The 69,352-nt window shown below is 55.0% G+C and overlaps 1 protein-coding gene across 1 annotated transcript; it reads right to left on the bottom strand.

Moving 5' to 3' along the window:
• Window positions 1–26,254: 26,254 nt before the first annotated feature.
• On the bottom strand, window positions 26,255–55,148 carry APOB (apolipoprotein B). The gene is made up of 29 exons (XM_031949578.1): window positions 54,988–55,148; window positions 54,275–54,313; window positions 53,454–53,569; window positions 52,418–52,563; window positions 52,067–52,220; window positions 51,374–51,529; window positions 49,818–49,942; window positions 49,300–49,385; window positions 48,825–49,050; window positions 47,869–48,096; window positions 47,564–47,681; window positions 47,333–47,479; window positions 46,355–46,566; window positions 45,600–45,837; window positions 45,184–45,360; window positions 44,378–44,569; window positions 44,018–44,185; window positions 43,554–43,765; window positions 43,209–43,394; window positions 42,705–42,823; window positions 42,013–42,223; window positions 41,520–41,695; window positions 41,153–41,328; window positions 40,671–40,801; window positions 39,427–39,809; window positions 30,108–37,601; window positions 29,151–29,265; window positions 28,763–28,946; window positions 26,255–28,171 (listed from the first exon to the last, which is right to left on the bottom strand). The coding sequence occupies exons 1-29, from the start codon at window positions 55,043–55,045 to the stop codon at window positions 26,612–26,614; spliced, it is 13,533 nt and encodes a 4,510-aa protein (XP_031805438.1). The 5' UTR covers window positions 55,046–55,148; the 3' UTR covers window positions 26,255–26,611.
• Window positions 55,149–69,352: the final 14,204 nt, after the last annotated feature.

Raw genomic sequence — 69,352 nt, 5'->3', positions numbered from 1 at the left:
TAACTTTACAGCATTGACAATTGCCAAACCTCTTGTTCCAATTTTTCCCCTCCTTCCCTCCACCCCCTCCCCCAGATGGCAGGATGACCAATACATATTAAATATATTAAAATATAAATTAGATACACAATAAGTATACATGACCAAACCGTTATTTTGCTGTACAAAAAGAATCGGACTTTGAAATAGTGTACAATTAGCCTGTGAAGGAAATCAAAAATGCAGATGGGCAAAAATAGAGGGATTGGGAATTCAATGTAATGGTTCTTAGTCATCTCCCAGAGTTCTTTCTCTGGGCGTAGCTGGTTCAGTTCATTACTGCGCCATTGGAAATGATTTGGTTGATCTCGTTGCTGAGGATGGCCAGGTCCATCAGAACTGGTCATCATATAGTATTGTTGTTGAAGTATATAATGATCTCCTGGTCCTGCTCATTTCACTCAGCATCAGTTCGTGTAAGTCTCTCCAGGCCTTTCTGAAATCATCCTGTTGGTCATTTCTTACAGAACAGTAATATTCCATAATATTCATATACCACAATTTATTCATCCATTCTCCAACTGATGGGCATCCACTCAGTTTCCAGTTTCTGGACACTACAAAAAGGGCTGCCACAAACATTCGTGCACATACAGCTCCCTTTCCCTTCTTTATGATCTCTTTGGGATATAAGCCCAGGAGTAGCACTGCTGGATCAAAGGGTATGCACAGTTTGATGACTTTTTGAGCTTAGTTCCAAATTGCTCGAGTGAGTTCATTTTTGAGCGTGACTCTGAGACATCCAGTTTGAAATGCACACTGAACAGTTAAGGATAAAAGCTGAAGTTCAGGGAAAAGAGAAAACCCGGTAGCGAGAGGCTGAGAAGCAACTGAGAGGAGAGGAAGTTGACCCAATGATGATGGGCAGGCCTGGTGTGCGATCCATGGTGCCACTTAGCTACCCAAAGATATGAATGGGCAGTTTTAAAAAACAAATTCACATCAATATTTGCATAAAAATATTCCAATTAACTAAAAGCTATTATAAATCAATAATCATCAAGACAATCTGGCAAGAAATAAAAAGGTTGAGCAATAGAACAGATTGGCTATACAACTTTTACAAACAAACGAACACAATAGTCTCAGGTTTGACAAACCCAAAAACATTCCCTCTCCTTAGCTATTGGGACAAGAATTAAAATTAACTTCTGGGAAAACTAGAAATTCGTTTAGAATAAAATAGGTAAACCAACATTTCACATACAAGTTAAGTCCAAATGAGCACCTGATTTAGACCTTAAAGTTGACATCATGAAACAAATTATATCCGCAAAGAGGGGACAAGTCCATGATCAAGCAAAATGTGGGGAAATCACAGGAGACAAAAAGTTATGTTCATTTGTTTGTATAGGTTGTGTACCAGCCTGTTCCATTGATCAATCTGTCTCTTGCTTACCAGATTGTTGACAGTTAATTGATTCGTAATAGTTTGAGATCTTTTACTTCTTGTTTTCCTTATCTTTAAAAATTTTTTCCTCATTATTTAAGGAGATTCTTGGCCTTTAATTCTTCCATGTAAATTTTGTTTCTTTTTTCTAGCTCTAGGAATCCTTTGGAAGTTTGAATGGTATGAGACTGAATAAGTAAATTAGTTTAGGGAATATTGTCATTTGTATTATATTGGCTTAGCCTACTCATGAACAATGAATATTTCTCCAATTATTTAGATCTATCTTTATTTTCATAAAGTGTTTTGTAGTTGTATATATAAAGTTCTTATGATTCTGGGTAGATAGATTTTATATATTCTGTAATTAATTTGAAAAGAATTTCTTTTTCTGACTCTTCCTGCCGGGTTATGGTGGTAATAAACAGACATTCTGATGATTTATGTGTTTGTCTTTTTAAAAATGCTGTAACTTGACAGAGTTGTTATTCATTTCAGTTAATTTTTAATGAACTCTAGAGGATTCTCTAAGTGAGCCATCATGCCATTTGCAGTTGTTTTCCCTTTGTTGATGTTTATTCCCTGGATTTCTTTGTTGTCTTATTGCTATAGCTAGCTTTTCTAGCTCTGTATTAAATTATGGTAATAATATATATTTTTGCTTTGCCTCTGATTTTATTGCAACGGACTCTAGTTTATAGCCATCCTGTGCAATCTGGTCCTTGGTTTTAAGTAGATACTACTTAAATTAAAGAAAAGTCCTTGTCTCCTCTGTGTTTTCCAGTTTTTGTTATTGCTTTTTTTAAGCAACAATAAGTGGCTCCTTGTGGCCTCTAGAATAAAATATAAAATAATCTGTTGGGAATTCCAAGTCCTTCCTAACCCAGCTGCATAGCTCCCTCCCCCCAACCTTTTCAGTTTTCTTATATCTCACTGCCCAACAGGCTCTCTTTAATAGACTGACACCAACTTTCCAGTTGTTTCACAAATAAAACTCTCCATCTTCCAGCTTCAAGCCTTTCCTTTAGATACTATCCCTGCCTGAATGCCCTTCCTCCACAACTCTACCTACTTATGTCCCTGATATTCTTTAAGTCTCAACTAAAATGCCATTCTTTACTGGGATCTTGATTTTTTGATTCTAGTACCTTATAATTCTTTCCTATTTGTGTTGTACATAGTTTGCTTTGTATATACTTATGTGTTGTTTATCCACCTGTATTATAAGCTTCTTGAGGGCAGGGACTGTATTTTGACACTTTTTGCATTTCTAATATTTATCAGTGTCTGGCACATAGAAATTATTTAATAATTTTTTTTGACATTAAACAGAAATGACTATTGTATTTTGATAAAAGTTTTTTCTCCATTTAATCATATAATTATACAATTTTATTGTTCTTGTTATAAATATGGTCTGTCATACTGATAGTTTTCCGATCATTGAACTTGACCTCGTAGGATTCCATCCAGCCTGGTCATCATTATCTTACTGTAGAATTTTTGTCATAGGTGGCTGTGGTTCCTTTTCGAGTATTTTATTAACAATATTTGCATCCAATTAAGACAACTCTCGGGTATCACTACACTCCTCTCAGATTGGCTAAAATGATAGGAAAAGATAATGATGAATGTTGGAGGGGATGTGGGAAAACTGAGACACTAATACATGGTTAATGGAGTTGTGAACTGATTCAACCATTCTGGACAGCAATATGGAGCTATGCCCAAGGGGCTATCAAACTGCACATATACCCTTTGATCTAGCAGTGTCTCTACTGAGCCCGTATCCCAAAAAGATCTTAAGGGATAGAAAGGGCCCCACATGTGCAAAAATATTTATGGATCCCTTTTTGTAGTGGCAAGAAAGTGGAAACTGAGTGGCTGCCCATCAATTGGAGAATGGCTGGATAAATTATGGTCTATGAATGTTATGGAATATTATTGTTCTGTAAGAAATGACCAGCAGGATGAATACAGAGAGGCCTGGAGAGACTGACAGGAACTGATGCTGAGTGAAACGAGCAGAACCAGGAGATCATTGTACTCAGTAACAGCAAGATTATACGATGATCAATTCTGATGGACATGACTCTTTCCAACAAGGAGATGATCCAGGCTAGTTCCAATGATGTTGTAATGAAGAGAGCCATCTGCACCCAGAGAGAGGACTGTGGGAATGGAGAGTGGATCACAACATAGTATTTCCATCTTTTTTGTTGTTGTTTGCTGGCATTTTGTTTTCTTTCTCATTCCCCTCCCCCCCTTTTTGATCTGATTTTTCTTGTGCAGCATAATATTGGTGAGTCTAGAAGAACTGAACACGTCTAACATATATTCCATTACTTGCCATCTAGGGAAGAAGATGGGGTAAAGGGAGGGAGAAAAAAAATGGACCACAAGGTTTTGCAAGGGTTAATGCTGAAAATTATCTCTGCATATGTTTTGAAAATTAAAAGCTTTAATTAAAATAAATAAAAGGAAAAATATTTACACCCACATTCATTAGACATATTAGGCTCTAGGTTTCGTTTTGTCTATATTTTAATTCTCCTTGGTTTTAAGACTCATAATTTATACCATAAAAATTGTTAGGATCCATTCTTTTGCTCTTTTAAAATTATGTAATTCTAGAATTTTCTTTCAATATTTTATATAACCCACTTATAAATCTTTCTGGTCCCATTTTCTCCCTCCCCTACCCCACAGGAGTTTATTTATGATTTGCTCAATTTCTTTTGTCTGAAAGTGAGTTATTTCAATTATATCTGAGAATCACAACATTGTTATTTTTCTAAACATTAATCCATTTTTATTTAAGTAGATTATATTGACATATAATTGAGAAATACATTTTCTTTAAATTAAAAAAAATTTAAAGTTTTGAATTCCAAATTCTATTCCTGACTCCCCCTCCCCTCTCTTGCTTCCCAGGGTAAACATGATTTTACCTGTAAAATTATATAAAACATTTCCATGTTAATTATTTCAAACAAGAAGACTCAAATAAAAGAAAAAAATGAGAGAAATAAAAAATCATACGATTCAGTCTATATTCAAGTAATACCAGTTCTTTCTCTGGAGATGGACAGTATGTTTTATTATTAATCTCATGGGATTGTATTTTTTTTTATTGTGACCTTTACTTTATTGTGATGATCTGGAACCAAATTTGCAATTTCTGAGGCATACCTATATTTAGTTTTTTTAAAAAATTATTATTATACCTTTTTATTTACAAGTTATATGCAAGGGTAATTTTAGAGCATTGATAAATGCCAAACCTTTTGTTCCAATTTTTCCCCTCCTTCCCCCGACCCCTTCCCCCAGATGACAGGTTGACCAATACATGTTAAATGTATTAAAGTATAAATTAAATACAATATAAGTATGCATGTCCAAAGAGTTATTTTGCTGTACAAAAAGAATCGGACTCTGAAATAGTGTACAATTAACCTGTTAAGGAAATCAAAAATGCAGGTGGACAAAAATATAGGGATTGGGAATTCTATGTAGTGGTTCATAGTCATCTCCCAGAGTTCTTTCACTGGGTGTAGCTGGTTCAATTCATTATGGCTCCATTGGAATTGATTTGGTTCATCTCATTGCTGAAGAGGCCCCGTCCATCAGAACTGATCATCATCTAGTATTGTTGTTGAAGTATAGAATGAGCTCCTGGTCCTGCTCATTTCACTCAGCATCAGTTCATGTGAGTCCCTCCAGGCCTCTCATTTCTTACCGAACAATAATATTCCATAACATTCATATACCACAATTTATTCAGCCATCCTCCAACTGATGGGCAGCCACCCAATTTCCAGTTTCTGGCCACTACAAAGAGGGCCGCCACAAACATTCGTGCACATACAGGCCCCTTTCCCTGGGATTGTCTTGAATCATCGCATCACTGAGAATAGCTAAGTAACTAACTCACAGTTCTTCACAAAACAAAACCGTTGTTACTGTGTACAATGTTCTCCTGGTTCTGTTCATTAAACTCTGCATCAGTTCATGTAAGTCTTTCCAGGTTGTTTTTCAATCATCTGGCTTCTCATTTCTTATAATCATACACCACATACCTCACTTACAATCATATAGCACAGCTTGTTTAGCTATTCCCCAATTGAAGGTCATCCCTTCAGTTTCCAATTATTACCATCACAAAAAGAGCTGCTAGAAATATTTTTGTACAAATATGTCCTTTCCTCATTTTTGGTTGTCTTAGGATATAGACCCAGCAGCCGTGTTGCTGAATCAAAGGGTACGTAGTTTTATAGCTTTGGACATAGTTCCAAATTGCTCTCTATAATGACTGGATCAGTTCATAACTCACTGCCAATGCTTTAGTGTTCCAATTATCCCACATTCCCTCCAACATCCAACATTTCTCCCCCCCCCCCTTTTTTTGGCCACATTAGCCAATGTAATATCTCTGACATGGTAGAGCAAAATATTTTCTAAAGATATTCTTTATTTCTTCCTTACTTGTCATAAACTTCCCTTTTTAATTTTGGATTCGGATAAATTGGCTTTCTTCTTTTAAAATCTAACTAGCTAGTGGTTTATCCATTTTATTGTGTGTGTTTTAAAAATAAATGCCTAGATTTTATTTACTTATGCCTTTAATTTTGTTAACCTCTTATTTTTGAATTTTTATAATTTGTTGATTTATTAGTTTTTTAAAATTTGCATTCTGAAATCATTGATACTTCTTTCTTTTGTTGATGAAAGTATTGGAACATAATTTCTCCCAATGATGGTTTTGGCTGGATCCCACACTGAGTTTTTCTATTTCCATCGTTGGGAGTCACTTCTATTTTCTTGTCCTTGTTCCTATAAACCTCTCCATGTCCTTCATGATCTTCATCTCTTATGGTTCAGTAATATAACAATAATAATAACATTTGCAAAGGGATTTTAGGTATACAAAGACCTTTGCATGTTAACTCATGATTTCCATAAGAATGCTGGGAACTAGAGGCTATTATTACTCTCATTTTACAGATGAGGAAACTGAGGCAAACAGTTGCCCAGGATCTGACAGATAATAATGAGCTGAGGGAGGATTTGAACTGGGCTCTGAATGCAGTGCTGTATTCAATGAAGATTTTACTCTTCATGGAGTCAGTGAATGTCGCCTTGTCAAGCCGGCCTTCGATCAATGAAAATGTGCCGTGAAAAATGCTGCGAATCTGCTGCAGGTAGTTTAGACGCCTCTGTTTGCTTTGTGCATTTTTTCTCTTGGAGATTGGATTTTCCTTTTTGATCAGATTAGCTCAAAGTTGTCGGTTTTGAGACTTTTCAAGCAACCAGGGAATTTGTTATTTCTCCGGCCCTTTTGTTTCCTGTTTTATTTCAGCTGTTTTAAAGCTTTGTCTCTCACTCGGGTGCAGATGGGACCAAGTGACCTTGAGATCCGGGCCCCTCTGAGTTCTGGGGGGCCCCAGGAGCAGATTTAGCCCAGGGGCTGTTGGGAGACCTGCTGGCAGATAGTGGAAGGAAGGGATGGTGGACCTGTGATGTGTGTGTGTGTGAGTGTGAATGTGTGTGTGTACGTGTGTGAGTGTGTGTGTGTGATGTGTATGACTGTGTGTGAGTGTGAATGTGTGTGTGTGAGTGTGTGTGTGTGTGAGAGTATGAGTGTGTGAGTGTGTGTGTGAGAGTATGCGTGTGTGAGTATGTGTGAGTGTATGTGAGTGTGTGTGAGTGAGTGTGAGTATGTGTGTGTGAGTGTGTGTGTATGACTGTGTGTATGAGCGTGTGTGTGAGAGTATGAGTGTGTGTGTGTGTGTGTGTGTGAGTGAAAGTGTGAGTGTGTGTGTGAGTGTGTTTGTGTAGTCTCAGGAATAGATGAGACATCCCAGGGAGGAGGATGTCACACCTAGGAGTGTAAACCTTGGGGATTTCCTGCAATACTGTAGAGCAGAGGCCACTCTGCCACCCCTGACTTTGCCCAGAACAACTCGCAGCCACTGTGCTGGGGCTGACCTGGAAGGGAATGGAGTGGGTTGGTGCAAGAAGCCTTTATTAAGCACCTACTATGTGCTTCGCACTGTGCTGTCATTTTATTATTAAGCGATAATTATCTTCACTTTACAGTTGAGGAAGCTGAGACTGACAGGTTCAGTGACTCCAGAATCACCAGGATAGCGCGTGTTTGGGGCTGGCTGGGGCGATGATGGTCCCCCCAAGGGCAGTGCTCCGGGGAGGTTCCCAGCAGCCCCAGGGAGCATCCACTCTGTCCCCTCCATTATGGCGCGACTTGGTAGGAAGGGTCCCAGACCCAGCACAGGAAGGCAGGTGCCCTGACTCTGTACCCGGGGCTACCCCATGCCCTAGGGAGGACAGCAGGCCTTCCTCAGGTCTCCCCTCGGCTCCCTCTGGGCCCGTGAGCTGCCCTGCCCTTCCCGGGGTCTCTGCGCGTGTCCCTCCCCAGCTCAGGAAGCAGGTTCAGCCCCGGAGGGTCTCAGGCCAGGCTCTCCCTCCCTCCTCACCGGCCCCTGCCCGCCTGCTCCCCCTGCCATCTGAGGGCAGCCCGGGCACCTGTCCCTGGCTCTTGGCTGCCCCCAAGTGGTCACTGGCCACATTGACCCAAGCCCGATCCCAGCCCCGCCCCCTCTGGCACAGAGACAGACCCTGTTTGCCCCGAGTCCTTCCCATTGCTCCAGAGCCTCTGTCTGAAGGTTCTCCTGGAGCCGAAATCCAGACTGAGCCGGGCCTGATCCGGCACTGTCCTTCCTCCCCCACCCTCCAGAGCCGAGCTTGCAGGGCCTCCTCCAGGAAGCCCGCCCTGATCCCACCCTTCAGGGACACTTTCCCCTCAGCACTCCTGGCCTGTGACTGACCCTCTGGGCTGTTCTGGCTCCAAGAGAAGATGGAGGACTGGGAAACAGGCTGAGGGGTGAGGGGGCTGATGGGAGTTTGGGCCATCTCGGGGCTCCCTATGACGGTGGCGTCAGGGCTCTGGGACTTACGGCCCTGCCAGAAGGGACCACGGAGGGCAGGACAGGCAGGGGCTTCTGGGACTGTTGGGGCCCAGTTGACCACTGCAAGTGGGGGGGCACGGGAAGCAGCGAGTAAGTAGCCAATCTGGGACTGGCCGCAGGCCCCCAGTCTGAAACCTTCCCTGGAGGGGAGGGGAGGGAGGGCAGGCAGGCAAGCTGCAAGGATGGGGCAGAGTGTGGGGGTGGGGGCGACTGGTGGGGAACACCAGAGAAATGTCCAAAGTGTCAGGAAAAGGCTCAGAAAGGGAGGGGCCAGAGCACATCCTGCTCCGGAAACTTGGGCCCCCGAGAGCCTGCCCTGGACACTGTGCTGGCCACCAGTGCTGTGCTGGGCATCCCCACCGCTTCCCGGGTGCCCCCTCCGTGCTGGGCACCCCCATTATGCCGGGCAGTGCCACTGTGCTGAGCATCCCTTTATTGTGGGCATCCCCACTGCTTCCTGGGCACCCCCACCATGCTGGACACCCCCATAACGCTGGGCAGTGCCACTGTGCTGAGCATCCCTTTATTGTGGGCATCCCCACTGCTTCCCGGGCACCCCCACTGTGCTGGGCATCCTCACTGTGCCAGGCACCCCCACCATGCTGGACACCCCCATAACGCTGGGCAGTGCCACTGTGCTGAGCATCCCTTTATTGTGGCCATCCCCACTACTTCCTGGCCACTCCTACCATGCTGGGCACCCCCATTATGCTGGGCAGTGCCACTGCTTCCAGGGCTTGGGAGCCCCTCTGGCTCCCCCCCCCCCTGCTGGAGGAGGGGTCCTGGGCCTGGCTGGGGGCGGGGCTTGGCTGGCCCCTCCTTTGGGAGAATGCGGTCCACCCTCTCTTTGGATCAAGGCCCAAAGTTCTGGTCTTTGCCTGGACTTTGCGATCTCGGTGACCGTGGTCTGTCTGAGTCAGTCAGCAGTAACTGGGCCTCGGTCCTTCCTCTTTGCAGGGGTCTGCCCGGGTTATCAGCTGAGAGAGCACCCTGCGATGGGACGATCGTGGCCGGGGAGCCCGAGGCAGAACTCCGGGGGAGCGCTGCCCGTGCCAGGCCGTGCCCACAGCTGGGCCCTCCTCTGCTGCTCACCCCCGGCCCAAGCTCTGTGCATTCCCCCCCCAGAGGGAAAGGGCGGGGGCGGGGGCCCAGGGGCTCTGGCACGGCCCACCCTGGCCACATTCCAATCCGGGAGGCGGCAGTTGCTTGGAGGCGCGTTGGTGAGTCCTGGGAAGGGGGTCATTAATCACAGGCTCCTTGGTCCCCCCGGGCCCTGGCCCTCCCTCCCGGGCCCCATGCTTGCCGGCCATGGTGGGTGTGCTGCTGGGGGACGTGTCTATTGCTGTGGGCACTGTACATGGAAAATGAGGGGATTCTGGGAGGGAAGGCCCCCTCCCCCCTTGCCTCACCCCCTTCCCAGGGCTGGGGCCAGCACCCTCCCTCTCACAGGCTAGGAGACACCTGTGTCTCGTGAGCCAGCATTGTCCCATAGCAGGTGACGCCGCCGTCCCAAATGTGGGCCTTCAAAGGCCCTGTCCAGAGGCCCCCGGGATCCTGCAAACCCAGCGTGCACCTCCTTCTCCTGGCCTCTACAGCTCTGGTCCCTGGAGGCCCAGACACAAACCGGGGAGTCATTATCGGGGCAGGCGGGCAGCGGGGAGCAGGTGGGGACGGCACCAAGGCCCCAGCCCGGCTCCCTATGGAGGTGCTGCTCCTGGGCTCTGCTGAGGGGCTCTTCATAGGGTTCAAGGTCTGTGGGGTCTGCTCCTTTGTGCCAGCCTTCGCTGTCACTCCCGGGAGCCTAAAGTGCAGCTCTGATGTTCAGAGCCCCAAGTGCTGCGGCCTCGCTTTTTGGAGAAGTCTCCTGGGACCGGAGTTAGGAAGACCAGAGTTCAGATCCAGACGGTGTGACCCTGGGCAAGCCCCTTCAGCCAGATCATTTCAGTTCCTCAGCCCCAAAAAGGGGGTCAATGAGGAAAGGCTCAACCATTTGCTAGCTGCTCAGCCCCGGGCTAAGCTCTTTAAAGCTGGCACTGAAATACCAACCCTGGGAAGGAGGAGCTGGGATTAACTGTTTTACAGATAAAGAAACTAAGGCCCAGGTGGAAGGACTTGCCCAGGGCTACCTAGCAAAAGTCTGAAGCTGCATTTGAACTCAGGACTGATTCTTTTATGGGAAGGGCCAGTAACAACCCCCCCCCCCATCCCTGGAGGCCCCAACTGGAGGGAGACCCCGCCCCTGGAGGCCCTACCCGAAGGGCCTCAGGCTCAGGGCAGGACAAAGCCTGAAGCTAATGGAGGCCAAGTCCTCTCAGCTAGAGGATGATCAGATTGGAGAAGGGGTCCCTCAAGAGGGTCCGGCAGCCTCAGGGCAGGTGCTGGGCTCTGCCAGGACAAGAGACCTCAGTCTCTGGGGTGGGCAGGGGCTCTGAGCCCAGCCCTCTGCCAAGTCCAAGGCTCCTGGGGTGGCCAGCTTTTCGGGCCCCCAGAGCATCCCTCGAAGGTCTGTCAGACACAAGGGGGGTTGCTGAGGGCAGTCTGGCCCAGCCCGGGGACTGTCAGCAGGCTGCGCCTCCGCTCAGCTCCTCAGTCTCCCCATCTGTAAAACAAGAGTTCAGGGGAATGAAGGGGGTAGATGCTTATAAGTGTTCGACCTTGGCTCAGATACAAAAGGGGAGGAGGGGACATCCCCCCCTCCCCAGCTCTCTGTTGTGCGGCGGAGGATTGATCCTACAGGTGGGGGAGGGGAGTCCAGAGAAGGAGGGAGGGAGTGCTCCTGATTGGGGGCTCCAGGAGGACATCTTTCCTAGGAAAGAAAGCGTCCTGCCCCTGCTGCTCTGGGGGTGACCCACAGGACCAGGCACCGAGAGTCAAAAGGACTCTCCAGCCTCCCCCCCCCCCCTTAGAGAAGAAAAAATTAGGAAGGGAGGAAGGGAGAGAAGGAAAAAAGGAAAGAAAGAAGAATGAGGGTGGGAAGAATGAAGGGAAGAAGGAAGGGAGAGAAGGAAGGAGGAAGGAGAGAGTGAAGAAAGGAGGGAAGGAGAAAAGAGGGAATGAAGGAGGGTGTCTAAGAAGCAGGAGAAACAAGGTGGGAGGGAAACAGGGTAGAGAGAGACATGTCAGGGTGAGTGACCTTGTGGGAGGTAGACTGTCCCAGGTACCAAGGAAGGTTGTAGGACGGGGAGGCTCTGGGGCCTCAGGTCACACTGGCAGTTGGTGGCAGAAGAGCGCCAAGCCTCCGTGTTCTTTCTTATGTGTTGTCTTGAGCTTCTTTTCTCATCTATAAAATGGGGGGATAAGACGTGGGCCACCCACCCGAGTCCAGACACTTGGCACCTACACCTGGGAACTTCCTTCCTTGGATCTGTGACCTCGCTGACGTTGGCGCTGCCCGGCTCTGTGACCGTCTCACGGACGGGCTCCTCCCGGCCTTCTCACCCATTTCCTCGGCCCCAAATACCAGCATCCCCATGCTTGGACTCCTGGAGGAAGAGGGAATCTGGGGCCCACCCCCACCCCCGAGGCTGGGGCCCCCTCTCTGTGCAGTGGGAAGGCCACAGACTGGGCGAGAACTACGCTTCTCCTGACCTTCCCTGGGTCCTCCCTCCAGCTGCAAACTTTGCCGACATCCTCCGGGAGGTCAGATTTCTTTTCCTTCTAGTCCTGAGCTGGGGATGGTGCCCCTGGAGGTGACCAGCTGGGCACGGAAGGGCTGGTTTGTGGCCTCTCCCAGCCGGTCGGTCCCCCTCACCTCCCCCCTTGGCCTCAGTATTTAGACAGTAATGTTGTTTCTCCCACGTTTATTGTGTGAGTTTTCTTAATTTAGTGCCCGCTGGGTGGCAGCAGGGGGCCACTCAAACATGTTGTCCGTGAGGTGCAGAGGGAGGCCCGGAGCAGCTGTGTGTGCCCCACTTTATTAACTCAAGGCCTCACCGGCTGAAAATTTCATTAGCTCGAGTCAAAGGCCCCGGCTCCATCAGCAGCCCCGGAGCGGGTGAGTCCTTTGTGTCGGCCTGACCCATGGCCAAATGGATTACTGTTGTAAGTGAGACCAGGGGCCTAATGTTCAGCCTGTCAGGCACACACGGTCTGTCTGTGACCTCTGCGAAGACGAGTGTGGGAAAGCCCTCCCCCTGCTGCACATTCCCGGGAGCTGGCAGTCCCTCTCCTAGCAACGCGGAGCGGGGCCGGCCCAGGAAGTGCCCATGCCCTCCCAGGTGCCAGGAAATCCAGGCTGAATGGAGGCAGCCAACATGGCCCCGGAGCTCCAGCTCCAGAAGGATGGACTTCTCAGGCGGGTAGGGCCTCCCTGGAGGCCAGGACCAAAAGTCAGGACCATACTTTGTGTGCCTCCAGGGTAGAAGCCTGGCCCGGGGAACTGATCCTGGATTGAGCAAAGTGGTGAGCACAGGAGCCCAAGGCAGCTGGACCAACTCCATAGCCTGCTACGGTCTCCTTCCATTCCCTCTCCTGAAACACCATCCTGTTCCTCTCCACCTCTGATCTATGAACCCTCATCTTCCTTTAAGTCTCAGCCTAAGCTTCCTCTCCTCCTGAAAGTCTTCCCTGACCATCCCACTCCTTTCCCTCAACTCAGAACCAAAAGCCTGGGACCTGAGGGGAGCTCAGAGACCTGGAGGGGAGCTCAGAGACCTGGAGGGGAGCTCGAGACCTGGAGGGGAGCTTGAGACCTGGAGGCCAACCCATACCAGGACAAGAATCCGTTCCCACAGAACATGGGGTGGGTTCAGTTCTGTTCAGCAAGCACTGATTGATGTAGCAGGCAGGCAATAGCATAGGCCTTGAGACGGGGATAAACAAGAAGCAGTCCCTGTCCTCAAAAAGCTTGCATTTTATGGGAGCAAAGTAGCCTATTACAGACAAGTAAACAGAAAGTACACACAAGGTAACCGAGCACACTGGATTCAAGTAAGTACAAAGTAACCTAGGACATTATAGACAAGTAAACATATAGTATACACAAAGTAATTTAACACATTGTATATAAAGTATATACAAAGTAACCTAGCACACTGGAGACAAGTAAATACAAAGTAACCAGAGGACATTATGGACAAGTAAACACAAGTATACACAAAGTAATTTAGCACATTAGAGACAAATATGAAGTGTATACAAGGTAACCTAGGGTAGGGGAAGGGGGAGGGAAGTTCATTGACAGCTGAGGGCTAGACCAGGGAAGATCTACCCTAAGATATAGTACTGGAGCCGAGTGTTGATGGGAACTGAGATGAAGCAGAACAGCGCATGGGGGATGAGGACCAGCCTGGACAAAACCATGGAGGGAGCAAACGGGATGTGTGTGAGGAAGGACAAAGAAGCCATTTTGGCCAGATAGAAGACTGCCTGAGAGGGAGTGATGTACAGTGACCTGGGAAAGGAGCCAGGAGCTTGTCTGTAAAGAGTCCTTTAAAGGCCACACACAGGAAATATTGGGAGTCCTTGGAGTTTCTTGATCAAGTTAGTGACATGATAAGAATTCTTTGTGCCTGGAGAAATTCAATTTAGTAGCTGAGCAGAGCTCAGCTCCCCCTGGAAAAGGGGAGAGATTAGGAGGCTATTACACAGGCAGGAATGAAGGAAGGAGACCCTTTTACCTGGGTGGCACTATGTGGATAAAGAGAATTTTTATTTTCTTTTTCTTTATTTATTTTCCTTAATTAAAGCTTTTTATTTTCAAAATACATACTCGGATAATTTTTGACATTCATCCCTCCCAGTTCTATCCTTGTTCTATGTTCTAAGGCCCCTCCCAGCTCTGATGATTCATGTTCTATGTTCTAAGGCCCCTCCCTGCTCTGACGGTCCATGTTCTGTGTTCTAAGGTTCTTCCACGAGGCTGAGCTCCTTTGGACTTTTCTTTTAAGCCCCAGCAGCCTCTTCATCCTGGTAGATCACTTTTGGCCCTGGGACAGAAGTCCCCTCTGCCCTGGGGCTCCTTCCTCTGAAGGCACCAACCCATCATTGGGCCCAGGCCTGTTTGAGCACAGTCACCTCTCCTGATCACTTAGTCGATGGCGGGTTTGCAAAGCAAGCAGCAAGCATTCATTAAGCCCTTACTGTGTGCCAGGCACTGGGCTAAATGCTGGGGAAACAAAGACAGGGAACAAGCACTGGTCCCTGCTCTCCAGAGAGGGCATCAACAGTCACAGAAGCTACAGCTGGGGATCACTCGGCAGTTATTGCATGCAGATGACTGGGCTTGGAGCCGGAGCCCTTAGGAATAACAGGCTGGGTAACGGGAGGTAAGCTGTCCCTGAATTCTCCCTCATCATGGACCTTTCCGTTGAGATCCAGAGTCCGTGTGCATCCTAAACTTCTCTCTTTCTATGAAATGAATCCCCCGGGGAGGCAGGGGAGGGCAAGGTGGTGCCCATACCAGTTCTCCAACAATTAGGGATTAAAGGGGAGGATCAGAGCAGAGACCAGCTGCTGTCAGGCACCTGGGGAGGGGGTTCCGTGCCCAATTCCTAGAAAATCTCATTTCCCAACTGCTGAATGGGGGCAAATCCAAGGGCAGGATGCCCACTGAAGATAACACCCCCATGTGTCACCCTGAAAGGCTCCCTGGCCCCACAAGAGTCTATGGCTCCCCCTGCCTCCCTGAGCATGGAGACCCTTTGCTTTTGGTGGCTATTTTGGTGAAACTTAACTTCCACTTACCTTAACCAGATTCTGAACCTTGGAGAACGGCCCGAAAGTGGCCCAAAAATCCATTCTCCTCCCTGTGGAGAGCTTTGTTGTCGAGGTGGCGTGGGGGTGGCGAGTAGAGGTTGCATCAGTGGGAAGGACCCTCAGGTTAGTTCACTGACAGATAAGGAAACTGAGGCTAAGGCACCAAGCTGTCCAGGAAATGGTGGGTGGGGTTATCCCACTTTCCTTTGGAAAATGTCATTGGTTGCCAGTTGTCTGGAAAGGCCAGAATTCTCGTGTCCCCCATAGCAGGATAAGGAAGGAGATGGTAGGAGAGTCTTGAGCAAGCCCAAATGAAGCAAGCCCTTCCTTGGGTCCTTAAAGAATGGGCAGGTGAGATTGCTGAGCCACTGCTAGGGGTCTTTGAAGGCTGGCGGAGAATGGGAGAGGGACCAGAGCCTCAGAGGAAGCCAAAGATCACTGAGAAAGGCTAATTCGAACTTCACACCAAAGGCCAGGGAACTTGACTCAATTCCTGGCAGAAATTCTAGAGTGGGTCATTAAAAAGCTGGTTGGCCGACATCGAGAAGACGAAGCAGTGATTACTAAGAGCCAGCCTTGATGATGGTCAAGGGTAATTCAGGCAGACTACAGTTTGTAATGGGACTACTATACTGGCAGCTCGAGAAAATGTGGTGGGGGATAACTGGAGAAAGTGTGTGTGTGTGTGTGTGTGTGTGTGTGTGTGTGTCTGAGGGTGGGACAGGTATGGCATATAGATGGATGTAAGTGTGGGGGGGCATGTACATATATATAAAAGTGGGTACATATATATATTATGTGGAGTGTGGCTATATGTGAATATATGTGGGCATTGAATGCATATTTTCTCCCAAACACTGGAGAATGTCTCATATTATCCTGTTGGAAAACATAAAGCAAGGTGGATTAGGTTCTAGTAATGGTGAGTTCAGAATGAATAAATTGATTATTGATTCACTCAGCAATTATTAAACACTTACTGAATGTCAGGTATTGTCTCGGGTATTGGAATTACAAAGACAAACCAAAAAACAGTTCCTTTTCTCAAGGCTCTTTCGTTCCATTTCCAAGAAACAACTTGTGAACAGGAAAGTAGAGTCATTAAGAATGTGGCATCCCCCTGGAGAGAGGGCCGCAAGTCTCGATGAGCCTGGACAGAAATGACTCAGAGGACACCCCCAGAGGGCACGATATGGGGGGAGTGATTATCTGTAAGCTGTGGTACATGAGGAGGAATGGGGGAGAAGTGACCTAAGAAAAATGTATTACCCAACAAAAAGGTGTAGGAAAGGAGAGCGTGGAAGGCCCACATGTTCCACTGGGATCCATAAGGAGGAAGCCCAGCCGCTGGTGCAGGCCCTGCTAGGACACGGAGCAGAGGCTTGAGGGGAAGACCAGCATATTTGGTCGGGGACTGCATTAGCGGGAGGCGGGGGTGGGGGGGAGCAGAGAGAGCTGTCGCCTTCAGCCTTTGTGGGGTGTTTTACGGGACTCCTTTTTTAGGAAGCCTGGGACTCCTTGGGACCCTCTGGGGCCGCCAGGGGCCCAGGCAGGAGCAAGACCCCAAGCTGCAGCTTGTGCTGCGCCCTCTCTATGGAGAGGGAAGACTTGTTTTTCTCCGGCCTGGGTTCACGATTCCAAGCATTCCTGGGGCGGAGGAGAGGAGCGAGGGTGGGGGCACCAGCGGGTGGGCGTGTGGGAGCGGCCGCTCCCCTCTCACCCCGGGCTTGGGGCCCCAGGAAGCCTCCGCTCTCCCCCCAGTGCCGATGGGGCAGTGAGCTCCTCTCTCACAAAAGCTTTCTGGGAGCAGAACACACGCTTCCCATCAGTTTTTATGTCGACGATGGCTCGCTGGTGAGCGGGGCATTCTGTTCTCTGCAACTCTTGTTAAAATATTTCATCTAATTAAGTTTTTACAACCAGCTCTGCTTCATGTCAGATCCTCAGAGTTTGTGCAGCCCAACCTCGCTGGCTTTGTGGGAGGCCTCCGGCACAAAGACTCAGAAATGGGGGGCCTCATGTGCCCCCCCCAGCAGATCTGGCAAGTGGTCAGCGGCTCTCCTTGAATATCTTTAGTGGTGAGCGGCTCTCTGCCTCTCCGGGCAGTCCCTTCCACTTTGGGAGAGCCCTAAGGGCTAGCAAGGGTTTCCTTACATCCTGCCTGAATCCTCCTCTGGGCAGATTTCCTCCATTGATCCAAACTGCCCTCTGGAGCTCAGCGGAACGAGTCAGATTTCTCCTCAGGGGAGAGCCCTCAAATAGGAAAGACGGATCCCGTGTCCCCGAGTCGTCTCTAGATAAAGCTGATCTCCTCTGGCTACTCACCATCACGGCTGCCTCGATCTGGACATGTATCATTTCCCCTTTCTTCATGTACCCTTCCTGCTTCCAGGGAGCAGAGGAGGCAATTTTTCTGGGATTTAGGGGGCCAGCAAGCAATCCTTCTAGGGCATAGGGGGGCAGCAGGCAATCCTTCTAGGGCGTAGGGGGCCAGAAGACCTCATGCTGGTATCTTCTCCAGCATTATCAAGAGCCTGGCTGGTGGGACAGCACAGGGTGGGGTGGCCCCTGATGGAGGAAAGAGCACTGTTCACCCCATCTGAGGCTAAGGCCTGACTCACTGGCTCTGTCAGGGGCTCCAAGGTCTTTAAAAAGAACTTTCCTCACAACTAATTGAGGAGGGAGAAAAAGGAAGGAAAGAAAGAAGGAAGAAAGGAAGGAAGGAAAGGAGGAAAAGAAGGAAGGAAGAAGATAGGAAGGAAGGAAAGAAAGGAGGAGGGAAAAAAGAAAGAAAGGAAGGAAGGAAGGAAGGAGGCATGGATGGAAAGAAGGAAGACAGGGAAGGAGGAAAGAAGGAAGAAAACAATCATCAAGTGCCTATAATGTGCCGTGTTTTATAACTATGAGTTCATTTGATCAGTCCAACAACCCAGGGAGGGAGGTGCTCTGATTATCCCCCTTTACAGCTGAGGAAACTGAGGCCAACTGAGATTAAGCGAGTTGTTCAGGGTTATTCAAGCTACTAAGTTTAAGAGAGATTTGAACTCTGGCCTTCCTGACTCGAGCCTCAGAACTCTGTCTGTTGAGCTCGGGGTCTCAAGGAATAAAATTGCTCCTGTTCTCATCCTATATAGATCAGCAAATTGAGGATGGGAGGGGGGATAAGTGGGTTAGCCCAAGGCTGGGCTGTCAGAAGTAAAGGGTGCATGTGAGCTTTCTCTCCAACCCTCCCTTCCTCCCTTTTACTACAGAGGGCAGCATCCTCCTCCTCCCGAGTCCTCCAGGCTCCCACACTGGGAGCCATCCTGGACTCCATCCAATACCTCACCAAGGCCACTGATTCCACCTTTACGCCAAGCCCTCCCCGTTCTGATGTTGCTTCTCTCCCCCCCCCCCCCCCACTTCCCCCCTACCCCGGCAGGACCTCATTAGTTCACACTTGGACTATTGCGAGAGACAGCAAAGTGGTTCAGGAGACAGATGGCCTTGGAGGCCTTGGGAGGAATGGAATAGAAACAGAGGGAGGGCCCCAGAGGAGCCCCCAGAGCTGCAGCACAGCAACTACCCCCCAAAGCAGCGACTGAAAGCTGCCAGAGGTGCCATAGTGGTTAGAGGCTGGCAAAAAGGAAGCAGCCTCTGCCTGCAAGGGACGAGCCAGCTTGGGTGGCTGAGATGAGGGACCAGAAGATTGCTTGAAGAAAGAGAGAGGGGGGAGAGAGGAGGAGGAAGGAGAGGGAGAGAAGGAAAGGGGAGAGGGGAATGGAGGGGGAGGGAAAAAGAAACGGGGAGAGAGAGACAGAGACAGAGAGAGACACAGTGAAAGAGAGACACACACAGAGAAAGGGAGACATGGGAGAGAGACACAGAGAGACAGGAGGAGAGAGAGACAATGAGAGACAGTGAGAGAGAGGAAAAGAGGGAGAGAGAGACACACAGAGAGGAAAAGAAAGGAAGAAAGAGAGAGAAAGAGAGAGAGAGAGAGAGAGAGAGAGAGAGAGAGAGAGAGAGAGAGAGAATGAAAGACAGGGAGAGAGGGGAAAAGAGGGAGAGAGTGACAGAGAGGAAGAGAAAGGGAGAGACAGAGATAAAAGGAGGAGAGAAACAGAGAGAGACAGTGAAAGAGACATACACACAGAAACAGAGATACAGAGACAGAGACAGAGACATACACACAGATACAGACATATAGAGATAGTGATAAAGACAGAGGAAGAGAGAGACCAAGAAAAAGAGAAAGAGATAGACACACACAGTGAGAGAGACAGAGACAGACAGACAGACAGGAAGAGAGAGGGAGAGAAAGAAAAGGAGAGAGAGGGGGAAAGAAAAGGAGAAAGGGGGAAAGAGAGACAGAGCTACAGAGAAACAGAGAGACAGGGAGACAAGATGGCGATTCTACCAGGGCTGGGATGGCATTCTATGAGCGGGGTTCAGTGAGTGCTGAGCATGGAGACCTTCGAGACCTCTACAGGAAAGACCAAAAGGAGTCACAGAAGCTTTAGCAAACAAATGGACGTTTGTGCTTCCCTGAGAGCTGTCAGGGAGCCCTGCTGGGCTTTCAGCCAAGGAAGCACCTACTGTGTGCAAGGCTCCTGTAGCCCTGCCCTTAAAGCATTTACCATCCGATGAGTACGGACCTTGTGGAGAGTGAGCAGAGGCCAGGCCCAGGAGGCATCTCCAACTCAGCAAGATGGATGTGGGCTAGAGATGGGGGGGGGGGGGGGGGAGTAAAGGAAGGAGCAGGCCTGGCACGGAGTCTGCCCAAAGCAGAGGCTCAGGCCAGCAGGATGAGCCTTCTCTCCTGGCCTGGGCGGTTCTGCAGCCTCCGGCCAACAGCAGGAGGCTGAGAGAATGATTAGGGCTGGTCACCCAGGCCGGGGCTGATGTGCAGGGCCTCGGAGGCGGCTTGGAGGAAGGTCCTACTCATAACAGGGTCTCAGGGGGCTTCCTCTGGGAGCTGACTGAGAGGGTGATGGGAGAGAGGGGACAGGCTGAGGGGCTGCTGCTGCTGCAATCATCCCACTGAGAGAGGAGGGGGCCTCCAGGCCTGTGGGCCATGAGCAGTCGCCGCCTGTGAGGAAGGGGAAGGCAGCAGGAGCTGGCAGGTGAATGGGGGTGGGGAGAGACCTCCCCTCAAGCTTAGCCCCCAAGTGCCTGGAGTGAGGGAAGAGAATGGATGGGACGTCCATCTGGCCTCCTGGGCTACAGAGGATGCGACTAAGGCCTTGCCTGGTAAGTAATGGGATGGCCACCAGGAAGGGCGGCCTCCGACACTCTCTCTCCCTCTCCTGTTGGATCTAACGAATGCATCCAGCCATTTCTGGACCTCTCCCCTTTGCTCCATCCTCTACAGGAGTATGGCTGCTCTCTCAGGAAAGTTCTCCACCTTGGCAGCGCACAGCAGCGACTTCTCGCACCCGTAGCCAGGGCAGCCTAGGGCCAAAGTCGGCTTTTCCAGCCACCTTTGGCAACAGTCCATCTATATTCTCCCCCCCCACCCCCACCCCAGCCTTGCTGAGATAGGGCAGGTAATGAAGCAGCAACAAGATTAGCGGTGCTCTGTGGCTAGGTTACCCAGTGACTGGGCGGATGGGAAGACAGCAGAGGGAGTCATTGGTAGGGCAGGTGAGCAGCCAGTTTGGGGGGGCTGAGGAGGATGATCAGCCCATAAGCATTTATTAAGTGCCTACTATTAAGCATTGGGGATACAAAGAGTACAAGAGACAGTCCCCACCTGCAAGGAACTCTCAATCTAATGGAGGAGAGAAATACATACATACATACATACATACATATATATATATATATGCAAATATATGTATTGAAAAAAAAACCACCTACAGGATAAATTGGAAAAGCATCAGTAGAGGGAAAGCACCAGAAGGAGGACTGGGAAAGGTTTCCAGTAGAAAGTGAGATTTTAGTTGGGCCTTGAAGGAAGCTGGCAAGGTCAGTGTCAGTGCATCCCAGGCCTATGGGAAAGGACGCCTGGAGCTGAGAGACTGAGGGTCTCATGGGTGGGACATCTGGAAGATCAGTGTCGGTCCCCAGACCAAAGACTGAGACCTAAGAAGAATGGAAAGGTAGGAGGGGACCAGGTTCTGAATGGCTTTGAATGTCAAGCATTTCACCCTGGAGGCGATAGGGAGCTGCTGAAGTTTATTGGGCAAGGGGTGACCCGAGCTTTGGGAAAATGGCTGAATGGAGGAGGCTTATCCAATGGCTTTCTCTGGCTTCCCTATTAGTAATTTCTTGAGGAAGCAGGGATTGTCTTTTGCCTCTTTTTGTATCTCCAGCGTTTAGCACAGGGTGGGTGCTTAATCAATGTTTATTGGGAAGGATGGATTGGATTGGATGGGAGTGGGGAGAGGCTATCTCCCTGCAGGCAGCCCGGACCCCCACCATCACCCAGGTGCCAGGAGGTTTGCACCCAAGTGAGGGCGGGGTCAGAGGAGAGGAGGGGGTCTGTTAGGAAGAGAGTGCAGAGGGGAAATTGACAAGAGATAGGGAAATCATCCAGAGATGGGGAAATTGACCAGAGACAAGGAAATCTCAGAGACAGGAAATCAACCAGAGACAGGAAATCAACCAGAGATGGGGAAATCGACTAGAGATGAGGAAATTGACCAGAGTTGGGGAAATTGACCAGAGTTGGGGAAATTGACCAGAGTTGGGGAAATCGAGCAGAGATGGGGAAGTGACAAGCCTTGGTGCCGTACTGTGGGGGAGAACTGGAGACCGGGCTGCCCGAGTGATGGGAGCTTGTGGGACTGGGAGGATGGTGGTGAGAGGGAGGTAAGATACTGAGCTCAGAGCAGCTTCCCCAGGCTCGCCCCAGTTCGGTGGCTCCCGATGGCTGAGAAGGGCCTTCCTGGCTGCCCTTGACTCCGAGGTTTTGCCCAGAATGGGATCCGTGGCCGGGTGTCGGACCCCTGCCCGCATTGCCCGCGGCTCAGTTGCCCTCATGGGCTGCCCAAGGGTTTGCTTGTGCGTACAGAGAACAGCGGCCAGCCCCGTAATTAGTCCCTGCGCAGCTAGGCCTGCCACCTCACCCACAGGCCGAAGCTTCTCCTCCCCCTCCCGCCCCCATGCAGGCGTCCTCAGGGTTCTCCTGAAGGGCTGCCCAGGAGTTGTGAGAAGTCTGAGCCCCTGGGGTCTGTGCCGGAGGCGGAGCCGTGCTGGGCGTGGGCGAGGGGGCCCTGCCCGGACAGTGACCCTCTAGGTGAGGGAGAATCCAGCAGGATCCCGCCCAGGGTACCTATTCTCTCTGCTTTTATGAGCGGGCGGTTTTATTTGTTTGTGAGTGTGCCCTCCCACCAGGGGCTCCAGTGCGCCGAGGGGAGCGCTGACCTCTTAATGGGAAACAGCAGGGAAGGAGATGAGCTAAGAGGTAGGCTCCGGCTCTGCCCATTCGTCTTTGGTTATTGGACACTTTTAGAGGGAACATCTGTCTGTCCGCTCACTCCCCTCGGCACAGGCACCGTTGGGGGGCTGGCTCAGCCCGCGCCCCGACAGAACCATCAATCAGGGACTGCCGAAGGAACCGAGGACGGGTGTCAGGGTGGCTGCAGGGGCCTGATGGAGGGGGTGCAGCCTCCCCCAAGAGATGCCAGTGGCTCCTTCAGGCTCAAGGGCCCCAAACAGGAAGCGGATTGGAAATGGAGGCGCCCCCCCTCAAGAAATGCTGCCCAATTCCATCTGAATGTCGCTGCCTCCGCCGTTGGTCCTTGCTTGATGAGCACATCCTCAGCCCTGCCCAGGCGGTGAGAACTGAGAGCTAGACCCCCCTGTGACAGGTCAGAGAAAAGCAGAGGTCACAGCCCAGAGAAGGCCCCAGAGGGGCCACGGCCTGGGTCTCCTCCCCCGTCCGCTCTTTCCTTCTCTGGTTTAAACTCCAGCCTCTCGTTTCATGGAAGGACCAACTGTGTTTATAGGAGGACATGCCTGTCCCTGACCTCGGGTCCTTGGGGAGAGATGTGTAGACAGATACTGACTCACTTTGGGACTGATGGCTGAGGACCATGCAAGGGGAAAAGCTGGCTTCCTGGTAAAGTTGTTAATGGTACTTATATGGCAATGGATGCCGTCAGATAATCGGCAGGCGTTCTGGACCTCCCTTGGATCTCACGTTCGTGCCTTAGCCACCAGCAGTTCCCACTCAGCCTGCGACCTCCGGGCTCCCTCCCAGCTCTCCAGTCCCAGGAGTCCCTGCCCTGGTCCAGCAGGCGTCCTCCTTCCCCTTAACCAATGCCCCCTCCAGGTTTCTTCATTCTCCTCAATGAACTTCAGGTCCATCACCCCATCCCACAGCCGGCCAGCCAGTCAGCCCTCCTTCCCCGCTGAACCGCCTCCAGACATGGCCCTCCGTTGCCTTCCTATGTCCAGTGGGGGGCCATAGAGAGAACCTGAAGCTGGAGCCTGGGAGAGCTGGGTTCTGAGCCCACCTCACCGTGATCCTGAGCCAGCCACCAGAGGTCTCTGCTCACTGGCCAAATGAGGCGCTGACCTCTGGAGCTCCCGAGTCCCCTTCCACCTCCTGATCTAAGCATGAATGAGGCCAGCTTTTATTGGGATCCCCACTGTTTTCTGGCCCGACTAGAAGCAATGCGGAGGGCAGTGGAAATCTACTGAAAAGTAGATTTAGGCTTTTTTTCAGAGAGCTTCTTACTACTTAGAAAAAGAAAAGACATCCCTTGCACCCAAGGAGCTTCTAAAGCTGAAAACCATCCATCACAATGTCGTTGTTCATCCTCACAAAGAGTTCCAGTGACACAGGGACTGGCTGGCTTGTGAACTGGGCTTAAGGGAGGCGAACTGCACAGGCAGCAGCCTCCCTCTCTCTTCCAGTCACCAGAGGCCGGCGGCAAGGCAAAAGTCCAACGACCGGCTTGGCCCGGGATGCAGCGGGGGACCGTGGGGTCTCTGACATTTGCCCAAGCCCTGAGTACTGCACTGCACCTGTTTCGGTCGCCTTCATGACTGTTGGAACAAAAAAAAAAACCTAGGAGGATGGGGATGGGGGACCACTCCTTTGCTTGGGATAAAGGAAAGGGAATTTGGTCATAGTCTGACCAAGTTTAGACTTAGGGAGAGGAGATTTTATCAGTGTTACAGACAAAGGTCTAAGGTCCTTATAGCCTGTGAGGGACATTAGTCCAAGAGAATGGGGAAAATCTCAGGAAGGAAATTCTGGAGATGCAAACGGAAACGTCACTGCACGTGGGACTCCTCCATCACCTCATGTTTTTAAAAGGCACTTATTATTGGTGTTTGTCTTTCACTGTCAAAGAGGACTGATGAAACCGCAGAGTGATGACTTGTGGGTAAATTAGATTGAAGTGAGGCAGAAAGTTGTCAACCTCATTGTCTCCCTCAGAGACAATGAAGTTCAGGGGCAGGATGAAAAGTTGGGACTGGCTTGGGATGCGATGGATGACTCATCGCAGTAAATTAAAGGGTAATGATAACAGAAGCCAATGAAAGATATAAATTACTTCTCATAGTGCCTGGCACACAGTAGGTACTACACAAATGCTTATTCCCTTCTCAACTTTAATTTTTCTGTTTCTTTTATTTAAAAAGATGAATGGAAAGAGAGTACAAAAATGGTTAGCAGGGGGTTTGAAAGTGTTTTAAGTGAGGAGATGAGAGCATCTGGTTCTCTTGGATAAGTTCAGCCAAGTTACTTCACCCAGAGAAGCTGGCCCATAGCCATGTCCTGAAAGAACTGGCCAATGTGACTGCTGAGTGGGTGATGGTGACCTGTGGAAGGTCACGAGATGCTACAGACCGAGAGCAGCTAGCAAAGAGAGGCATCTAAAAGCTTCAAGCCAGTGAGCTTGACCCAAATCCCTGGCAAAATTCTGGCTGGGGTTATTAAAGGGATGGGTTGTGAGCCTTTAGAAAGGGAAGCAGCCGTCACGGCTTCAGCAAGAATAGGTTGTGCCCAATTAAACCCTTTCTTGTCAAAATAACGGGACTGGCAGCTGGCGGGAAGGATGACGGCATATTCCACCGAGGCTCAAGCTAAGCTTTTCACAAAACCTCTGGTTGTGGACACAGTAGGGCTGTTGCTCCCTGTTACCTGATAGTATAGTCGGAATCAGCTGAGTGACCAGGCCCAACAACCTGCGCTTGCTCTCTGCTGTATTATTGTTGTTGTTGTTATCCTAGTTCTCGGATAAGGCTATAAAGGAGGGATTGTAAACTATGTAGATGACACCAAATGGGAGCTGGTGAAGATCCAGAAAAAGCCTCTGGAGGCTAGAACAACAGACTAGAAGACGAGACTGAATAAGCACTAATATGGAACTCTACCCCTCAGTTCAAGCACTTACTTTCATAAGTAGAGGTCATAACGAGGCAGCGTTTTGTGTGAGGGGCTGCCACGCGGAAGAGGGCCACAGAGGGAAGAACTAGGGCCAAGAGCAGGGGGGGACACTTTGAGAAACTTTGATCGAGGGTTGATGTAAGGAAAGCCTCTCTAATGATGAGAATTAGCCAGAAGTGAAATGGGTGGCCCCAAGGAACAGTAGACTGCTTTTCACGGACAATGTTCTAGCACAGCTTGAATGCGGTATTTGGGGCTGATGTGGGGGAGAGGGGAGGGCAAGCTCCACGTTGGAAGGGATCGTTTCTGAAGGCCCCTTTTGTCTCTGTGGAAATAATAAGGCGGAGAGGTGGAGGGGCTACCTCTTTCTTTTTCATCCAGGAGTGGTGAGATACTATCCTGATATTATTAAAGTGGGTCCTCTGGCTTCTAGCCTGGGCTCTGGCTCTGGGCAAGGGGCTTCCTGTTCTAGGGCTTCAGCTTTTTTCATCTGGAAAAAGGAGGATCAGGACTAGAGGGTTGCTCTTCTGACCTAGAAGTTGATGATTCTTAGAACATGGTTCCAAGTTTCCATAAATAGAGTGACTTCTGGAGTTGGGAGTCTGCGTTGGGTAAAGGGGATTTAGAGGGAGCCCTCCTAGTGCTTCTGTGAGGGTAGGTCACATGGAGCAGGGGCCACAGGCAGGACTCGCTGGCAAATTAATCTTTCTAGGGCCTGGGTCAGAGCATCTTGCTCTCTTGCTCAAAATGTGTCAGTGCTCCCTGCTTGTCCCTCAGAAGCGGGTGCGAGGCAGTTCATGAGAGACTCGCCGGTCAGCTTAAGAAGAAATTCATTTATTTGTATTTTCCAAATACATCAAAACAACTCAGATTATAATTTTCATTCCCCTTCCTCTCCTCACAAAGCCATGGTTCCACAAAGTTCCAATACCCTGATTATCAGCACCTGAAACCATTCCAATTCCATGTACTTTAATTCTATGCCCTTGAATGGAGAGTTCTTCCTGAGAGGGAGGCCCAGGGTCTCCCAGGGTGAGGGCACTGCAACAGCATGGGGGACTCGGGACTCGATAGGCAGGAGCCCAGTGAGCAACTCCCTCCTGGTCTCACCCCTGGAAGGTTTTCCCCCAGGATGTCAGCCTGTAGTCTGGGCTCTTTGGTGAATCAGTTCTAGGGAAAACGGTAGGGGACGTTGATCGTGAGCTGCCCCGGGCTGGTCTGAATGTAATTGTTCAGGCCACCGGCCGTTGTCCACTGCAGGCTCTGCAGAAGCTCAGCCACGTACTCGAGGAGGGCTTGGTAGCCGCGGACAAGAAGGCCGGGGAGGTTCCCGGCCTGCTCAGTGGCCCGGCGGACGGCCTCGGCGACGTGGTTGTAGGCGGCTTGCAGCCAGCGCATGAGCCGATCCCGAAGCTCGGCCGCCTTCCCCTTGGCCTCCGCGGCCCACGAGCCGATCTTTTCCCGGGCGGCCGCAAAGGCCTTGCCGATCCTCTCCTTCCCTTTTCCATCGACATCCAGGAGTAAGTCAAGGTACTTCTGGACACTCGTGTTGGTGAAACTTTCCACTTCTTTGGTCAGTCGGGAAACCAAGGCGAGCAAGCCCTCGAAGGCCTGGGATTGGAAATCCTTCAGGGCGGCAAGGATCCTTCTGGCCAAACTGACTAACTTGTCTTCGATTTCGTGGTATCTCGCCGTCCATCCCATGATATTCGGGTCCAGATATTCTTCCCGGAGAGTCTTGATGGAGTTGTGGAAATTTCCAGAAATTTTCTGGAATTGGGTCAGAACAAGTGAATGCAGGGATTTGAGACCTTCTGTCACCTCCATAAGAATCGGGGGGATGAAATCAAAAATGGCCTGAACTGCGATCTGGAATTCATCTTTGAGACAAGAAAATGTTTTCTCCTTTAAGATTTTGATATTTCTTTCGACCTCTTGGAAAACGTTGTCTGTGAATGACTGCAGAGAGATCAGAAGGTTGGAGAACGTGGCCTCCTGAAGCTCGTTGAGCTTGCACTGGATGCTCTCGGAAAAACTCTTCAGGCTCTCCCCAAAGTCTACGAGGCTCTGGATGGCCACGTCCTCGCCCAGATCCCTGACGTGGGAAACCAGTGCTTCTAGCGTTTGGTGGACCCTGGAGTAAGCCTGGGCTAGGGCCCTCCCCGCCCGGCGCAGGACCGCAGAGCACAGCTCGTCGCCGGTGTAGCTCTCGGCCTTGCCCGGGAGCTGGAACCGACTGACCTTCAGGAATTCAAGGGCCGAGTCCAGGAGGAGCCGGGTCTTCTTGCGGTATTCTTGGGTGAGCCTCAGGGCGCCCTCCAAAACCCTGTCCTTGAGAAGCTGGGGGTCCGCTTCTTCGGCCTGGTAGAGGCGCTGCACGCTGTCCCCCCACTGCCGGTAGGTGCTGGCGGCCTTGTCCACCGCCTGCCGCAGCCCCGAGTCCACCTGGTCCATCTGGCTCAGGAGCCGCCGCTGCGCTTCCTCCCCTCCCTTCAGCAGGAGCCTCCTCAGCCTGCCCGAGGCGCCGCTGATGTCCAGGCCCGTCTGCTCCCAGTGACATCGGTCCATGTAGCCGTACAGGGTCTCCGCGGCCGCGGGCAGGGCGGCTCGCACGGTCTGCGCCAGCTCGGAGGCCGTCTCCTCGTTCCAGCGGGCACTGAGCTGAAGGACTTCCGGCCTGCCCCACGACATCAAGAACTCCGCCAGGTCCAGCTTCCTTTCCGGAGAGCCCTGGAGGGAGAAAACAGGGTCACGGGGGGGGGGGGGCCTCCTGCCGACCTGATTGGCCGTCCAGCTTTCCAGGGAGGCTCTGCTCCTCTGCCAGTTTGTCTGTATTCACACGTATCTCCGGGCCCTTCCCACTTCACCATAATAGAGGGAGGGATGAGGGGCAGCTGGAGAAGGAGGGGGCAGAGAGGGAAAGGCTGTGCCCCAGCAAGGCCCCATAAGCCTCTGCAAGCCACTGGTTGCTGTGAAACCTCAGCCATTTTTCTGGCAGCCTCAGTTTCCTTATCAGTAAAATGGCTCAGATGACTTCCCCCTTTCCAGCTAGATTTCTGGCAGTTCCCCGAGCCCGTTGGGAGTGGGGCTTGGGGACCGGAGCCCTCTGGGGGGCACAGGCTCGGCCGGGGCGCCATCCAAGGAGCCCCCTCCCCCCCAGCCAGCCGCACTGGGCTTCACCAGGATGCCCGGCGACAAAAGATCAACTGCCCCAGTCTCAGAAGCAGTCCTTGGGCCCGGCCCAAAGGCCCTGGCTCTGGGGAGCCTCCCAGGGCACTGTGCCCATTCCTGAGCCAGGCGGGCCCGCCCTCTCTACCTTACCTTGGGGTGGTAGTACATCTTGCTGCGGAGAGCGTCGGGGCTTTGCTGCCTCTCCAGGCTCAGGGTGCCGATGGGCGGGGAGGAGACGGTCAGGGAGAGGCTGTTCCTGGCTTCCCGGTAGTTCATGAGGACATCGGTAAATGTGGGGCTGGTGATCTTGAGAGTCTTCACATCCTCCAGAAGTCTGAAAGAGTAATGGTCCCTCCTCAGCCACCGGTGGTGAGCCCCAGCCTGCCCGGCTGTGCTCCGCCCAGACTCAGACCGGCAGCCCCTGCCCACAGGGGCTAATTCCCCCTCTGTTCCCCCCAAAACTTCCCGGGGCTCCCTGGGACGGACGTTCTGCACGTTTACTGGTCCTTCCCTTCCCCCCACAGGAGGCCAAACTTACTCCAAGTTCTGGACCTTGGAGGTCTTCTCATACTCCACACTCAGGTCCCTGTGGGAGAAGGTGCCCTTGTCCTTCTGCACGAAGACATCCTCCGCCTTGGAATACTTAGCCTCATCTGGGGGGAGAGAGCGCCGGGAGCCGGGTCAGCACGGGAGAGCCCTGGGAGGGCCGAGCCCCGGGTGCGAATTCAGCTGGCCCAGCCCGATTTCCTATCTACCTGCCCCCCCCTTCCCCACCCCCAGCCCCTGCCTCGTTCTCGCCTCCCCGTCTCCTCAGCTAAAAGGCGCCTCTTCCCCGGACCCAATCCGTTAGGCTCTTTGCAAGCCTAAAGTGCCACGTGAGCGGCAGTGGGATCGTCATCCATCCGCTTTCTTCCGAATTTCCAACTGGTGGGAAATGAAACCGCCCCCCACCCCCACCCCCAGTTGTGGAAAAATGAAGGCGGCTTATCAAAAACAAGGCCAGGGCTGAGCCGGGAAGTGGTTTGGCCCCGTGCTCCCTGAGGAGAACCCCGCGGGCTCGCGGGCTGGGCCCTCTCTGAGGGGGCGCCTCCCCGACAGCTGTTTCTGGAGCATCTCCACCGGCCGCAGGAGCAGCAAATTCTCATCTCGTAACAACTGCCCTTTGCTTAAGGAACTAGACTGTACTGGCCGTGTGACCCTGGGCAAGTCCCGTAACCCCAACTGCCTCAGAGAAAAAAGAAAAGGAAACTAGACTGTGCTAATAAAGTTTGCTAACCCAGGATCAGGGAAATCCTCCATTGGGAGCAGTCCCGGGGAGAGCATATGAGGCACAAATCTCCATCTCCCATAAACCCGGGGAGACGTGTCTTACTACAAAACCACCCGTCCCCATAGAGCTTCTCAGCGGCCTTGGCCAAGGGCTTCCTTTGGCTGGGAGGCTGCCGCGTGCCGTGGAGGCCTCTCTGTCGGAGGAGTCGGCACCTCTTGTACTTACAGGTGAGATCGTACTCCAGGGCCTGCACCGTGCTGCTGCAGGTGGCCTCCAGGCTCAGCTCCACGCCTTCCTTCCTCTGCACGTTGATGCTCCAGGAGGTATTGTAGACCGGCGAGGCCGCCCGGAAGTCCCCGGCCAGCGCGCCGAAGTGGGGCACGAAGATCCCGGCCGGCAGCCAGAAGGTCAGAGCCGGGACCCGGACGCTCTGCTCGGCCATGGCCACGTTTGGCAGGTCAAAGTCGGCGATTTTGTTGGCCACCTCGTTGAGATCCAGGACGGCGCCGGCCAGGGAAAACTTTTTGGGCAGAGTGAATGGAGACAGGGTTACATGGAACTCGGGCACAGTCACCCCAAAGAAGGGAAGGGCGGCCCCTTCGGGGCCTGAGTACTCTGTGGAGACTTCGACCCTGGGGAATTTGACTTGGGGCAGTGATGGCAAACTGAAGGCGAACGGGGCCACGCTGGTCTTCTTGGGCACTCTGAGGGAGCTCCTCTCGGAGGATGAAGGGCCCAGCCCCAGCCTGGGGATGAGGAATTCCTCAGCCGTCTCCTGCACAGGGATGGAAAGCCAGCGGCCGGTGGGGCTTTTGGTGTAAACCAGGGCGCTGGACAGGTGCAGGTACTGCTTCTTGTCGGGCCTGGTGGTCACGTCTAGCTTCAGGATGTCCCACAGGCTGCTCTCGTAGACCGGCAGCAGGGCGTCCTTGAGGAAGGCCAGATGGCCTTCCAAAGAACCGGCCGCATTGAGCCGGATTTCAGCCGGGTCATTGGTCAGCTGCACGTTGTGACCGAGGGACACCGTCTGGACGTGGCCCTCGCCTTTCCAGGTGACCCGCTGGTTCTTGAGGCTGGCAGCCAGGGTCGCCGTCTGGTTGAGGGAGGCCTTCCTGAAGAGAGAGCTGGGCTGGCTGGCCTGAAGCTGAATCACACCGGAGGCCGTCCAGGGAGCCAGCTCCAACGTCACCTTGGTCTTCTGCTCCCCGTTTGTCGAGAACTCCCTCCTCAGCTGGAAATGGTTCTTCCCACTGTGTTCCCAGACCATATAGACGTGCCCAAGAGACGCCTCCCCCGCAAAGTTGTCCTTCGCCTCCACGTTCCAGACGCCGTCCACTTTGGAGGCGCCCTCGAGCTTCACGGAAGAGCGCGTGCCCTTGGTGTCGAAGTAGGAGTTAGCTTCACCGGCGATGGCCCCGGAATACTTCTGGGAAAGGAGGGAGCCGCTGACGCTGCCTTTGCCGGCCGTCTCGACCGACAGGTAGGGAGTCGGGCTTTCTGATGTGAAGCTCTCTAAGGTGAGCTTGTGCTCCACGGCCCCCTTGGTGCTGCTGTGGAGCCGGGCGGAGGTGAAGTTGTACTTGAGGTGGATGGAGGAGGAGACGGTGGGCTTGGGCTTCATGTTCCCGGTGAGCTCCTGCCGGAAATTTGCTCTCAGGATGGGGAACTGGACTTTGGCCGTGGTGGTCACGGAGGCCTCCATGTTTCTCTTGGTCAGGCTGAGGGTGCTGTCGTGATTACCCTCCACGAACTTGCTGTTCAGGGACAGAGCCGTGGCTAGTTTCAAGCCCCTTTTCCTGGTCAGGCTGGTCGTGCCGTCTAACTTGTACTGCAGAGCGTCGATGACGGAGAAGGAGGATGACTTGAAGTGAGCCACGAGGTCCGACTGACTGTGCAGCCCCACGTTTGTGCTCAGCGTGATGACGCTCGACTTGAAGGAAAAGTCGTAGGTGAGGTTGCCCACGGCCGGGATGGGGATGTAGTCTGGCGGACGTACGATCGTGACCCTGGGGAAGGAGAGATCTCGGAAGCTCTCGGGCACGTGAAGGACCGGAAACTCGAGGGATGGCAGGACAAAGGTATAAGACGGCATGGAGAAGCCGATTCCGGGGACGGTGAAGCTGGGGGTGCTCACCTCCCAGGGAGTCACGAAGCCAAAGGCCGGCAGCTCGGCGGTGAACTGATCCACTTCGATGTTGAGCACCGGGAGCACCGGGATGTAGTAGGCCGGGATCTCCAAGGTCCGGGGGAGCTTGTCGAGGGAGGATTTCACGTTGTGCCGGTCGAGCCTGACCTTTGCTGTGTTATAGGACTTTGTTAGGAAATCCAACGTTTTCCACTTGATGTTCTCAAAGTGCCGATGGAAAATGTGGATCTTTGAACCAAAGACGTCATAAACGGCTCCAAGGGGGAAGGGAATGAGGTGACTGTTCTTTTTGTACTGGGCGTTGACGCTCAAGTCAAAGGATTGCTTGGTGGTCTTGAGGAAGTTCTTCAAGCCAGTCCTCTCCCACAGGGAGAAGTCTCTCAGTGGGGGCATCCTGACCTTGGTGTAAGGCAGAGTCATTTCGGGAATTGTAAGAGGGATGTTTAAGAAGTCCAGGTTGGCTTCCCCATTAATGCTCACATGAGCTTCCAGGCTGTTCTCATCATTTCCTGCCGAGAAATTCTGGCTGTACCGGTACTGGTTGAACCTGGCACCTGCCTGCCAGCTGACCTGCTGGAAGTCACAGCTCAGAGCCAGAGCGTAGTTGTTGTGGAAGTCGATCTTTCCGGTCAGCTTCAGCGGAAAGCTCACCTTCATGTTCCCTTCGTTGCTCATCTCGGTGTTGATCTCAAATGGCTGCACCAAAAACAGCAGAGAGTTCTTCAAAGTCCCAGTAGCTCTCCCAGTTAAGGAAGCCTCGTGGGTCCCCTCGAGCCGACCCTTCATCTCCCCTATCGTCCCTGTGCCTCGAACAGTTAACACGCTCCGACCCACGTGCTGGGACTCAACTTCAGACTGGATTTCAAGTTTGGCAAAATTGAGGAAACTAGATTCAGAGGTGAGTTTTTGGTTCACTTTTACATGTTTGCTGTTGATCTTATTGGACGCGTCCAGGAAAGCGATCGGTCCTTCCAAGGTGAACTTGAGGAGGGACTCGTGTGTCCCCTCGTCCGAGAAGTCAGGGAACGCGCATTTCCACGTGCCCCTCCCAGCGGAAGTCACCGTTACGTGCCCCGCATCCAGCAGCGTCCCCAGGTCATGGCGCAGCTCCATCTGGCTTGAGAAGTCCACCTGAGGAAGGTTCAGCTTGTGAGAATACTTTGTATTACTGTCGAAGGTCACTTGCTTCTGGAGCTTGAGAGAGAGACTGTTGTCCAGCTCCACCGTGTTCTTGCTCGTGTAGATGCCGACCAGCGTGCTCGCTTTGCCGAGGATGGAGGTCTGCAAAAACAGCGTCTCGCCGTTGTGCTCTGCCTTCAGGTACTTGTTGGTTAACTTCAGGGATTCCTTCAAAATCAGCCTTTCCAGTTCAGGGGCCGAGAGGAGCGCATCAGCTTGGAGAGTGAAATCCAGGAAGTCCACTGCGGATTGTCCTTCAGCAACCAGGGAGGCCACGATCTCGGGGTTCCTCTCTGAGGTAGTCGTGTTCTCAATGTTCCCACTGGCATCCAGGGTGAAAAAGGGAGCGGTGATTTTTAAAGCAGCAGACATCTTGCCAAAGGCTGGGACCGCGAGTGTATGGGGGATACGGGGGAGTTGAAATTCTGGGATCTGAATATCAGGAAGCTGAAATTCATTTAGGCTGAGCTTTGGAATCACGATTTCTGGGATGGTCACCTCCGGGAGATGGAAATCTGGCAGGGTGAGTGCTGCCAGAAGCGTGTCCTTCACCTTCAGGTTCTGCAGAGAGACTTCTGGCAGAGGCCATCTGAATTCACTGGACATCATCTGGTCTATGGTCCTGATGAGCTTGAGCTTGATTTCCACGAGGTCGATGGTAAAGGATGGAACCACAAAGATGTTGAGAATGGAAAATTCTGGGGTGGTAAACTGGGATGGGACCTTGATTTCTTTCAATTTCTTCATGTTGATCTGAACAGAAGGGATGTGCAAGTCCGTCAGGGGAACAACAAAGTCGGGAGTCTGAAAGGTGGCTTCTTGCAGGGCTCGGAGACTGACCTCGAAGGCGGGCAGGGTGCCCAGGGCCGTCTTGATCTCAGGGACAGTGAAGCCATGCTCTACCAGGCTTTTCACGCTCTCCGCCCAGTCCTGGACGCGGTACTGCTCAGCAAAGTCGGTGAGCTCTTTGGAAATCAGCATCCACCAGTCCACGAGATAGGTGACAAGGGTGCTGTAAACCTGACTGAGGCTTTGTAGGCGCTGCTGGATTTCCTTCTGAAGGTCCAACGTGTAGAGTCGGTCTCGTGTGTCTTCCAGGATCTCCTGGAACCTCCCTCTGATGTCAGCCACAGAAGCGGAGTTCATGGCTTCCCAGAACCAGTCGGCGATCACCGAGAGCTGGGTGTCTTGGATCTTCTCCAGGTAGTCGGAGAGCGTGGCTCTGACCTCTGAAGCGTACGACTTGGCGGCCTCGATTTTCTGAGGAAGCTCCAGAGCCCGGATTTCCTCATTGATTTTCTGGATCAGCTCATGGATCGCCTTGTTGGCTTCATCCACAAACTGGTTGTAATCAAAAGCCCGCAACTTCTTTATCAAGAGGTCGAGGAATTTGTTCGCTTCGTCGATCAGCTGCTTAAATCTAACCGTCTGGGCTTTCCTGACGGCTTTGTCGACGAGAGTGCGCATTTTCTCAAAGTGGGCTTTAATTTCCAGCTTTTTCAGGGAGTTGGTCAGTTTCTGAGTGGTTTCTCTCAGCTTGTATTGGTTTGCCAATTGGATTAATTTATCCATTAGGACCTGCACCCGTTTGTGGACCTCATACTTATAAGTGAGCTCATGGACTTTAGCTAGAAAAGCATTGATCTTCTCAGTCACTTCATAATCTTCCAAAAGATTCCCGACAACGTCTCTGAGATGTTCAATAACACCATTTAATTCTCGGATTGGCAACAAAGATCTCAAGAACTCTATATACGCTCTGATGTCAATGGCCTCGACTTGCTTTTTCAGCCAATCAGCGCCGTGCTGGAAATCAATGTTCTGAATCTGCCGGTTCAGGTGTTGTAGTTTCTCAAGAATTTCAGCTCGAATCCGGCTCATGGCATGGACTTTATTTACACTGATTTTTTCAACAAATTCATAGATAGCTTGAATTGCACTCATCACATAAGAACGAATTTGATAATTGTCCTCAAAAACCTTTAATTCTTTAATTTTTTCATTGATTAGTTCTTTAAGAGATTCTTTTAATTTATGTAAGTCATAATTATCTTTTATATACTGATCAAATTGTATCAAATAAGTCTGTAATTGGGATGTGATTTCATTGAGTCTGATTTTGGCATTATCTAATAAAATTTGCAGATCATCGATTGTTATCTTATAATTTTCCATAAAAGTGATTAGTTTCTCTTTTGCATTTATAACTTGTCCTTCAAAATTAAAATTATTGAGTTGCTCATTAACCAGTTGCGGGAGTTTGTCTAAGGCTGCTCGGTACCGCTTCACGTAGTGGTCAATATTGATGCTTTTCAAAGACTGCTGGAGGTTCTGGAGGGCGGCTAGAACGGCCCCTCGGATCTTCTCAAAAAAAGCCGGCAGGGTCTCCAAGAAAGGAAGGTTGATCACGTGAACGTCCAAGTTCTTGTCATACTTGATGCTACCTGTGAGACTGAATTCCTGAGGCTTGCCAACTTGAGTCCTCAAGTCAAATGCGTCGATGACGTTGATGGGCTCGTGGGACAGGTATGGCACTTCAAGGGGCGAGTCAATCACAGCGAGGTCGGTGACAGCCTTAGCCCTGAGCTCCATGCCCACGCTGTCCTTGGAATTGTAGGTCTGGAGGTCGTGGCTGTACTCGTTTTGGTTGGCCAGGGCCTTGAGCTTCCAGGTGTTGGACTGCTCAGCTGGAGTGAACAGGGTGCTGACTTTGTGCTCCAGGGTGGTCTCGATGCTCCTTTTTGAGCGGAGCTGGTGGCCCGAAGACGCTTTGTAATCGTGGGAGAAAACGAGGGCCAGAGGCTCCGCTTTCAGCAAGAGTTTGCTGTAGAGCTGGCCCGTGTGCTCCCCCGCCCAGATCAAGCGCCCGTTGCCCGTGGTCTGGGCATCCATGGCCAGCTTGAACGGCTCCATCACGGTGTGGAAGACGTTGTTGAAGCGCAGAGACTCCGAGTTGAAGGCGGTGTTGACGTCGACGGCGGACGCCAGCCCGGCAAGGTTGGCGCTGACCCGATGGGTCAGCTCCGCGCCCCCCACCCTGCCCAGGGTGTCTGTTTTGTAGCTGGCGGACAAGTCGGCATAAGTCAGGGTGTAGATGTGCTTGATCTCCTCGCCTCCGTAGGTGCCCTTCATGTTGCCCCCCAGGCTCAGTTTCAGCGGCTCCAGCTTCAGCTTCCCCGCGTTGGCGAGATCCAGGATGTTGTACTTGAGGTTGTTGTTCAAGGTGGCCGAGAGAGAGTAGGGCTGGAGCTGGACGTTGAAGTTGTGTTGGTAAAATTTGTTGGGGCTCAGCACGTTCTCCATCTTGGAGGTGAAGTCCAGGGCCCAGCCGGCAACGACCAGGCTGCTGACGTGATTCAGCTTGGACTCCTTGTAGGAGCCCATCATGTCATTCGCCAGTGTCAGCCCCTCCTTGTTAAGCCTGAAGTTGAAGATGCTTTTGCCGTCCACCCCCAGCACCGTGGTCTGGTACACACTCCCCAGGGCCACCTCCGTGAGGGCCACCTTCCCGTCCAGACTGTACTTTGCGCTGTGCTCCTGGTAACGTGCGTTAGTTGCCAGCTTCAGGGATGCTCCCAGGGGCCCCAGAGCGGCGTTCAGCTCGTTCTCGAGCATCAGCGGGAGGGCCTTGAGGTTGCTGGTGGCGCTGGTCGACACGCCGTCCGGCCCGATCCTCAGCGTCGCCTTGTGGGCCGCGCTGCTGCTCTGGCCGGTGCCCAGGAGGTCGGCGTTCAGCTCTAGGCCGCGGGAATTGAGGGAGCCCGAGAGCAGGGTGAAGACCTTCACGGCCTGGAAGTCCACCTGGTGCTCGGAGCGGAGCAGGGCGTTCTGCCGCGTCAGGGTCAGGTCCAGCTTGTGGGTGGCCGCCAAGCCGGAGAGCTTCCCGCTGGTGTCCGATTTCAGGGTCAACTGGCTGTTTTCGTACGTCAAGGAAGCGGTGTTTCTTACGGCGCCGTCTTGTAGGTCGGAGGTTGAGGTGATGGAGAGACTCCCGTCCCTGTAGCTGCCCGTCACCTGGTTGGAGGCCTGGAGGAGGGAGGAATCCACTCTCAGATGGGACTCCCCCCCGACGTGACCTGTGTTGGGGTCCCTCTGGTAAGACAAGGCACACGTGCTCTTAGCGTGGAAGGAAGCCGCCGTCAGCTCACCGGCTGCTTGCATTTCTTTGACGTACAAATGAACCTTCTTCTTTGAATCGAGGTGGACCGAAAAGGACGCCTGGGGCCCCAAGGCGCTGGAAGCATTGAAGGTGAGGAAACCTTTGGAAGCTGGATTATGCCCGATTTTTTTTACAAGGTTGAACTTGATGTTTGAATCCAGAAATTTGTGGTGCAGAGATTCGTCCCAAGAATAGGTAAATGTGTTCCTGTGGTCATAAGTGCTTTCCCCGAATCCTAAGGTAAAAAAGAAATGCTCCGGGTTAAAATAAGTACCATTACACCTAGGTAGCCCAGTGGATAGAGCACTGGGGCCCAGAGGAAGGAAGGCCTGAGTTCAATTACAACTGCAGACACTTGTTAGCTGGGTCACCCCGGTCCAGCCACTTAACCCTGCTTGCCTCAGTTTCCTCATCTGTAAAATGAACCATCAAAAGAAAGGGCAAAGCTCTCCAGCACTTTTGCTGAGAAAATCCCCAGTGGAGGCACAAAGAGCCGGATGCGACTGAACGACAGCCACAAATGATCCTCTCCCACCAAAATCTTTGTTGAAGCTTCCCAGTAAGTCGCTACTGTCCTATTTATCCAAAGACCAGTCTGTGGGCTGCTCCACACTTACCTGCACAGATAGAATGATTAAAACCTGTCCGGGCTCCACACCCCCACACTGTCATAAAGCTTAGGCAGGGAGTGAGGCTTCTGCCATTGCTCCCCAAGACCCCACCCATCCGCTTCCCAGCATGGTCACTGAGCTGTGGATGAATGAATGGAAAGATGGGTGGGTGAAGGAAGGACTAGATGAATAAATGGATATATGTGTATATATGGATGAGTGAATGAATGGAAGGATGGATAGAAGGACATAGTAATGAGTGGATGGAGGGATGGAAGGAAGGATGGAGGAACTATAAGTGAGTGGATGAAGGATGGATGAGGAACAGACTATATGTATGTTTGTATGTAAGGCAGGAGGGATGGGCCACGTGAACGAGGGTGTGTTTGCTCAGCACCAAGGGAAGCACAGATAATGCTGAAGGAGGAGGCAACATGGGGGGATTGCTGCTGCAGGGGAGCGGGAGATGTCTGTGGACTGAGTGCCTATGTTCATTTCTGAGGTTCAGGGACGAAGGAGCCTCCCTCGCCTGTTCCTGGGGGACGAGCTAATTTGGCCGCACTTGGCAGAGCCCCCCCCCCCTCCCCCCAGGGTCTGTTCCCTGCCGGTGCAGGAAGACGCAGGGTCTGCCTCGACGTGCATTGTGGCCACGTTTAGGTGACCCCTTCGCGGGATGTGAGGGCTCATGGGAAGATGGGAGAACCTGGCAGAGGGGCTGAGGACGGGCAGGGTGTGTTCGATAAAAATCAGTGAGTGGGGGAGGCGCTGCCTTCCTGAAATGGCTCTACTTTTCACACCTCTGAAGGGATGGCAGTGCAGGGAGCGCCGGCCCGGGAGTCGGGAACGCTCATCTCCCCGAGTTCAAACCCGGTCTCAGACACTTCCTGGCCGTGGGACCCCCGGCCAGTCCCGCCACCCTGTCTGACTCAGTTTCCTCATCTGTAAAACGAGCTGGAGAAGGAGGTGGCCAACCCCTCCCGTCTCTCTGCCGAGAAAACCCCAAAGGGGCTCAGGGGGAGCCGGAGTGACTGGCAGCGACAAAACAGCCATTTTATGAGCAAACCCAACCCCACCGAAGGTGACTTTGTTTTGAATCCAACAAGAACCTTAGGTTTGTAGGAGCCAGGGGGGGCACGGGCCCCTCAGCCTCCTGTTTTCTGGAGAGTTTGTCTCTGTGCAACTATGCAGCACCACAGTGTGCCTAGAGTGGCAAAGCCAGCAGAGGCCCTTGGCCCCGCCCCCGCCAGCCTCCCCTTGCCGGCCTCCGCCTCCCCTCTCCCACAACAAGGGGAGGTTCTCTTCTGGGAGCGGCTTCCCTGCGGACCCTTCTCCCCTCTGGGAGGCGCACCCCCGGCTCTGGCCCAGCGCCGCTCCCCCCAGGCAGAGACCCTCCCAGCGCCCGACTCTGCAGCTGCTTCCCCGCGTCTCGGGCGGGACCGGGCCACTCACCTTGCGCACTGAAGGAGAGGAGCTCGAGGGCCGAGTCGCCTTTGAGGTGGTAGCGGCCCTGGAAGCTGACGTGCTCGGCCTTGGGGGCCGTGGTGTTCCCCAGGGACCAGGAGGCCGACCAGTTGTAGAGGTTGCTGTGGACGTTGGTGGAGAAGTCGAGGACGCCCAGCAGGGGCACCCGGAGTGGGTAGGACTTGGGGATGCTCAGCGGCGGCACCTGGAACTCCCTGGAGGGCACCCGGAGCCCGATGGCCTGCAGGTCCAGGGCTGGCGTCCGGATCACCTGGCCCTGCTGCAACTGCTCCAGGGATGTCCCGCCGAAAAGCAGGGGGATCTCCACGTCCACGTGGTCCTTGTTCAGCGTGTACCTGATCCGGCCGTCGCTGTAAGTAAGTGGGGGAGAGGAAGCGCGTGATGGGCTGCAGAGGAGAGGCTGGGAACCATGGGGGGCTCCAGGCCTGTGTCCCCAGCCAGCTGACCAACAGGCCGGCTAGCCAGCTCCCCAGCTAATGGGATAGCTCACTGGCTAACGGGATAGCTCCCTGGCTAATGGGATAGCTCACGGGCTAACGGGATAGCTCCCCGGCTAACAGGACAGCTCCCCAGCTAATGGGATAGCTCCCCGGCTAACAGGATAGCTCCCCAGCTAACGGGATAGCTCACTGGCTACCGGGATAGCTCACTGGCTAACGGGATAGTTCCCTGGCTAACAGGATAGCTCACTGGCTAACTGGCTAACAGGCTAACTGACTGCCTGGCCGGCTAGCCAGCTCCCTAGCTAACGGGATAGCTCCCTAGCTAACGGGATAGCTCACTGGCTAATGGGATAGCTCACTGGCTAACTGGCTAACAGGCTAACTGATTGCCTGGCCAACTAGCCAGCTCCCTGGCTAACGGGATGGCTCACTGGCTAACTGGCTAATTGACCGACAGGCTGGCTCGCCAGCTGCCTAGCTGATTGGATAGCTCACTAGCTAGCTAACTGGCCGACAGATAACTAACTAGCTGGCTGGATAACTAACTGGCTAAGTGTTAATGTGCCTTAGCTGGGCTCTGAACTTTTTGGAGCCTCACTTTCCTTGTCTGTTGAATGGGGAGAACAGGCTGTGCCCCAGCTCATGCAGGGGCCACCTTTCTGTTCCCTCTCAACCCGCCAATGCCAGCCCACCCAGGTACCCAGAAGCCCCTCGCCCCGGGTGTCCCCCATCCCACAGCTCTGCAGACAGGCTCCCTTCCTCCTTTACCTTTTCAGGAACAGGGTGTCGGGGACCTGGAGCTCGGGCATCTCCCACTCCTGGAGGCCCTGGAGCTTTCTCTGCAGGGTCTCCCCATAAGGGAGGCTCTGGGACGCCTTCTGAAACCATGTGTTGGTAGCCTGGAGGAGGGGGAAGGGCAGTTTCAGGCCAGTGAGGCTGGATTTGCAGGGGGGGCTATGGGAGGGGTATCTGGGGAGACCGAGGGCCCTTGGGACGGCTTGGGAGGCGGGGACTGTTGTATCCTTGGAGGCAGCCAGGTCCCAGGCCCATGGGGGCGGGTGAATAAATGCCCCAAGTCCAACCCCCCCTTCCCCCCCAGACATCCCTGGGAAGGGCTTGACTGGAGGCAGCCCCAGGGAGGATGGGCCCAAGGGGAGGTCCCTCAGCCCACCCTCCCCCAGGAAGCCCTGACCACCACAGCTGGCCTGTCTGCTCCCAGGAGGGGGGTAGGGGCAGCTCGCCTCGCTCACCGCTATTAACTTGGTGCCCATGTGGCGGACGGTCATGTCCGTGTGAGCGACCTTGTGGTCCAGCCAGTCCTGGGCGCGCCGGCGCAGGCTCCCCCCGAAAGCGGAGGCCTCCGAGAGCAACTTCTGGGTCTTTGTGTTCGTGCCCGTCTTCCACTCCAATTCGAGCTTTTTGTCATCTGGAAAGGCAAACGCTGTGAGCTGGCGGTGCCCGGGGAGACCCTGGTGCCCTTGCTGCTGCCTGGGGAGAACTCAGTGCCCTTGCTGCCCCCCGGGGGGAGCCCAGCCCCTGGTGGTGCCCAGGGGGAGCCTGGTGCCCTTGCCACTGCCCGGGGGAGCCCACCGCCCTTGCCCCCTTCCCCGCCCCTACCGTGCTGCCAGGCCACTTTCTGGGAGACAGTGGCGCCGTGGGCGGAGGCCGAGCTCTGCATCTGCAGCAGGAGCCTCTCGGGGGAGCGCTGCACCAGGACCTCGCTCTGGGCCTCGGCCTGCAGCAGGGGCACCGAGAGCACCGCGCCGATCACGCCCTGCTCCTTCCGGTCACACCTGTGGGGAACCGAAGCGGGCACGGTCAGTGCGGTCACCGGCAGCCAGGGCCCGCCTGGAGGGACTGCCCGGGCAAGGCCGGGGCCGGAGGCTGGACCCCTGAGCCAGAAGGGCCGCCAGGGCTCAGGACGGAGCTGCAGAGAAGGGGGGGTCATGGCCGCCATGTGGGGGGGCCCACCATGCACCAGGCGCGGGGCTTCCATAACCACACTGGGGGGGGGTTACAGGTGGGGAAACTGAGGCAGGCAGAGCTCGGGTGCCCCGCCCAGGGGTGGGTGTCCGAGGGGGCCGACCCATCCCCCTGAGCCCCAGGTTACCTGATGTGGCCGGTGAGAGTCATTGCCGAGCTCTTCCTGTCCTGGACGTCCAGGGCCAGGCTGTAGAACACGCCCTCCTCGTCCGACTGGTCCTGGAACGTCAGGCTGGCCCCGAGGTCCACGCCCAAGTCCGGCACCTGCAGCTCGCCCGTCAGAGCCGCACGGCTTCGGTGGTAGCGGAAGGTCAAGGCGGCCTCACTGGGCAGCGGCTCTGAAAGGGCGTCCTCCTGAGCGCCGGGATCGGGCCGGCCGAGCCCGAGGGAGCCCCCCCGCCCCGACACTGGCCTCCCCCCCGTCCCCGGACACTGGCCTCCCCCTGCCCTGGGAAGCTGGGGCCTCCCTCTCCCCCCAACGGCCTCCCCCCTACCCTGGACACCGGCCTCCCCCTGCCCCAGGACACTGGGGCCTCCCTCCCCTCCCCACCATGGCCTCCCCCCACCTCAGGATGCTGGGGCCTCCCCCTCCGCCTCCCCCTTCTCTCTGGGCTCCCAGGGCTTCTTCCCCCCTCCGGGCTGGCCCGGCCTCTCTCTGGGGGCCCTGGAGGCGGGAGCCCCTGCAGCGCCCCCCTGTGCTCCAGCGCTCCCACCCTCGCACGCCCAGGCCCAGGGGCCCCCACCCCAGGGAACTTCCACGCCCCCCAGTGCCCCCCACAGACCACCCTGGGCACCCGCACACTGTGGGGGGGGGCTCACCTGCCTGCACAGCAAACCTCAGCTGGTCCACGGCGTCCGGGCCCTGGCCCTGCAGCTCGTAGGTGACGCCCGCCGTGTATTCCTCCACCTCCCCCGTGGGCCGGAGCTCCAGCTCAAACCTGAGGGAGCAGGACAGGGGCTCACCGCCTGCCGCTGACCCTGCGGTCCCCCCCACCCTCTCCCTGGAGCGATACCCAGAGTCAGCAGGGAGAAGTGGGGGGCACAGGTCCCCCCCGGGCCCCACAAGACGCTGGGACTCCCTGTGGGACTGGAGCTCTCCCAGGAAGGGGCCAAGGACAAAGGCTGGGCCCTCACTCTGACTCCCAGCCCTGGGGGCTTCCCGGTGCCTCCTTGGGGGCCGGGCCTGGCTGAGAGTCCCGCTCCCTCCTTTCCTGGGGGAGAAGGGAAGGGCCCCCCTGTGGCTCATCCTTGTGGGCCCGGGGATGGAGGCCGGGCCTCCCACAAGGGCAGGGGGCGACTCTGAGGACCCGGGGGGGGCCACACCTGGTGTCCCCGGTGAGCGGGTAGTAGGGCGCGGCCTCGATGGAGCTGGCATTGGAGTAAACCAGGCTGGCGCAGCCGCTGAGCCCCCTGAGGAGGGGCCTGCACTTGGACCACGACTGCCTGTTCTCGATCAGTGGCGGGATCACCTTGGAGTACGTGGTGGTGGAGACCAGGTGGAGGCTGTTACTGCAAGGGGAGAGGGGGGGTCAGCACGGCCTCTCCCAGGCCCCCACTGCCCCTCCCCCAGGACTCATGCCCCTCCCCCCCAGGCAGGACTTGGTCCCCAGGCCCCCAGGTCTCAGCCCCCCCCCAGCACTCAGGCCCCGGGGCTCCCCAAGGGCCTACCTGGCTCTGAAGAGCTTGACGGGGCCCTTGGGAGCGGGGACCGAGAGCTTGAGCCGGCCCCTGGTCAGCGCCAGGCGAGCCTCCAGGCCGGACTCATGGAAGAGGTTGGAGTTCATCTGGACGCCGCTCCAGGCAAAGTCCGGGATGGTGACCCCCACATGGGTCACAAACTCCACGGCCACGGAGGGTTTGGCCACCAGCTCCGCCTGCATCTGGGAGGAGGAGAAAGGGGGGACTCAGGCCCGAGCTTCAGCGGCCTCCCTGGAGGCCAAAGGCAGGGGGGCACCTCTGGGACCCCGTGAAGCCTTTACTGAAAGAGAAACCGAGGCCCATCGGGCCCGGCCTGCCCCAGGCTGCCCTCGGGGGCTCCCGGCCTCCCCCCACTGTGAGCCTCCCGCCTCCTCCACAGCCTCAGCGTCCCCCTCCTCGGGGGGCTCCCCCTTTCTCTCGCCCCCGGGACTCACGTTCGCCACCTGTAGCTTCATCCCGGCCCTGAGCCCGGGGGTGACCAGGCCAGACGTGGACAGCTGGAGGGGCAGCCCCGCTCCGGTGGGGAGCTCCACAGAGCTTTCCATGAAGATGTAGTGGACAAAGAGGTCGTTCTTGGAGCCTTTGGCCAGGGCCGCCGCCACCTGGGGGCGCCCCGAGAAGCCGCGTGAGTGAGGGGCACAGCGAGCCCCCTCCCGCCCCCGGGGCCCGATGTGAGGCCCTTCCAGCCCCTGGATGAGGGAGCCGGCTCCTGGCGGGCCTGGACACCCTGAGGACCCGAGGAACCCCCCCCCCACACACACACTGGGGACCCAGGTCAGAGCCTGGACACTCACCATCTGAGGGAGGCCGCGCAAGGCCTTGGCCATGCCAATGAGCCTCGCGCCCAAGACCTTGAGCTCCTCCAGCCTGATGTAGCCCAACTCCTCGCCCAGGAGGTGCAGGTAGGCCTCGGCCTGAGGGGCTTCCGCTGACCCCAAGTCCTTGAGGAGCTTCTGGAAGTTGAGCATGAGCCCGTTCACCATGTCCTGCAAGCCGAGGAGAGAGAGGGCAGAGGCTGACCATGGCCGGCCATGCACTGGGCAATGGTGGGATCGTCCACCGGGCAACAACAGGCCCGTCCACCGGGCAATGACGAGACCCCATTGTCCTCTCAAGGCAGAGCTAGACAGAGCTGGGCTGGGGGCCGGGGGACCCCTGGAGGTAGAGCCGCAGAAGGAGCTCAGGGGAAAGGGGAGCGGGCTTCAGGACACCCCAGCCGTCCTGGGGAGCAGGAGCAGGAACCGGCGGGAATGGGTGGGGGCCAAGGGTGGCCGGCACTCCGGCCTGGGAGGCCATGGGTTGGGTGAGCCACAGGGAAGATTCCCACTTCCCCTTGGTGTAGATAGATGGCCCCCCAGCAGAGGCCCAGGATGACCTGTGTCACAACCCCCAGCCCCCCCCCCCCCCCCGGGGTCGCCCACACTGGAACATCCTGGCTGACCCAGGGCCTTCCCAAAGCCAGAAGGCTGCTTTTCCCAGCAGCCTCCAGGCTGCGGGCCCTAACCCCCAATGGAAAGTTTCCCAGCAGGGAAGAGGGTCAGCAATGGGAAGACCCAGGTGAGATTCTGGGGAGCGATGCGGCAGGCTGGGGCCCGAGTACCTGGTCCCTTTTCTCTTCCCTGGAGTAGCCGAAGTGGTCCTCTAAGACCTTGGACACCGAGGAGGGCACTCGCCCGTCCACCCAGTACAAGGCTTTGGTGGCGCTGTCCGGGAAGAAGCCCTGCTTCCCAAAGAGGGCCTCCAGGGTGGGCCCGTAGGCCTTCCCCTCCAGCCCCACCTGAGGAGAAGGAGCCATGGTCAGGGGCCCTCTCCTGGGAAAGAGCCCCCCGAGCCCGGTGGCGGGAGCCCCCCACCCGGCCAGCTGACTCCCTGGCACAGGGAGGTGCCCCGACCTCACCCCACCTCCCAAGCTGTTTGAGGCAAATCCCAGGGGGCGGCAGGAGGCAGAGGGGGCTTCTGGGCCGGCCCCCGCTCCTCGCCCCCAGATCCTTGGGCCAGGGGAGTCTCAGGACTAACCTCAAAGAGGTCTGTGGGCTGGAAGCCAAAGATGGAGAGGGTGGTCTTCAGCATGGCCTCCTTGGGGAGGTAGTTGTGGGGGTCCAACAGCAGGTTCCCCTCCACCTTGGTGGAGAAGGGGCTGAGGGAGGGGATGGACACGGCCTTGGAGAGCTGGTAGTTCTGGGAAAACCTCCGGAAGTCCGTGGCCTCGGGCAGCCGGGAGCCCTGGAGAGCCGCTTCCACTTGGCTTCGGAGGCTGGAGGAGAACAGAGGGGGTTCATCAGGACGCCCCAAAGCGCCCGGCTCCCGGCCAGGCCCAGGTGGTGGCGCAGCTGCCCCCGAGCTCTGGCACCCCCTGCTCCAGGCCCCCACACCCCTGCCTCCGGCCAGCACCCTGGGGGCTCCGCGAGAGCTGGGGGGGCTGCCTGCCTGCAGCCTCCCTCCCCACGAAGTGAGCTTCCTCAGGCTCAGGGGTGACCTGTCTCCCCCTACTCAGTAACCGCCGGTGGCTCCTGATGCCTCCGGGCAGACAGAATGTGGCTGGGCGCTTTTCCTGGCCGCGCCTCCCCACCTTCCCTCCCCATCGCCCCCACCGCACTGGGTCACTGACCCCCCACCCCGGGGTGGCCCCTGGGGGGCTGCCTCTTTCCCGCCTCCTGCCGCCCCCTGGGGAAGGACCCGGACCCTCCCTGCCCAGGGTCTGGCCTGAGGCCCCGCCCCCCGGCCGTGGAGGGGATGGAGGGGCGGGTGGGCCGGGGCGGGGCCTCCCTTACTCTTGCAAGCTGAGATCCTGGGAGACCAGCACGTTGGCCAGGTGGGAGGCTACGAAGCTCCGCACTTGCTCGTTCTTCTCGGCCTGCAGCGCGCCCAGCACCTGCGCCAGCCCCTCGCGGCCCGGCCGCCGCATCAGCAGCAGGTAGGCCGCCAGCCGCTTGTCCTCGGGGGAGGCGCCGTCCAGGAAGGCCCGCAGCAGGACGCCCCGCACCTGCAGCCAGAGAGCAGACGCTGGGGCCGCTGCCGCTGCTTCCCCGGCCCGGGCGCAGCCTCCCACGGCCCCGACTCCCCTCCGCCGAAGGGCCCGCTACGCTGGCCACGGGAGCTCCCGGGCCGGAGGCAGCTGCCCCAAGGCCAGAGAAGGGATCCGGCCGCAGAGCCCTCTGTGCTCCCTGGTTCTCCCAGCCCGGGAGGGACGCAGAGACAGGGGAGGAAACCGAGGCGGTCAGAGGCCAAGGGACGTGGCAGGAACCCACGCAGCTGGGCTAGAACTCAGGTCCGGTCCCAGGCCCAGTGCTGCCTCACCCAAGTCCCGCCCGGCCCTCCCAGGGGGCCCCACTCCGCAGCCCCTCCCAGGCCGCCCCCCTCCACAGCCCCTCCCAGGCCGACCCCCTCCGCAGCCCCTCCTGGGCCCAAGTTCCCCGCGGGAAACGCCTGGCTGCACTGAAAGGCCAGGATGGCGAGTGGGGGGGGGGGGGGTCTGTGCTGGTCCTGGAACATCTCTTCTGACCATCAGAACCCTTGCCTGTATTTAAAGTTCTCTGCCTTGCTACAATGGAAGGGAGAGTCAGGGGCTTCTGGGGCATGGTGGGCACTCTGGGGGGCATGGTGGGTGCTCTAGGGGGCATGGTGGGCACCCGTCCAGTCTGGCCCACTGGCGGCCGCCCTCACTGTGCAGAGGAAGCCCTTGATGGCGCAGAAAGGCCTCCTGAGGGGGGGTGGGAGGCTCGGGGCAGCCGCCACCACTGGGCTCTCACCTCCTCGGTCAGCTCCATCTTGCGCAGGGCCTGGATGGCGGCTTTCTGCACGGGGAGGGAGGCCGCCGGACTCTCGATGCATTTCAGGACCGAGGCCTTCAGCCGGGGGCTCCCCTCCTCCAGGGCTGCCCCCATGTTGCCAATGACCTGCCAGGAGAAGGAAAGGCCCCCATTAGAGGAAGGCAGGGGAAACTGAGGCGGGGGGGGGCTGTTGGGGGAGCGGCTCCGTACCCTGAGGGTCAGGTAGGTGGCTTCCTTGTCGTCGGCGCACTCGTCGCCCAGCCGGGAGATCAGGAAATTGGCCACCGCCTTCAGCTCCTCTGACTCCGCCACGGTCTGGGGCTGGAATCTGGGGGCAGAGAGCAGAGGTACTGGGGACCCCGGCAGGGCCACCGAGCCTCCCGGCCCGCGGCGCTTTGCCAGCCAGGGGCCCTCAGGGGCGCCCCTCGGGAAGAGGCTCTCTCTCCCAGGGCCCCGGGCAGGGTCGCGGGTGGGCGTCTCTCCCCCTGGCGCCTCCCGGCAGTGGGGGCACTCACTTGTTCACCACGTGGCTCAGGGCGTAGAGGGTGACGCGGTTCGGCCGTTCCTGGGCCACCTCGAAGATTTCCCGCAGCCTCTGGGCAGAGGGCCGGGGAACCAGCGCCATGACGTAGGCGGCGACGTCCATCAGCAGGGGGTCGGCTTTCTCAGTTTTCAGCCAGCGCAGGATGTGGGCGTAGCACTGGGGCTGCCCGCACTGCACCAGGGCCTGCAGGGCGAGGGGGCTGCGGGCACAGAGGGCACAGGTTCGGGCTCAGCCGTTCCCTTTTGGTCCCTCCGCTGCTTAGTCTCCTGGGGCTCCCGGGCTTCTGCCCACGGCCGGCCCTGGGATGGTCCTCCCCCTCTGCCCTCTATAGCCCAGCTGGGATGGCCACCAGCCCGGGCCGCCCGCCCACTCCCCCACCAGGGAGGACCTGCCCTGTCCTGCAGGAGCCTGGCATGCTAGGAGACTGGGAGCCCCCCCCAGGGCGGGAGCTTCACCAGAGCTGAGCTCTGCTGGTTCCTCAGTGTCCCCCAAGCCCTGGCCCAGGTCCTGCTCGATCCCCGGCTCCTTGGCTGGCTGGCACCTCCTTCCTGTCTCTGGGCCTTGTGCTCTCCACCCTCCTCCTCCTCCTCCTCCCCAGGGGGTGCTCCCTATTTCTCATTGGCCAAATCCTTCCCTCCCTTCCTGGCCCTGCTCAAATTCTGCTTCCTCTAGGGAATTTTCCCTGGTCCCCAATACAGTGATCACCCCCATACCCAAACCTTGGCCCCCCAATATGTGGTCACCGCATCCCCAAGCCTTCCCTGACCTCCCAATGCAGTGATCCAGGGCCAGGCCCAGGGCCCGTCTGCCCGGCTGCCTTGTGATGGGGCTGCCACAGGGCGCCTTGAGCTGGATCTGTGCCCCCCCCCCCCCGCCCCGGCCTTCACGGGCCAGTCTCCGGCCGCAGCTCGGGCCTGGCGACAGTACCTGGACACCTGGAGCAGCTCGGGCCAAAGGGAGGCGACGGCCTCGGCACTGAGGGCCCTCAGGCCGGTGACCAGCCTGCCAAAGAGCTTGGCGCGGTGCTCGCCGCGCTCGGAGACGGCCAGCTTCTGTAGCTCCTGCAGGGTCTGCAGAACCTCCTCCTTGCCCTCCTTGGTGGGGGCTGCGGCCTCCACGCTCTCCAGGGCCAGGCCTTTCCTCGGGAAAGCATCTGGAAGGCGGGAGAGGTCTCAGCACAGTGGGAGAAGTCTCTCAGTGCCAGCGGGAGCCCCGAGCCTGAGCCCCCTCCTGCGGCTGGGAACGGCCTCCAGTGGCCACATGGGGGTCCAGCCCAGGCCCCTGGAGGGGAGGACTGGCCCATGCCTGGGAGGCTTGCCAAGCACCCCAAGAGAGGCCCCAGAATCCACCTGCATCCCCTGCGCTCCCCCTGGCCCGGCCCGGCCTCTCCCAGGCTGCCCACCTTCATCAAAGAAGCGGCTGTTGATCTTGGGGGTGTCTTCAAGTTTCAGGATCTGTGTGACGTGGGCCTTCATGCCGTACTGACCCCTGAGATGCAGAAGGGTCTCCCTCAGTGGGCTCCGTGCCCAGCGGGACCACCCCTCCTACCCACCATCCTGCCCAGCCAGGCTTCCTTCTAGAGGCTCCCCCCCAACCCCAGCTCCCGGGCATCTCAGAGTCCCCATCACCGAACTTAAGGGCCCGCCACCTCACGGCGTCCTCAGCCAGACTCTGGCCTCCCCCGCTCACCCTCACCCCCACAATGCCCGCTGATTGCCCGGTGACCGGCCCCACTGGCCGGCCAGATTCCCTTCTCCGGTGGCCAGTCTCAGGCCAGCAGCACAAGCCCAGGCCCCTGCCCCCATGTTCTAGGACAAACTGGCCCAGTGGGCTCAGCGAGGCCCTGGCACGGCCCCAGGCCTCGTCCACCTGCCCCGCCCCCAGGCTGGATGCCCAGTGAGAATCGGCCAGGGCACGTACTTGTAGGAGAAGGGCAGGAAGAGGTGCTGCTCCCTGCAGACGGCTTCCGTCACGTGCTTCCTCCGGGGGTCCACAGTGTACACGCACTCCTGCCGGCTGCTGAGCGTCCTGGACAAGGGGCCACCCTGGGAAGGAGAATTGGGGAGCGGCGTCCACCTTGGGCCCGGGCTGGGGCTGCCCCGCTCAGTTCCCACGCCAAGCCTTCCTGGTGCCCGGGGGCTGCCCTCGGGCAGGACCGAGCCAAGCCTGGCCAGAGCAAGATGCCTGCCCGCTCTGGGCAAAGCCTGCTTCCCAGAAGCCCCTGCTCCCCGATCCCTTCCCCGGCCATGGAGAAGGCTTGCCACTCTCCCGACCTGGGCGGCTTCACACCTTCTATTACTATTATTATTTCTGTTTCAAATCAGGGCATCTTGTCTCCCCAGACAGACTGGTAGGGCTCAGAGCAGCCTCTAGGCACCCCCAGCCCAGGCCAGTCCTGCAGTCCTCGGGGGGAACCCCAGCCTAGGCCAGTCCTGCAGTCCTAGAATGCCCAGAGTTGGGCACTGTCAGTGCCTGCTCCACCAAAGCCTCTTGAATTCTCAGCCAATCTCTCCCCATGTTAATTAAGGGCCTTCTGCTGTTCTTCCTCCGGGACACAGGAGGCCTGGCCGTCTTAGCCTGAGGACCCCACCTTGCCTCAAACAGTGGCCCGAGCCCCTTGGCCTTCCTCTGCGGGCCGCCTCCCCAGTATCCCCTTAAGAGAAGGGATCTCCTCAATAATCCTATTTTTTATCTGCCAGCATGTAGTCAGGGCTCAGTACTTGGCTCCTCCATTTTCACGCATCCGACCATTTGCGCTTTTGTTCATTCATTTATACTTTTACATTCACTCATTTGTTCATTCATTCGCTCCCGCCTAGTGCGTCCACTTGCTGATTCAGCCTGTGCAGGACAGCGCAGGCCCAGGAGCACAAAGCCAGGGGTCTTTGCCTTTAGCTTCGTCCCAGCGGAGGAACCCCGAGGACATGGAGCAATGGGAACAGATTGGGCAGCGGGAGAACGGGCCGCAGGCAGCGGGAGAACGGGCGGCGGGAGAACAGGCCGTGGGTGGCAGGAGAAGCTCCAGCCTGGCTGCCCTGCTCAGCCTGCCTCCCTCCAAGGGACGATGCCCGGGGGGCCAAGCCCAGGCCCTGCTGCCCGTTGGCAATGGGGCCATTCTGAAGTCAATTCCAGGACCAGGTTGATGAAGTCCCAGGGACTCTGGGCTGCCAGACAGAACCTGTCCAGCTTGGAGGCTCTGACCCATGGGAGACAAAGGGAGGCGGGCCGGGGCTGAAGGAGAGCCTCAATCACAGCCTCTTTGCCAGAGGAAGCTCAGCGTCCTTCCTGAGCCCGGACACAGCTGCCCATCCCTGGTCTGATGCCGCCAAGTCTTCCCCTCTCCCGGCTGCTGGGGCCTGGGTGCCCCCCCCCCCCGCCCCCGTCCGCGGTTGGGAGGCGGGGTCTGGGTGAGCCCCGCCCCCATCAGAGGTTGGGAGGGTCACTGACCATCCCTCCGGACCCCCGGGGCCACTTACCAGGCCTTTGATGAGCGCAATGGGACTGGCGGCCTTGTGGACGGGCTTGAACCCGGCACAGTTTTCCAGGTTTCTGTTGATGGCGATTTCCGTGGCCACGTTTCCTTTCCGGGCGCGGACGGTGACGTCGCTGGAGCAGTTCCCATACACGGTGTCCTGGGGGGAGAGGAGGGGGCGCATTGGGGGCCGGGAGGTTGGGGGTGGGCGGGGGGAGCAGCAAGGACTGGGAAGCCCCTCCCTGCCTGGGAAGGGGGAGGAGCCCCCCGTGCACTCAGCGGCCTAACTAATATGACAGGAAACCTCAGGTTTTGGAAATAAGCGGGGGCTGCTCCCCTGCTTCCAGCCCCCCGGCCTTTGGGGGGGTGCCCCATCCCTCTGGGCCGAGGGGAGCTGCCGGGCAGGCTGTCTCCCTGGGGAGGGGGAGGGCCTCCTGTGTTTTAACTGGAGGATCTGGCTGGGGGCCACTGGTTTTCTTGGGGGCCGGTTTGCCGGGGGCGCGGGGATCCTGCCAGGGGGGCGCTAGGCACGTGATGGGGCAGCTAGTCCGCACAGTAGGCAGACAAGAGCCCAGAAGAGACGAGTTCGAGTTCTGCTTCACCAGCTGTGAGCCCCTGCCTCAGTTTCCTCAGGGGTGAAGGGAGGCGCCCGCGAGGAACCCCCCAGGGCGTGGGCAGCCCTCCGGCCGCTTCTCACCAGGGCCAGCACGCGCGGCTCCTCCTCCGCGTCCGTGGGCACCAGCAGCGCCGAGACCACGCCCCTCTTGATGTTGAGGATGTGCGCGGGCTCCGCGGCCTCGGGGTACAGGAGCACCTCCTTGCCGTCGGGGATGCGGAGCCGGAGCTCGTACCTGCGGGACAGACAGCCGTGGCCGCCCCCGCCTCCCGCCGGCCCGAGTTCCAGTCCGGGCTGCTCCTTTCCCAGCAGGCCCCGTCCCTGCCCCCGAGCCCGCCCCGGTCCCTGCCCGGGGGACTGGACCCCGCTGGCCGGACCGCGCTCCCTCCGCAGCCCCGCCCGGCGGCCCCCCAGCCGGCCTCGCCTCCTCACCTGGAGAGGGCGGCGGCGAATTCGTCCGAGTTCTTGGTCTTCTTGAGCAGCGCTTTGCCGTCGGGGTCGAAGCCGTAGACCTCCTTGAGGCCGCACTGGCTCAGCTTCAGGACGAAGCTGCACGGCTGGGGGACCTCCAGCTCCACCTGAAACGGAGGCTGCGTGAGCGCGGCCGGCCCGGGGGCGCCCAGCTGAGGCCGCGGGGCCCGGCGCCGGGGGAGGCCGGCAGCCGTGCCTCGGAGGGCCGAAGTGCGGGGCCTCCCCTCAGGGGCTGGAGGCCGGGCAGCCTCCGCACGACGGCCAGCCCTGCCTCCGAGGGCCGGAGTGTGGGGCCTCGCCTCGGTCCTGGGGGGCTCCAGGGCAGCGGTGGGCCCGGCAGCCGGTCACAAGGTGCTGGGCCGAGCCTCCATAAGTACAGCAGGAGGAGCCTCAAACTTTGATTGACTAAGGGACAATTACTCCCCCAAATGAGCTCGAGGCCATTGTCTCGCTTGGCCCAGCAGGGGCAGATGCCAGGGGGCATCTGTGGGAAAGGGGCAGTGCCCTAAGCTCCTGAGGGTGCCCCTGCCCTCTCCACAGCACCGACCCCCCAGTTTTGTCCTTTCCAAGCATCGTTCTAAACCTATGTTGGGGTCAGGCCGAGGCCAGGATGGGAGGAGAGGGGGCCGGCTCCTCCTCCCCAAGACCAGCCGCTCCTGAGCCAGTGTGTGGCCCAGGCCTTCCTCTGCCTCCTAAGCTGGAGAGCTCATTCCCAGCAGCTCCCAGGGTTCCCCTCCACTCAGGTGCCCCCATGAGGTCTCCCACCCCTTCCCCTGACTCCCTGGGCATTTCAGGGCTGCCCATCACCATCAGGGCCCAAGCATTTCCTTCCAGTGTGGGCACTGTGGGCACAGGATCCCGGGCAGGAGCTGGCTCAGGAGTGACCCTGCCATCCTGGGCAGCATCTTCCTGTGGGCCAGGGCTCTGGGGGGAGAGGCCCCTCCCCTGCCACCCGAGGAAGCCCCTCCTCCCCCCCGGCCGCCCTTGGGGCACAGACCTTGCAGCTGATCTTGGTGCCGCTGTAGGAGTCCGCGGTGCCAGCCACGCTGCTGGCGCTCTCGGCTTCATAGCTGTACACGTATTTCCGGAGGTGTTTGAAGCGGGTGGCGTCCTCTGGAAAAGGCAGCTTTTCTCAGGACCCGGCAGGAGGCCTGGAGGAGCCGGGGGCCCCCAGACCTCAGGTCCCGAGCCCTGCGGGGGCTCCCGGGGCTCCGGCTGGCTCGGGGCAGCTCAGTGGCCGGGGCTGGGCCCAGGGGTGAATCCCCACCCTACTTTGGGGGTACGGAGCCCCCCAGTTACAGGGCGATTGAGGAGCTGGGCCAGGCAACCAGAGGGACCGGGGGGGGAAGCCGGCAGCATGACCCAGGCGGGTCCCTGGCAGCCAGCGGCCAGCACCGGGAGCTGTCCTGCCTGCGGGCAGAGGGCGGGTCCGGCCAGCAGGTGGCGCCGGGCCCTCGCCAGAGAAAGGTGACCCTCATTATTTGACTAAGGTTCTTGGCTGGAAGCGGGACTCCAAAGGTCCCCTGGAGCCCGGGGGTGGGGGAGGGGACAGGAAGGGTCAAGCAAACAGCAGCGGGATGGCCCGGGGGCGGCCGGCCTGCCCATCAGGTGGCGCAGACCTGTCTGATCAATGATTAATCACCCACCCTCGGCAGCAACAGTGTTGACTTTGGGGGAGGGGACCCTGAGCCTCGACTCGGGGGGCTCCAAAGATCCCTTAGCCCAGGGGAGAGACTGGGGGCCTTGCCCAGGGCAGCCAACCCCCCCCCCCCCCCCCCCCCCCCCCCCCCCCAGCACCCGGGCTTTCCGGGGACTTACTGGGACAGCTCGGGCTATTGTTTTCGGCCCCCTCCTCTTCTGGAAACAAAGAAGAGAAATAATCCGGGGTGACTCTGGGGCAGCCACGACCAGGACCCTCACCCCCCCACCCCACGGGCTGCCCCCTTCCCCCAAAGGGGCTCGGGCTTCCCCGGGCGTTATCAACTCTCTAAGCAAGGATGTCCTTCGGAAATAAGGTTTCCTGTCTGAACCACTTCGGCTGCCTCTGGGGGTCCTGGCCACCCTCTCAGGGGGTCCTGGCCATTCTTCAGGGGTCCTGGCTGCCCTCTTGGAGGTCCTGGCCCCCCTCGCAGGGGTCTTGACTGCCTCTGTGGGTCCTGGCCATCCTCCTGGGGGTCCCAGTGCCCTCCCGGGGGTCCCGGCCTCTTCCGTGGGTCCTGGCCATCAATGCCCACTGAGGCAGGCTCCTGCCTGTGCACCCCTCCTCTAGCAGCTGGAGCTAAGCTGCTGCCGGCTCCCGGGGGGCATTCCTGGGCCTTCCCCCTTTAGAGGGCAGCCTCTGGCATCACCCTCATGCCACATGCCAGGAGGCCTCGGACAAGGCGCAAGGCGCCCCACCCCCGAACGCCCCAGTGAGGCTCTGCCCGGGCCGGGGGCCAGCACGCCCTTGCCCCATTCCTTTCTCCGGAGCAGATCCCAGCGCGCTCCTGCCCGGCCTTTGCCTGTGCCCCTGCCCAGAGCGAGACACTTACGGGAAGAGCTGCTGCCCAGGAGCAGCAGCAGGAGCAGGAGGGTGCCCCAGGGAGCCATGGCGGCCCTCCGGGGAGGGGGCTTCCCGCGAGCTCCCGAATGCGTCTCTGGCGTCCTTTGGCTGCTGTGAGGCTGCTCCCCGCTCTCCTCCTGTTGGCTGCCTCCGGAGAAATGAGGCCCCTCATTTGGAGCCTCCCTTATATAGTTCTCAGCCGCTGAGCTGGATGGGATGGGAAGTTCCCAGAAGATTGCAAAAGGTCCAAAGGGCAGAGTCCTGGGTCCTCCTGCGTTTCCACCTTAGGTTTGCCTGGACTAAGGGCCCCAGCAGGAAAGGCAGGGAGGGCAGAGGAGAAAGGAGAGCGCCACAGTGGCCGGCCAGGGGAGCCCCCACAGTGGCCGGCCGGCCAGGGGAACCCCACAATGGCCAGTCAGGGGAGCCCCCACAGTGGCCGGCCGGCCAGGGGAGCCCCACGATGGCTGACTAGGGGAGTCCCACAATGACTGGCTGGGGGAGCCCCACAATGGCCGGCCAGAGGAGCCCCACAGTGGCCGGCTAACCAGGAGGCATTTCTCCCAAGGGGCTGCCCTCCTTCAAGGGTTTTCTGAAAATTGTTGGCCATGGAGGATGAGCCCTTGCCCTGAACCTTGGTCTCGGAGACTTCAGAGCTGTGGAAGGGACTTGCAGGGATGGTCAGTCTCTTTCCCATGAGCAAAGAAGGAAACTGAGACCCAGACAAGAAAATGGGCTGCCTACTTTTTTGTAGAGAAAAGCAACAGCTCTTTGGAATAAAAAAAATAAACCTTTAGTCCCTATTCAAATGGCTGACTCCCTCCCTCCATTCTTCCTTCCTCTTACTCTTCCTTCCTCCTTTCCTTCCTCCCTCTTTTCCTCCCTCTTTTCTTTCCTTCTTTCTTTCCTTCCTTCTCTTCCTTTCTTCCTCCCTCCCTCCCTCACTCCTTTCTTTCTTTTTCTTTCTTTCTTTCTTTCTTTCTTTCTTTCTTTCTTTCTTTCTTTCTTTCTTTCTTTCTTTCTTTCTTTCTTTCTTTCTCTCTTTCTTTCTTTCTCTCTTTCTCTCTTTCTTTCTCTCTTTCTCTCTTTCTTTCTTCTTTCCTTCCCTCCTTCTTTCCTTCCTTCCCTTCTTTCCCTCCTTCTTTCCTTCCTTCTTTCCTTCATTCCTTCCTTTTTCTTTCTTTCATGAGCCTGTTCCCCTTCCCCCAGCACTTCCCCAAATGCTCAGGAATGAACACAAAAGACTCAATGGAGGAACAATCACAGGGAGGAGGTATCACAGCTGGCATCTGAAGCTAAGACTTTGGGTTCAAATCCTTCCAATACCTCACACACATCTATTTTTACAGATGATGTAGCTCTGAACAGCTCCCCTCCAGGAGCCCCTGTGGTTCGGTAGCTCCAGTCCCCAATTGTATCGATCCTTCCTTGACCACCTGCTGTGAGCCGGCTCAGCCACGGCAGGAACAGGCACCTTTGGGGTGCAGCCTGGACCTCAAGGAGCCACTGCTGGGCCTGAAGTCTATGGCGTTATTGACTGGGTAGAAGGCCAGGGTGGGCACCTGGGAGAAGGGGGCCCCGAGGACAGATATCTGCTAGCTGATGCTTATTGAGCTGTTGTATCCGCACTGGCTCCCATGGGCCCTGGCCACGGGGAGCCTCGGGGGTGTGGCAGCATTCCCCTGGGATCCCACGGACCTGGGGCTTGGGGTGCATCAGAAGTCATCCTGGCTCCCAAGGGCAGTGAGGCGGGGGACCATGCGATCCAGGGGCAGCCCTGGGGCTGGCAGAGAGCAGGTCTGCAAGCAGGAAGCCCCGAGTTCAGATCTGACCTCAGATACTTCCCAGCTGGGTGAGCCTAGTGTGGGCCCTCTGCCGGTCTCCTGTTCCAAAACAGGATTAACAGCACCTCCCTCCCAGGGTTAGGAGAATCAGAGATATTTGGGAAGTGCTTGACCCCATCCCTGGCATGCAGTAGGAGCTTAATAAATGCCTGTTTCCTGATGTCATTGATCTTCAAAAATAAAGAAGGACCAACGACCAGCAATCATCGATCTGAACCGTTCTCACTCAAATCATTGCCGAGCAATTGTGAACCGCTTCCCAGCGGTGTGACCCTGGCCAAGATGCTGACCCATGGCCAGCCCTGGGGACCCCCAGAGCCGCAGGAGAATCCCTGCTCAGACAGGATAGGTCACACACACACATGCACACGCACACTCTCAACCACACATGTGCACATATGCCCCAGAGACACACACACACACACACGGAGTGCACAGACATACACCAGCACTCACACATGTGCAGCACACACACACGTGCACTCTGAGGGTTTTATCTCCAGTGTTTAGCATAGTACCTGGCACACAGTAGGTGCTCAATAAGTGACTTAATTGATGATGAGACAACTAAGTAGGATTTTGGTGGAAGACTAAAATCAAGATCAATACAATTTTACTGGGATGCTATTCTTCAGGAAAACAGCACCGTGCCTCTGACTTGAGAGCAGCAGGACAAAAATAGAAATCTATTCCATTAAAAATAATTGATCCACGATGCGAGAAGCCTTTACACCAAGTCTTAAAGCCCATGTGCTTTCCCATTAATGTCTCCCCTGCTCCACCTGAGCCTATGCACAAATTCCCCCCAGTCTCCCTGAGAATTCCCCACAATCTTTAGTAATTGGGGCCATTCTGGGTGACCCAGTGGACTGGGAAAAAGGCTCACTGGTCAGCGGCTTCTCTTCTCCAAGCTTAGAAGCTGCTTCTCCCAACCTTTCCTCATTCTGAGCTCCCTGACATCCTTGGAGAGGCCAATGTCTCTGTGGAAGTGACAGCTCCTGAGCAAGAGATGCAGCTTGGACCCTGGCTCGGAGGCTCCCAGTCTGCATGACCTTGCTGAGGTCCTTCGGCCTTCTTTTCTTGGCTGCAGAATGAAGGGGCTTGGAGTGGAGGGTCTAAGGTCCCTTCCAAGTCCCAATCGATGCCCCTTCTCATCTGCTTTCTCCTGGCGTGCTCCTTTTCATGTGGGATGTGAGTATTTGCAGGTTCCTATCACTTCTACTTGGTCTAGAAAGGGCGCTGCATTTGGAGTCAAAGACCAGAGCTTGAATCCTGACTCATTTATCATCCCTGAGAACCCCCAATGGCCCGCCCATCCAGTGGCCCATCTCTATCCCCATGGTCGCTGGTCTCCCTGCTGCCTCTGACACTGTTGAGCCCTCTTTCTTCCCTTACTCTCTTTTCTCTAGGCCTTTGCCACCTCCACCCTCACCTACCCAGTTCTTCCCCTCCCTCTCTGCCCATCCCTTCTTTGGTTTCTTTGCTGGGTCAGCCTCCAGACCATGCCCTTTAACCTTGGGTGTACCTCAGGGCCCTGTCCTAGGTCCTCTTCTCTTTCTTCTCCCTCTACGCCACTTCACTGGGTGATCTCATCAGCAACCATTAATTTAATGACTCTCTTTGTGCTATTTTTAAACATTCCGTTCTTTTTCCAGTCTCTTGCTAATTTCCAATCTCTCATCTCCAACTGCCTTTCAGACATCTCAAACTATACCTTTGATACACATCTGAAACTCAACATGTACAAAACAAAACTCCCGATCTTTCCCCTCTGCCCTTTTCATTTCCTACCTTCCTTGTGACTTGGGGCACCACCACCATTTCATTCCCTAGTGCCCCAGGCTCAAAACCTGAATCATCCTTTATTTTTCACTCCCTATCCCCATATCCAATAGGGTGCCAAAGTCAGTCAATTTCACCCCTGCAGCATCTCTGATCAGTTTCACCTCTATAGCATCTCTAGTTTATTTCATCTCTACCATCTCTGGTCCATTTCCCCTCTGCAGCATCTCTGGTCCATTTCCCCTCTGCAGCATCTCTGGTCCATTTCCTCTCTGCAGCATCTCTGGTACCTATCACCTATGCAGCATCTCTAGTCAATTTACCCTTTCCAGCATCTCTGGTCGATTTCCCCTCTGCAGCATCTCTGGTCAATTTCCCATCTTGTGGTTACACCCCCTTCTCTCCTCTGACCCGCCTTGGTGCAGACCCTCATCACCTCATACCTGCACCATTGCAGTAGTTGCATATCAGGGTTTCTGCATCAGGTCTCTCCCCACTCCTCCATTCAGCCTCCAAAGTGATATTCCAAAAGCACCCATCTGATCATGTCACCCCCTACTCAATAAACTCCCATGGCTCCCTATCACCTCCAGGATCAAATATACCCCCCCAGTTTGGTATTTGAAGGTCTTCCTAACCTGCCCTCCTGCACCTTCTCCCCCATTACACTCCCAACATGCAGTTTGGTGTCCTTGGCATCTTGGCTGTTCCTCAAAGGAGACCCGACACCTGCTACTCCTGTGCGTCTCTTGTGGCCAGCCCCTTTGCCTCATGTCTGCTTCCTGACTTCTCCGGCTCCCTTCAAGTCCCATCCAACATAGCCCTTGTCTAAAGCCTTCCCCGGTCTTCCTTACTGCTGCTGGAGCCTCCCTGTGGTTATTCCCCATCTGTCTGTGTCTGTCCATGGTTGTGTGCTCATTGTCTCTCCTGTTAGACTGTGAGCTCCTGGGCAGAGGCTAGCTTTTCATCTGTGCTCAGCAGGTGCTTAGTAAGTATTTATGGGCTGAAGCCCCTTCCTTTTTCCTGCCTGCCTCAATTTCCTCTTTTTGATAGCATTCTGCACAGTGAATGCATTTCTATCTGCCCCTTGGTGGTGAGGACAGGCTGTGGGAAGAAGGCCTTCAGGACTTGGTCTCCACGCAAGCTCCTGGGCTGGGCCAGCCAGAAGCCTGGCCTTGGCTCCGGCCCTTCCCTGCAGGGAGCTACAGTCTCCAAGGCATTCCTCTGGCCTTTGAGTCTTTTCCTGTGACTGCTCAGTGTCAGCAGGGCAGCTTCGTAGGGAGACCCAGGGTTCAAAGCCTGCCTCTGGGGGACTGGGTTAGGTACCTTCCCAGCCTGCAGGCCATAGACAAGAGCTGTCAGGGACCAGAACATCCCACTCCCTCTCCTTAACAGCCGAGGGAGATTCACAAACAAGAGGCAGCTCAGCCAGCGTTAGCAGCTTCTCCAAAGGAAGCATTCTTGGATCTTAGAGCCACTTTGCTGCCTCAACCAGTCAGTCCTGGAGCCCGGTGAATGGAAACCACAGAAAGGGAGTCAAAAAGACAGGGACGTCCCAGGCCACCTCCCCAATGGTCCAAGCAGGAAGTATCCGCCCTCCACTGAGTCTTCCAACACCTCCTACGGACCTCCCTTGGGCAGGTACCAGCCCATTTTGTTCCCGTATCTTATCATTGCCATTCCCCTGTGGGCAGTGGTGGATTAATCCCAGAGCTTGAGATCGGAAGAGTGTGTGACATTCCCATCACTTGGCCTGGCTCCTTCTCCCCAAACCTGGCAGTCGGCCCTCATTATTCCAAAGGCTTCATGGGACTCTAAAATCCTGTGATCTCCCAGGACTGGGTCAGGGCATGGGCAACTCCCGAGGACCCAGAACAGGGCCTTATACACAGCAGAGAATTTATTAAGCTCCATTCAGAAGAAGTTGGCTCCCACCATGCTAAGCCCAATGCAAACAGGGGTGGATTTGCTCTAGATTCTTTGCTCCCTTGTCTCTCATCAGCCCCTTCTCTCCAAGGACCTGTGACCTGTTACCTCCGAAGATGACAACAGCCCCATTGCTCAATCCTTGGGGTCACTGCCTGTAAGTGCTTTGCAAATTGATAAGAGGCCCCAGATCTAAAAGGCACCAGTCCTGGCTGGCAGCCACAGGCCTCTGGATACTTGCTGAAGGAAAAATGGAAGCTTCTGTGGCTCCCCAGGGGAAATTCTGGCTCTCCTTCTTCAGGGCAGGCAAGCACAATGAATGTAAATCAGAACTCAGAAAGAACCAGGTCCTCACCCCAGCTTGACCTCGGCTAGTTGCATGCCTTGCCTCGTCTCTGTAAAGTGATCCTTGATAGATGCGATATTCTATGGGTCTGTGGATGAGGAAGGGACAGGGACAGTTCCCAAGCTTAGGTCCCAAGGAGGCATTGAGTTTAAGAGAAGATGATTCTACATTTTCCTTCCTCAACGTGGCTACAGGTTTTTTTAATCTTGCTAAGACCATTTCTGAGTGTTGTTACAAAAGCAAAATTCGAGAGAGTTTCTGGGTAACTAATAATGGATTTATTAATTTAGGCTAGCAAAGAATCAAAAATTAAAGCCCTTAGTTTTTCTCAGCAACCAAAGATGCCCCCTGGAGAACACGGAATGCTGAAAAGCCTTTGTTAAAAGGGAATGCCCCTGAAATCAGCTGTGATTAGTTAACAATCAATCAGGGGGTAGATATATTAATGAGGAGGTGGCTCCTCCCTCTTAGAACTTGACCTAATCATAAGACTCAATTGCCTCCAGCAATCAGGGCATCTCTCCTCAGACTACACTGGTTGGTTTTCCCCTTTCCTTAACTGGGTCAGCCTAAATTTTAATGGAAGGTCCCAAGGAGAAGAGCTTGTGTCCTAAGGGTAAGAACTTAACCTAGTCTGGATTCTGTTTATAAGGTGTCCTAATGGGTGGGGTCCCATCCAAGATAGAGCATCCTGTACCCAGATTTGGGCAATCTCTTGGACTATCAATGCCCTTCAGAGACTAGCTGAATAACCTTCAGGGGCTGGTTCTGAATGAGGAAATAGAAGGGAAAGCCTAAACCCTAATTTAATTATTGGTTATCAACCTAAGAGGAAAATAATCATTTATCTTAGTGTTGTTGTTTTATAAAAAAAAAATGTTTTATAAACATGTCCATATTTTCAGCCCCAGCTGATAAACTGCTGATCAAATTGGGCTAAATGCCTGATTTCATGGGTGGCTTGGGGATACAGAGCCAAGCATAATCTCCAGTTGTGATTGACCCAGCCTTTGAGATCCCTTGCCACACCCAGTGAATACTTCATCAGTGATTTGGTTCATGAATCAGTCTTCCCATCACAGGGCCAAAGAGAGCTTGATACCCCCTCCCCCATGAAGAATCCTGACAATGGTTCCCTGATGGGTCACTTGTCCTAAATTTACCTTGGTAGCCTCCTTTTCCTCCTGCACGCACTGTCTAGAACAACACCTTCCTCCTAGTCCTTCAGCCTCCCAATCTAGGAGTCATCTTGAACTTACCATCTCTCACCCCTCCATATTCAATATGGTGCCAAGGCCCATCAAATTTCCCTTTGCCCCCTTCTGTCCTCTGACACAAGACCCACTCTGGTTCAGACCCTATTACAGCATACCTGGACCCCTGTCTGCCTGCCTATTTCAGTACTTCTTCCATTCACCTCAAAGAGATTTTCCTAAAGTGAAGGTCTTCTCCTGCCTCCTGCCCCCCCCTTCCCACCCCCACCCATCTTCTATTTAGGGCTTTGTGGCTTATATTGACTTTGTGTATACTGGTTTCTACTTCTCCCCTGTTAGTTTGTAAGCTCCTTTTGCCTTTTTGTATTTCCATTAGTTAGCACAACGCTTCAATGTTTAATAATTTTTTGATTGATTTTCTGAATCCCAGTCCCTTTAATTCCCTCAGAAGTCTCCTCTAATGGGTGATGGGAGTTGCCTTGCTCCCCTGTCTGATAATCCCTTCTTGATTCAAAAGCCCCTTCCTTTAGTAAGTCACTCTATCTTGCCTTAGGTTAAGGCCCTTAACCCGGCTTCTATGATCTTATTTTTTAATATATGTTTTGATAACTGTATTTTAAAATGGTGTCCTTTGCAATCCTATATTATTGTATATATTTCAAAATTTCTCCCCCCATTAGATTATAAATTTCTTTAAAAATTTTTTTCTTTAGAGTTCAACATAGTGCCTAGTATGTAGTAGGTGCTTAATAAATGTTTGTTGCATTGAATTGAACTGAGAAATATGATTCTGAGAAAGGGTTCATCATCTTCATTAGACTGATTAAGGGAGCCTGAGCACAAAGAGGAGTCAAAGAGCCCCAGCCTCAGCTGGATCTGCTTCGGTTCAACCTCTTGGAATCCTTTGGGAATTATAACTAGATCGATGGCTATCTGCCCCGCCCCCATGGCCAGAAAGTTGGTTATTTTACATCTGAAGGATTTTTCCTTTCCACTTCAATGTCTTTAACTTTTAGCTCCTCTTCCTGAGTTCAATTCTGGAGTCCAACACCCAATGCCCGGCTGATCCTGGGCAAGTCACTTAATTCCATTTGTCTCAGTTTCCTCATCTGTAAATGAGCTGGAGAAGAAAATGGAAAACCACCCCAGTATCTTTGCCGAGAAAACTCCAAATGGGATCACGAAGAGTTGGACCAACTGAAACCAACTGAACAAACTTTGAGCTCCTGCCCAGCTAAGGCTTCTGCTGAATCATACTGAGGATCCCCCCTTACAGAAATAATATCAACGAATACAAAAGTGGGAAGTTGTTTAAAGATACAGATGGGAGTATGTAAGTAATTCATCTACCAGCAAACTTTTAAGACAAATTGAAAAGGGAAACAAGAGCATATAATGGGGGGGTTGAATTTGAAAACCCCCCCACTTTGTTAAGAATTATGTCTGGAGGGTTAAAGCTCGGACCAAGTTGAGACTGTCACAAAAAAAGAACTACAAGAAAAGTTGTGTTGGGGAAAAGAAGAGCAAGGAGGGGATTAGATGGACACCATCACCAAGGGGGATGGAATGAGGAGGATGAAGAGAAAACAAAATGACTCATTTTTGTTTGTTTGTTTTCTCTGCCAAAGAGAAGGACCTTTGGCCTCAAGAAGACAGAATAAAAATGATAAAGAGAGACTTGAAACCCAAGATAAAGTAAAAAGATGATAAAAAATTACTCTCTGTCTTTCTGTGTTCACGGTTCCAAGGAAGGCTCATCTGGAGACTCCATTCCAGAATCCCTCAAGACCTGGTGTTATGACTATTGAGCCTCGGTCAAAGATCTCAGAAAGACAGTGAGGAACAGGGTGGAACCACAGGAGGGAGGGAAAGAAGGTAAAAGCTTATCAGAGTTTCAGATAAGGAAGAGTAAGGTAGAGTCTGACAAAATCCTAGAACTGCAGTCTTTGGATATAATTTTGTTGATGGCTTTTATTTGTCACTTATACTTCCTCATACCCAGTTCTGGAGAGCTATTCCCTATAATGTAGAATGTTAAAAAGGTGAAGAAAGAAAATAAATTGGGCCAAACTAATCACTCCATCAAGAAGGTCAGATACTTAGGTGGGGTTCCACAAAAAGTTGGGCACCCTGAGAAGGGCAGAGCAACCTGTGTCAGGCGAGTCAAACAGCCCTCCCCACCTCAACCGCCCGTGGAGACGGCCCAGGCTTCTGAACCGAGGGCTTTGGGAAGGGTCAGGCTTCCAGCCCACAGCCCTCACCCTGGGAGTTGGCCCCTGGGGAGACGCGGTCTGGGCTATGACTGCTCCTGCAGCCTTGTCCAGTGGCTCACTTTGGAAATGAATTTTTCCCAGGGACTGAGAGAAGAGCCAGACCCTGCACCCTTTTGTCTGCTCCGAAGCCTCCCTTAGGAGTCTCTAGTTTCCCCTGCCTTGTGGCCAGGACAGGTAGGATGCTCTGCTGGTCCCCGGTCCAGGGCTCGGCACAAAGCAGGGACTAATGGACACCTCCCTTCTACTGTGCTGTCATTGGCCACCTTGTCTCACCGGCCCACAACAACAAAGAGAAGGCACAAGAACGAGAGGGGCTGGGAGGGGAAGGGGCGAGCCCTGTGTAGGACTGGCCTGCTTGTCCAGGCTTCCTTCTGAATCCTAACAATAAGAATAAGGATAATAAAAGGAGTGAACATTTATATAGACCTACTATGTGCTAGGCACTGTGCTAAGCACTTCAGGATAACTGTCTTGTTTGATCTTCAACTCTGGGAGGTCGGTGTTATTGTGAGTCCCATTTTACAGATGAGGAAACTGAGGCATATAGAGGTTAAGTGACTTGTCCAAGATCATACAGCTGGTAAGAGTCTGAGCCTGGACTTGAACTCAGATCTTCTGATTCCAGTCTAATGTGGTACCAGAAGGTGATATTTGGCAGAGGCTGGAAGGGAACAGCTGAGGAGGGAAGGGGAGGAAGGGAGTGTCAGAGCAGGGAGCATCCAGAGAAGATGCATGAGGTGGGATGATGTTAATGGGGGCCAGGACTGCTGGGCATTCTGGACTGGAGTGAGGTTGAACAGGCCGGCTGCTGACATCAGTGGCCCCCGAGGATGGGGTACTGCTGGGTGATCTGAAGATGCTGGACTGCCTGGGGAGCACTGAGGCTCAGCTTGTGCGGGGCTGCTACATTTAGAGAGACAGAGACTGAAAGAGAAAAAAGTGAGAGAGAGAAAGGCAAAGGAAGGTGAGAGAGAGAAGGAGAAAAGGAGAGAGGGAAGGAGGGGGAGGGAGAAAGAAGGGAGGAAGGGGAGAAGAGGAGAGGAGAGGGAAAAAAGGGAGAGAGAAAAGGATAAAGAGAGAGAAATAGGAAGGGAGGGGAAGGAGAGGATAGACAGACAGAGGGTCAAGGACACAGAAAGAGGGAAGAGGGAGGCAGGAGAGACAAATAGAGATGGAGAGGGTGATGCAAGGAAAGACAGAGGCTTGAAGACTCTTGCACATGACTGCTGATAGTTTGTGGTTCTTCTCTTGAGAATCCCATGTTCTTGGATCCCGTCTCTGCCGGGATTCTCATCTTGGTCCCTCTGCTGATGATGGACAGCTGACTCTTAGCAGAGTGTCTGAAATGCTGTGCTCATTTGCCTGCAGCCTTCTCCCTCTCAGGCATTATCTTCACTCAGGATCAAGCTTCCCAATTCCATCTAATCTAAGCCCTTCAGGTTGTCCTTTGGAATCGCTCCTTTTTCCTTGGGCATAAGCCAAGTAATGAAGCCTGAGCTCAAAGGAACAGACTTTGCAGTAACTTTATTTGCCCAATTCCTACTTGCTTTTCAAAACGGGTGCCCCTCTTAAAGCTCCACCAGCAACGGATGCTGCTTCCCCCTCCTGCCCCCCTCAGTGACTGTTGCGCTGATGTGCAGCCTCAGATGAAACTTTGGAGTTGTTTTTCTCAGATGAGGATGACATGGAGGCTTGTTTAATAATTCAGAGTTCTTTGGGGAGCGGCTTTGGTCACTTCTCTCTGGGAATGGCCAGCAGGGTCTATATCTGTGTACATGTATGTATGTGTGTGTACATGCGTCTATCGATGAATATTTATTCAGCGCCTACTATGCGCCAGGCTCTGTGTTAAGTGCTGGGGATGCAAGGAACGGTAAAAGTTCCTGCCCTTAAGGAGCTCCCATTCGAAGGGGAAGACTGCAAACAAGCAAATTTAGACAAAGTAAGACGTGCATGGGAGGAGTTGAAAGCCCGGGAATGGAGAGGGGGTGGGGGAGGCGTCCTGCAGAAGGGGGATTTTAGTTGGAACTTAATAAGTTACCATTAGTAATAATATTACTAATAATAAATTAATAATTCTTAATAAGGAAGCCAGAGAGCTCAGTTGGTGTAAAGGAGGAGGAGGAGCATTCTAGGCATGGGTGGGGCAGGAGGGGGAGGCAGATAAAATGCCAGGGACAGAGAGATAGAGAGTCTTGTTTGTGGAGCAGCCCAGTGATGTCAGAGGTGAAATCGACATGAAATCGACATGAAATCAACCAGTGATGTCAGAAGTGAAATCAATGAGCCTTGTCACCATATTGGATGGGGGGGTGGAGTGAGGAATCCAGGATGACTTAGGGGGGATCCTGAGAGTGTGGAAGGAGAGTGTTGCCCTGGACAGGAAAAGGGAAGGCAGGAGGAGGAGGTTTAGGAGGAAAAGCTCCACTGGGGACATGTTGAAGTTGAGCCATCTACATCGCAGTTTAAGCCTGTCTGAAGCACAGTTCCCCCTTGTGGGTGACCTTGTTTTGGCGAAAGTCTTGGTGGAAGCATTGGAGCACGCTCACGGTAACAGAACCGCGCACAAGGCTCGGAGAATGGCAAGCGGTTCATCCGCCCAACGAGAGACTGGCCAAGATCTCAACTTCCAAGGCCCAGAGAAGATCCGGGGGGATCAATATAAAGTCTGGATTGAAAATTTAAATGGACAAGTGCAAGAGACAAGAGGGAGGCGGGACAGAGTCTGAAAAAGACAAGAGAGTCTCAATGCCTTCCAGCCACGTCAGCAGGGATGGGCGGCTCCAAGAAGGCTGGGGTGCTCCTGGGCTGCACCCCGGGCTCGCGTTCCCCCAGAGGGGCCTTTCCCAGGAGCCCGCCTGGGCAGCTTTTAGGAGGTCCCAAAGCTTTCCATGGCTGAAAGGCTCTATGGGGATGGTGGGTTTGTGTCTTTCTGTTTGTCCCTAAACCAGAAGGCAGAACCAGGATCAAACCTGTAGAGACAGATTATGCTTAATATCAGGAAAATCTTCTGCCTTCTGAGTGGAGAAATGGGACGCAGGAGGAGGTAATGAGCCTCTGATGGCTGAGTTTCAGGCTGAGGGAAGCCGGATGGTTTCAGAAGTATAATTCAGAAGTTAAGCCCAAGGATAACTATCCCCATTATGGAGATGTGGAAGCTGAGGCTTGGAGAGGGAGAGAATTAAAGGATCCAGAGTTAACATTCAGGCCCTGGTCTAATGGAGATGGCCGATGCCCAGCTATAAGAAGCTCGTGCCTTGGGCCCCACTCCTCATTTCTGGCCCGAGGACCTCAGGGGGTGGGCCGACAAGGTTTCTCAGAAACCACCCCAAAGAGCCAATGTGAAAACAGCAAGGCCTCTGGGCTGCCTCAGCCCATGTGAGGAGGGAGGGTCTCTGGTGCTCTGGGAGCCCCCAAAGAGCCATTTGCTTGGGAGGCAGCGAGGGGTGTGCTTTGTCCTGGACCAGGAGTGCTCAGGGACCAGAGGAAACAAGAGGGAACTCTTCCCTCTCTCCAAAGATACGGCGGCTTTGGCCGGAGACCTTCGGGCTGGGGAGGCCTCTGGAAACCCGTGAATCCCTGCAGCCACGTGAGCTGTTATCACCGAGCCCGCTGACCCTTCTCATCTGGTGTATCTGCTGAGCAAAGCCGAGCAGGATGGCAGGGTCAGGGCAAGGGCCCGGGAAGCGGAGCTTGGCTCCTCCGTCCCACCGAGGGGCTCCAAGAGCCAGACTTCACTTCCCCCGCATCCTCCCCAGGCCTGCAGGGCAAAGTGCAGACAGTGGCCTCTGCTCAGCTGCAGGATGAGCCGGACCCTTCCTCCAGCAGCCCCTCCCCCACTGCTTGCCCATCTCTCCATGACCCATGGCTCAGCCTTCCTGTGGGTGCTGGAGAGATGCTCCTGCCCACTTCCTGCCCCTGGGCATCTCTGCAGACCCAGGAAGCCTTGTCCTGTGGGGGAGGGGGTACTTGGCCTTCCCAGGGGGATCAAGGAGGGGAGCAACAAGGAGACAAAGCAAGACGTGAGAGCCCCAAGCAAGGCTCTCTGCAGCTCTGGGCTGTCTCTGGTGATGGGGGGTCCCGAAAGGGGGTCTCTGAATGTCTGGGCAAACACAGGTGGCCCAGTGCCTCAAGTTCCCAGGTTCTCCTAACCCAAATCTAGGCCCCTTGGTAGGGAGCCAGTCCATTTGGCCATTGGTCAAAAACCTTTGGAAGACAACAGCTGGTCCTGCAGACTTTATTCAGATCCTGGCTGCCCCAGTTACCAATGACATGGTCAAGTACAGGGGACTTCTCTCTTGGCTCCGGGGGTGTCACTTAGAGGCTTCCACACCCTTCCAGAGCCCAGACTCTAGGGCAAGCTCTTCCCCATCCCCTGGCTTTCCCAGCTTGGGTCAAAAGTGCCTTTGGAGGCGAAGGGGGCTTGCTGATTGTCCGCTTGGGAATGTCACACCTCTGCTGGCTCCTCGATGCTCGCCTCCCTGCCTGGGGATCCAGAGCTCCTTAAAGCCCGGCTTTGAAATAAGACCCTGTTATCGAAGAGACAGAAAACATTCCCCACACCTCGCCTTCTCCAGCTGAATTAGCTTTTTTGCTTTTTTTTCGATCCAAGGAAGGTCCAAACTGCAGGATCAGGTTGAGTTTATCTGCTGATAAGAGCCCCTGCTATCAGCCTGTTAGTAAAGGGAACAGCTTGCTGCTCAGATGTTATTAAGTAACAGGAGAAAACAATCCCTTCAATGGAAAATTTTCAGGTTCCTGGAAAACAGGGTTATTACAAGGTAGAGCACCCAAATATTTGTTTTTGGATCTAAGTACGGATCATTTCTTGTTTTCCCCATTCAATTGATCCTTTTTTTTTTTTTTTTCATTTTAAAAAGATGTCTTTATTTAAAGTTTAGTTCCAAATTTTATTTCTCCTCCTCCCCTTCTTTCCCCCTCTCTGAGACAGGAAATAGATATGTTAGACATG

Source organism: Sarcophilus harrisii, chromosome 2 (assembly GCF_902635505.1).
Source record: "Sarcophilus harrisii chromosome 2, mSarHar1.11, whole genome shotgun sequence".
In the NCBI taxonomy this organism is placed as follows: domain Eukaryota; kingdom Metazoa; phylum Chordata; class Mammalia; order Dasyuromorphia; family Dasyuridae; genus Sarcophilus; species Sarcophilus harrisii.
Note: the sequence above shows the minus strand (reverse complement) of the source record. Positions and strands in the feature narration are given on the sequence as shown.

Coding starts and splice junctions, on each gene's coding strand:
- APOB (XM_031949578.1), bottom strand. CDS start 55,045: ATGGCTCCCTGGGGCACCCTCCTGCTCCTGCTGCTGCTCCTGGGCAGC. Junction 49,051..49,299: donor CAGCCGCTTCTTTGATGAAG/GTGGGCAGCCTG, acceptor CCCGCCTTCCAG/ATGCTTTCCCGAGGAAAGGC. Junction 42,824..43,208: donor CCGCTCACCGGGGACACCAG/GTGTGGCCCCCC, acceptor CTGCTCCCTCAG/GTTTGAGCTGGAGCTCCGGC.